Source organism: Entelurus aequoreus, linkage group LG16 (genome assembly GCF_033978785.1).
Source record: "Entelurus aequoreus isolate RoL-2023_Sb linkage group LG16, RoL_Eaeq_v1.1, whole genome shotgun sequence".
In the NCBI taxonomy this organism is placed as follows: domain Eukaryota; kingdom Metazoa; phylum Chordata; class Actinopteri; order Syngnathiformes; family Syngnathidae; genus Entelurus; species Entelurus aequoreus.
The window spans coordinates 36,144,951-36,217,039 of NC_084746.1; the positions used below are offsets into that span (position 1 = coordinate 36,144,951).

Sequence of the window (72,089 nt, forward strand, 5' to 3'; positions counted from 1 at the left end):
CTCCCGGGCAGAAGGGCGACACGGCAGTGCGGCTGGATCAAAAGAGACGTCAGAGACGCTTTACTGAACTAAAAGCTGCTTTATTACAAACGAGGGTCATTATATATAGGACTGCAGTTCCTGGAGGACGTCAGGTCAGGAAAATGTGTCTCCCCTATCTTGGAGAAGCCAAACAATCAGTTTTATATTCCTCCTTCCTGTCTGGATGTATGCTAAGTCAGGACAGCACAACCTGGCCATAAAGGAAATGTTTGTGTGTAAGTGACTGAAAAGAAACCAGATGCAGGTCGTATCTTAGATGCTGGCATTAAGCTAAACATGTAGTCTCTTCTCATGGAAAAGACCATCACCTTTGCATACCCAGGTCCAATTTTATTGCCTTTTCTTCCGCGAGAACTAATTCAATCCACACACAAATGTCAGAACTAAAAGGCCCTATGTTATTATGTGCCCAAACTGAAATACCTACTATTTAAACTGGGGGTTTGCTTTCTCCCAAATGAATAGAAACATTCACCATATGCAAAACATAATTATGAGTTAATTAATTCACTTCAATGACAAGAACACCACCGGCATTAGTGGTTTAACAGAAGTCTATTTTTCACAATTACTAATTATATTAAATAAAAATTGCTTGTCAACCCTGAGGAAATAGTCTGCCGCTCAGGCTGTCACTCACCGCTATCTCGTACACACCTGCCTGCAGTGTGCACACACACACAGAAGAAGTCCAAAAAAGCAATTAACAACTTGCAGTCATGATGTTGTTAAAATATACATTTAAAGATATGATTGCACGATGTCACAATCGCGCAAATTAACACAAATTCTACATACCGTTTTTTCGTAAAGGGCGTACTTCTGGTGAGCGGGTCTATTCAGGTCTATTTTCATACAAAAGGTGCACCGGATTATAGGGCGCATTAAAGGGGTAATATTTTATTTATTTTTTTCTAAATGTACAAACCCCGTTTCCATATGAGTTGGGTAATTGTGTTACATGTAAATATAAATGGAATACAATGATTTGCAAATCCTTTTCAACCCATATTCAATTGAATGCACTAAAAAAGACAAGATATTTGATGTTCAAACTCATAAACTTTTTTTTTTTTTCCAAATAATAATTAACTTAGAATTTCATGGCTGCAACACGTGCCAAAGTACTTGGGAAAGGGCATGTTCACCACTGTGTTACATGGCTTTTCCTTTTAACAACACTCAGTAAACGTTTGGGAACTGAGGAGACACATTTTTTAAGCTTCTCAGGTGGAATTCTTTCCCATTCTTGCTTGATGTACAGCTTAAGTTGTTCAACAGTCCGGGGGTCTCCATTGTGGTATTTTAGGCTTCATAATGCGCCACACATTTTCAATGGGAGACAGGTCTGGACTACAGGCAGGCCAGTCTAGTATCCGCACTCTTTTACTATGAAGGCACGTTGATGTAACACGTGGCTTGGCATTGTCTTGCTGAAATAAGCAGGGGCGTCCATGGTAACGTTGCTTGGATGGCAACATATGTTGCTCCAAAACCTGTATGTACCTTTCAGCATTAACGGTGCCTTCACAGATGTGTAAGTTACCCATGTCTTGGGCACTAATACACCCCCATACCATCACAGATGCTGAAGGCTTTTCAACTTTGCGCCTATAACAATCGGGATGGTTCTTTTCCTCTTTGGTCCGGAGGACACGACGTCCACAGTTTCCAAAAACAATTTGAAATGTAGACTCGTCAGACCACAGAACACTTTTCCACTTTGTATCAGTCCATCTTAGATGAGCTCAGGCCGAGCGAAGCCGACGGCATTTCTGGGTGTTGTTGATAAATGGTTTTCGCCTTGCACTTACAGATGTAGCGACCAACTGCAGTTACTGACAGTAGTTTTCTGAAGTGTTCCTGAGCCCATGTGGTGATATCCTTTACACACTGATGTCGCTTGTTGATGCAGTACAGCCTGAGGGATCGAAGGTCACGGGCTTAGCTGCTTACGTGCAGTGATTTCTCCAGATTCTCTGAACCCTTTGGTGATATTACAGACCGTAGATGGTGAAATCCCTAAATTCCTTGCAATAGCTTGTTGAGAAAGGTTTTTCTTAAACTGTTCAACAATTTGCTCACGCATTTGTTGACAAAGTGGTGACCCTCGCCCCATCCTTGTTTATGAATGACTGAGCATTTCATGGAATCTACTTTTATACCCAATCATGGCACCCACCTGTTCCCAATTTGCTTGTTCACCTGTGGGATGTTCCAAATAAGTGTTTGATCAATCAATCAATCAATCAATCAATGTTTATTTATATAGCCCTAAATCACAAGTGTCTCAAAGGGCTGTACAAGCCACAACGACATCCTCGGTACAGAGCCCACATACGGGCAAGGAAAACTCACCCCAGTGGGACGTCAATGTTGATGTTGTCAATGATGAGCATTCCTCAACTTTATCAGTATTTATTGCCACCTTTCCCAACTTTTTGTCACGTGTTGCTGGCATCAAATTCTAAAGTTAATGATTATTTGCAAAAAAAAAAATGTTTATCAGTTTGAACATCAAATATGTTGTCTTTGTAGCATATTCAACTGAATATGGGTTGAGAATGATTTGCAAATCATTGTATTCCGTTTATATTTACATCTAACACAATTTCCCAACTCATACGGAAACGGGGTTTGTATATCATATTGCAGTCTACACGTATCTCTTATGTGTGACTGACATCTACTGGTCACACTTATCATTACACCATGTACCTAATAAAATAGCTTCAAGGTCGGTAAGCACAACCAAAATTATTCTGTAAATTAGGCACACCGGGTTATAAGGCGCACTGTCAATTGTTGAGAAAATGAAAGGATTTTAAGCGCGCCTCATAGTCAGAAAAATACGCTATTATGCGTGGCCTCGCAATTTTGTACATATTCTGTACAATTGACCACTAAATGGTAACACCCGAATAAGTTTTTCAACTTGTTTAAGTCGGGGTCCACGTTAATCAATTCATGGTAGTTGTTGCTGAGAGTGTCATAAATAAATAAATATTAATAAATAAGTTCATGATGCAGAGTTATAAAATATTACAAAGTGTGTGATTGTAAAATCTCCTGGGGAGAATGTATATGTATGGAGTTGATCGTGTTGCAAAGCGGAACGAGTGTTGTGATGTTGCTCCCCCACGGACTGTAAACAAGGAAGAACATGCAAAAAGGGAGGGGGCATGAGCACGTGATCTTCAGCTCCTCGAAATATATCAAGTGTATTCATTGTCAATGAATCAATGAATCATTGATGTGTGCAAATTGCAAAACTTCAAGCAAGTCTTTTTTAGAACATTTTTTCGTTACGAGGTATTGTATTTTTTGTCATTTAATTTATTTCCGAGTGTTTATCGATGCCAACTGGAAGTCTGATGTACTGTATTGTAATGTATATGTTCTAAGTGGATGGTTTTCACAGCAAGAAGGAGGCGTCAATAAACGCCCGTTTTACAAAAAAAATAACTTTCCTGTGTTGCCGTGTATCGAAAGGAGCTACAATGGTACACGTAATATTTCCGGACTAATTCAGTGGAAATTAACATCGCACCGGCTGTGATACGATGGAGAAATACTGCGAGTCATTAGATAAGAAGCCCCTTCGTCGTTATAAGGCGCAAACAGCCGTAATTGGATGCAAGGATCCGTACAAGATGGAGAAGTTTGAGGGGCAGAGACCACATCGTCCCCGATGTCTCATACATGGACTTTGTAAACTACTTAATTGTTCAACCCAGCCCATTTTACACTTTGAAAGGCTTTCAAAATTACAGGAATCAAGAGAGCTATGGCGGCTTTGTTTGTGGATGGGTTCGTGACGTATATGTGTGTCTGTATAATAAGCCCAGTGGGCAGCGTGTCATCAAGCCGGTCAAGAGTAATGGACTCTCAGAAATGATCCGACTCAGTTCGACACGCTGGATAATGACGGATAACCAATCTAAGGTCACCTCAGCACATTGTGCCTGTAAGGCAAGATTGAGAGAATGTTGTTCTCATGGTGCTTAGGCTACAGTCCGGATGAGAGACGTGAGTACTATTTTTATACAGGGGATATATACAGTATTGTAATGCCCCGCAGTGGAGAAGGAGTCACACGGACGAGGATGCGATGCTCAATCGCTTTATTAACAAGCGGTAACTCGTTGTTGTTCCAAAAGATAACGCACACACATACAAGAGCTGCTGTTAGCCACAACTCACGCTCACACACACTCAAGTTCTCCGCCAACTCACCCGCGCATGCGCACTCCCCAAACCCTTAAAGACACAGTCCACTTATGCAAATATCACAGATATTACACTGCCTCCCCCTTTATGAAGCCCCTCGCCCCGAGGGGTCAACAAGAAAATCCCTGAACCTCGGCGGTCTACGCCTCTGTCTTTGTGGCCGGCCCTGTTCTGACTCAGGTCCATCAACACGTGGCACTAGCGGCTGAACAGGGACAACAATGGTGGAATATGGGGAACCTTGATCCACTAACTGTCCATTGCCATCTGGTGAGGCAGGCGCCGTCTCAAACTGAGGAACTTCTCTGCCCCTGTAGGGTGCCAAACGGTCTCTATGCAGGACAACTTTTCGTCCCTTAGGGGGCACTGCAACTCTATAGACTACTTCCCCCACCCTCTCAAGCACCCTACACGGACCGTCCCAATGACTGTCCAACTTGGGGCAACGTCCTTTTTTCCTTTTTGGTGTGTACACCCAGACCAGCTCGTCAGGCGTAAAGTCCCGGCCCTTGCTCCGCATGTCATGGTTCCTCTTTTGCCTCAAACCAGCCTTCCCCAACTGGTCTCGTGCAAAGGAATGTGCCGCTTCCATCCGATCCTGCAACTTCCGAGCGTACTCCAGTCCCGGCCGATCCTCGGTACTGCCTGGTGGTCTCCCAAACGCCAACTCAGCAGGTGTCCGGATCTCCCGACCCAACATCAGTAGGGCAGGGGTGCAGCTTGTGGAACTTTGAACCGCGGAACGGTATGCCATCAGCACTAGTGGAATATGCCGGTCCCAGTCATGCTGATGGTTGGCGGTGAGGATGGCTAGCTGCTGCTGCATGGTGCGGTTAAACCGCTCCACTAGTCCATCACTTTGCGGATGCAAGGGAGTCGTGCGTGTCTTTTGCATGTCCAGTCTTTCACACAGGGCAGCAAAAACCCTGGATTCAAAATTCCTGCCCTGGTCGCTGTGGAGGATATCTGCCGTTCCAAAGCGACTGAACATGCCCTCCAGTAAGGCATCAGCCACTGTCTCCGCTTCTTGGTTCGGCAGTGCGTACGCCTCCGGCCACTTAGTAAAATAATCCATCGCGCAAAGCACATACTTGTTTCCTCTGTCTGTTACGGGAAAAGGGCCCATAATGTCCACAGCTACTCTCTCCATGGGTGCTCCAACCCCTTGCTGCTGAAGCGGTGCGTGTGACCGGTCCTGGGGTCCCTTGTAGGCTGCACACTCATCACAGCGCCGACAGAAGTCCTCCACGTCCCGCCGGTGCTGACCCCAGTAGAACCCTTGGCGCAACCGACGGAGCGTCTTTGTGCTGCCAAAATGCCCTGAGCCCGTGCCCCCATGACACGCCTTCAGCACTGCGTCCCTCAGAGTCTTCGGTACCACCACCTGCCATCTCTCCTCCCCGGTGGCCGGCTCCTTCCACGCACGCTGCAGTACGTCGTCCCTGATGCGCAGCACAGCAAACTTACTCCACAGGCCCTTGGTGCCGACTGACAGCCCCAGCACGCCATCCCAGGGTGGTCTCCTACCACTCTGGACCCATTGCCGCACTGGTTTGAGATCGCTGTCTTCCCCTTGCCTGGCCGCCCATTCTGCAGCGTCCACAGTCTCCAAGGTGCAGCATGAAGGCCCGTCAGCGATCTCATCTCCGCGCAGCTCCTTCTCTCTGACGTCTCGCCGGTCACAGTAGCTACAGCCATCAATAGCACACGGCTGCCGAGAGAGAGCGTCTGCATTGGCGTGCTGCGCCCCAGCACGATGACACACACTAAAGTGGAAAGACTGCAGCTCCTCCAGCCATCGCGCCACCTGACCCTCTGGTTCACGAAACGACATCAGCCATTGAAGTGCTGCATGATCTGTTCTGATGGTGAAGGACACGCCACACAAGTAGTACTTGAAATGGCGTACAGCCAACACAACAGCTAACAGTTCACGTCTGGTCACACAGTACCGCCGCTCACTCTTGTTGAAGGTGCGGCTGAAGTAAGCCAGCACCCGTTCACCTTCTGGGCCCACCTGCGACAGCACCGCGCCCATTCCAACATTACTGGCGTCCGTGTCCAACACAAAAGGTTTAGCTGGGTCTGGAGTAGTGAGGACAGGAGCATTTATGAGGGCCTTCTTGAGGCCAGAAAATGCCTCGTGACAGTCCGGCGTCCACACGAACATCTGATCGTTCTGAAGGAGGCTAAACAACGGGGCGCCACTGCAGGAAAATCCCTTTACAAAACGCCGATAATATGAGGCAAGTCCCAAGAAGCTTTTTAGCTGCTTTTGGTCCTTCGGAATTGGCCAGTCTCTGATAGCGCTGATCTTCTCCTCCAGCGTGCTGATGCCGCTCCCGTCCACCTTATGGCCCAGAAACTCCACCTCCCGCCGCATGAAATGGCACTTCTCTGGGTGGAGTTTCAGTCCAGCTGCCGCAATCCTTTCCAGTACCAGCCTCAAGGAATCAAGGGCTGACTGAAAGGACCGTCCATGGACGAGGACATCGTCCAAGTAGACCAAGCACTCTTGCCTGGGGATGTTAGCGAGCACTGTGTCCATCAGTCGCTCAAATGTCCCTGGTGCGTTGCAGAGCCCAAAGCTCATGACCTTGAATTGCCAGTGGCCCCTGGTGGTGCAGAACGCTGTCTTCTGTCGTGACTCAGGGGTGAGTGGGACCTGCCAGTATCCACTGCGCAGGTCGAGCGACGAGAACCACGAGGACCCCGAGACCAGGTCCAACGTCTCATCAACCCGCGGGAGTGGGTAACAATCCTTTTTTGTCACCTTATTCAGCGGCCTGTAATCCACACAGAACCGCGGTCTTGTGCTGTTCTTCCTGGGAACCATGACCACGGCAGACGCCCACGGACTGTCAGAGGGTTCTATGATTCCCGCCTCGAGCATGGCGTGGACCTCTCTATCAGCCGCCTCCTGCCGGATCATGGGAAGGCGACGGGGGCGCACCTTGACTGGCCGCGCATCCCCAGTGTCGATGTGGTGTTCAACCAGATGGGTGAGACCCACCTCATTTTCATTGAGGGCGAAAATGTCCTTAAAGTCCCACAATACGTGCCACAGCTGCTCGCGCTGCTCCCCTTCGAGGCTGACGCAGTTCTTTTCCCAGATGGAGCGGACCGCTACTGTTCGGTCCTCATTTTGCCGTTGTTGGTTTAGCGCTACTGTTGTGGACGGCCCGAATGACGTCGCCCCCCACCTTGGACTTGATTCTTCAGGGCGAGCGGACTCTGCCCCCATTACCGGTGGCTGCTGCGTGGTGGATGTTGTCCTCTTGGCTGCGAGCTCCCTGATTGCCTCATCCCTCTCTATGGGGGGCCTGACAGCCTCTTCCCAGGTTGTCGGACTGGCGACTGCGGTGTTGACGGACACAGCCACAGTCCGTTCAGTAGGAGCGGTCAGCTTTACTCGCTGGCCACTCGGCAAAACGAGCACCGCAGACCCCAGGTCTATTACACATCTTGTGGCTTTCAAAAAGTCTCGACCAAGTATACATGGGTCGCTCACATCCGCCACCCAAGCGGAAAATGTCGCTGACAAGCCTCCGATTACGAACATAAAAGTCGCTCTGCCTTTCATCTGGGCTATTTCCCCTGTCACTGTCTTTAATCTGGTGAGACTTGGTTCTAAAACGGTTCCAGCTGGAACAACGTCCGGTCTCACAATCGTGGCTGACGATCCAGTATCAACCAGGGCTGTGCAGGCCATGCCCCCAATCTGCACGAAAACATGACATGGGTCCCCCACTTCTGTCCAGCCCACAGTCACAACAGTCTCGTCACTCAAGGGCTGGTGCTCCCGGTAACTGGCTAAAGGGGTCCGTGTCGTCCGGGCTACACAGACCCTCTCCCGTTTCCCTGCTGGTCCTTCTTATTTGGACAGCGCCGCAGCAGGTGGCCAAGTTGTCCACACCCCCAGCAGACAGCAGTGCACGCTCGTCTGTCCTTCTTTTCCTCATACTGGGTTGGGCGGGTCTGCAGCGCACATACAAGTTCCTCCACCCACGCCGGTCTTTGTTCCGCTTCCTGCGTAAACGATGCAGCCGAAACTGGGCGGGAAAATGTCTCAAGTGCTGCCCCAGTGGCGATTTCTCTCTCCATAGCAAGTTCGAGTGCATCTGCCAGGGATGTGGGGTGGGCGAGCTGGACGCGCAAGCGCAGTTCATCAGGTTTAAGTGCTTGGATGAAATGATCACGTATCAGTTCGTTTTGGATTGCGTTCGGCATTCCGATATACGCACGCCGACCCAGCCTCTCGATCCCATGAGCCAGGCACCGAAGCGACTCACCCGGTAGTCTGACACGTTGCTTAAACTCACAGCGTAAAGAGTCCCTCAAGTCAAACTCTCCAAAACGCCTTTGCAGTGCAGCAACCAGCGCCCTGTAATCAAGTCTCTCTTCCGGGTTCAGCAGGAGCAAACAGGACGCAGCTTCTTCCGTCAGTGACAAAGCCAACTGTATTGCCTTCACTTCCTCAGTCCAGCCTGCTTTATTAGCCACAAGCTCAAACTGAATTTTATAAGCTTCCCAGCTTCCTTTCCCGGAAAACTTCAGCGTCCTCAATGCTTCCCACACAAACTCATGGCCGCCGCCATGTTTGTTTACATTCTGCGGCGGCGGCGCATGCGCTCCTGCGTCATGACGCCGCTCTGTCATGGCGGTACTGTTGTCCATGTGGCGCGAAGCGCTGGCTTCATGGCGTCCGTGCTCGGCGCAAACTGCGTCCGGCATGTTAATCGCACACTCTCCAGTTCCTCTCTCTACCTTCACTCGAGCGCTGCGGTCGGCGAACATCCTCGCTCCACAATGCGGCCGGCAGCGGGTTGAAATCGAAGCACTTCTGACACCAATGTAATGCCCCGCAGTGGAGAAGGAGTCACACGGACGGGGATGCGATGCTCAATCGCTTTATTAACAAGCGGTAACTCGTTGTTGTTCCAAAAGATAACGCACACACATACAAGAGCTGCTGTTAGCCACAACTCACGCTCACACACACTCAAGTTCTCCGCCAACTCACCCGCGCATGCGCACTCCCCAAACCCTTAAAGACACAGTCCACTTATGCAAATATCACAGATATTACACTATGTTAGACCTGGGCAAATTAAGGCCCGGGGGCCACATGCGGCCCGTTAAGCTTTTCAATCTGGTCCGCCAGACATTCCCAAATAATTTTTTTAGATCTTTAAGATGGAAAGTGTAGCTGACATTATGATGTGCAGTGATGTTTTCAAATGACTGTAAGTCTTGAACTATAAAAAGTATTTCAATGCTTGTAATCTGCGCTTTTCCATGATATACTAGTTACTATGGTAATCTAATTAGTTACTATGGTCATCTAAATAGTTACTATGGTAATCTACGTCACAGCAGCTCAGACGCAGAAGGAAATTTTCACAACAAAGTTCTAAAACTTGGTGATGTATCAGATTGTAGGTGGGTTTATTTTGTACCCTTCGCGTTCATATTTCATTGTTTGTTGCATTTGTGTTGCGTTTCACTTGATTGTAAAATGTGTCGATCGAAAGGGGGTGTGACGTTCATATTTTGTCAATATTCAGTGTTTTATCCTTCATAGAAAAATGTAAAATTCCATTACGTTTTTTAAGGCGGTCTCTCATGACCTTTTTAGCATTCAATCAGACATTATTGTGAGGTTTTGTATTAGTGTTCATAAAAATAGATATACCGGCCCCCAGACACATGTTTTTCTCTAAATGTGGCCCCCGAGTCAAAATAATTGCCCAGGCCTGCAGTATGTACTGTATATATGCTAATCTTATCCCAAAAAAATTATTTTTAAAATTAAAATTATGCAATTTTTCTTATAAATATACAAAAAATTTTAAGTATACTAATTTGTTTAGAAAATATAAAACATTTAAGGATATTAAGATTTAGATTTATTTTTTTTCAAAAAATATTCAACTTTTTACAAGTATATACAGTATATTTGTAAAAATTCTCAAAAATAAACAACTTGTTGATTTTACTAAACACTTCAATCAATCAATCAATGTTTATTTACATAGCCGTAAATCACAAATGTCTCAAAGGGCTGCACAAGCCACAACGACATCCGCGGTACAGAGCCCACATAAGGGCAAGGAAAAACTCACAACCCCAATGGGACGTCGATGTGAATGACTATGAGAAACCTTGTAGAGGACGCATATGTGGGTGACCTCCCCCCCTCTAGGGGAGACCGGATGCAATGGACGTCGAGTGGGTCTGACATAATATTGTGAAAGTCCAGTCCATAGTAGATCTAACATAATAGTGAGAGTCCAGTCCATAGTGGGGCAGCAGGAGACCATCTCGAGCGGAGACGGGTCAGCAACGCAGAGATGTCCCCAACCGATGCACAGGCGAGCGGTCCACCCCGGGTCCCGACTCTGGACAGCAAGCACTTCATCCATGGCCACCGGACCTGTCCCCCTCCCTTCCACAAGGGAGATGGCGCAGAGGAGAAAAGAAAAGAAATGGCAGATCAACTGGTCTAAAAAGGGGGTCTATTTAAAGGCTAGATTATACAAATGAGTTTTAAGATGGGACTTAAATGCTTCTACTGAGGTAGCATCTCTAACTGTTACCGGGAGGGCATTCCATAGTACTGGAGCCCGAATAGAAAACGCTCTGTAGCCCGCAGACTTTTTTTTGGCTCTGGGAATCACTAATAAGCCGGAGTTCTTTGAACGCAGATTTATTGCCGGGACATATGGTACAATACAATCGGCAAGATAGGATGGAGCTAGACCATGTAGTATTTTATAAGTAAGTAGTAAAACCTTAAAGTCACATCTTAAGTGCGCAGGAAGCCAGTGCAGGTGAGCCAGTATAGGTATATATATATATATAGGTATATTTAGTAACACTCTTAATGTGTGACTAAACACTTTAAAATTATCTGTCTATGGTACACTTTTTAAAGATAAAAACTGTGATTTATCGTGATTAATGACATTAATTGCAAGTTAACAACAAACAAAGTGTGATGAATTGCCATTTAATATTTGACAGCTCTGATATTTACAGTATGTACTGCATATATACTCATCTTGTCCAAAAAAAAAATTTAAGTATACCAATTTGTTTTCAAAATATACCACATTTAAAGATATTTAGATTTAGATTATTTTTTTCCAAAAAATATAAAACTTTTTACAAGTATAAACATTTGTAAAAATTCTCAAAAATAAACAACTTGTTGATTTTATTAAACACTTGAAAATGATCTGTCTATGGTACACTTTTGAAAGATAAAAACTGTGATATATCGTGATTAATGACATTAATTGCAAGTTAACAACAAACAAAATGTGATGAATTGCCATTTAATATTTTAATCGTTTGACAGCTCTGATATTTACAGTATGTACTGCATACATACATGCTCATCTTGTCCAAAAAAAGATTTTTTACATTAAAATTATACATTTCTTCTTAGAAACATACCAATTTTTAAAGTATACTAATTTGTTTAGAAAAAATACAACATTTAAATATATTTAGATTTAGATTTTTTCCAAAAAAACAACTTTTTACAAATATATATATCTGTAAAAAATCTCTAAATTATATTAATTCTAAAAAATACTTTATGCTACTCAACTTTTTTGTTATATAAAAATAGTAATACAATTAAGTAGATTTATTTTACAATTATTTTAGTTTCATGTTGTCTCCATGTGTAAGAAATTTATTAAAAAGCTTAGAAATTCAAAATTTCAACCATATCAAATAAATATTAATAACTTATTTTTTTATTTTTATCATGTCAGTCAAATATTATTTTTTAAAGTGTTGTTTTCTGATTAACTGGGAAAATATAGTTCTTTACAGTAAATATTACATCAGCCAGAAATGTGCCACTTGTCCGTAAAGTGAAGCTCCAACATGGAATATAAAAAACTATGTCACCTGACTGATTGTTGAGTGTGACAGTGCACGTCTATCCAGGGTTCACCTCTTATCAGTAATATGGGACATCATCAGGAGGTCAAAGTTCAAGCCCAGTCAAACCAGTGTTGAAAAAATGATAATGTTGACCCAGTGAGAACCAACCAAGTACATCTTAGTAATAATATTCACCTTTTATTATTCAGTATAAAGAGCAGAACAGTTGGAATAATGAGTCATTTCCATGCTCTGGATGGTGATGATGCAATCAACTAAAAGTGGAATTTTGCATGGGTGACCTTGAGGCAGATAGCAGATTCGCAGCCCTCACCCCCACGAAGGGACTTCTTATCAGGGTCCAGCAGTCCATGCAGGGAGTGCTTGCTGCACAAGGTGACTCACTCACTCACAAAAAAAAAGCAGCCGTCCTTCAGGTTTCCCTGAGACTTTAGTCTTGACAACCCTTTAGTTGTCCTTCTTAGTGTCACTGCTGTGTCCTGTGGGCACGGCCTTCATGAAGTAAGCAGGGTTGGTGTGGCAGCGCAAAGCCAGCAGAGCCGGAATGGCGGCCAGCAGCACATTGAGGATGATAACAGGCCACAATTTGTCTGCCGGGACTCGGTACGTGAAGGGAGTGCGGGAGTGCACGGACGCTCCGGTGTGGCACCACTGAGCCTGCCGGAGACCAGAGAGTAGCCTTGGAGTGCTGAAAATACACCATGAATTGTTCAAAACCTTACCTGGCATGTGGCTCCAGCCAAGAAGAGAGACCAGTCCAGCATCCAGCTGCAGCCTGGTGTTGTTAGGCCGTAGGCAAGGACCGTCAGCAGGGGCACGGCGTAGAACAAAAAGACCAGCATCTGCAGAGAAAAAAACAAATGAATGAAATAAAGATAAAAAGTGTTGCACATTATAGGCTCGATATTGTGTAGTGTGGGTGGCAGATTAATATTGAACAATAAACTTGCAATATTATGTGCACAGTGTTGCATACGCCTCGCTGAAAGTAGACATTTTATTTATTTATGTATTTATTTATTTTTTACTGGACTTATTTTTTTATTTTATAAAAAAATGTATATACACCTATATTTATAAATTTCAACATTTACTAAAAAACATATGAACAAGGACAATTACCGGTAAAACAAGTACAAAAATAGTACAATACAGTGCCAGGGGGTTATTAATTCAATACAGTAATTATAGTAGAATGTAATATATATATATATATATATATATATATATATATATATATATATATATATATATATATACACAGTATATATAAATATATATATATATATATATATATATATATATATATATATATATATATATATATATATATATATATATATATATATATATATATATATATATATATATATATATATATATATATATATATATATATATATATTTCATGACTATTTACATTGTAGATTGTCACATCAAAACTATGAATGAACACATGTGGAGTTATGTACTTGACAAAAAAAGGTGAAATAACTGAAAACATGTTTTATATTCTAGTTTCTTCAAAATAGCCACCCTTTGCCCTGATTACTGCTTTGCACACTCTTGGCATTCTCTCCATGAGCTTCAAAAGGTAGTCACCTGAAATGGTTTTCACTTAACAGGTGTGCTTGAAGCTCATGGAGAGAATGCCAAGAGTATGCAAAGCAGTAATCAGAGTAAAGGGTGGCTATTTTGAAGAAACCAGAATATAAAACATGTTTTCAGTTATTTCACCTTTTTTTGTTAAGTACATAACTCCACATGTGTTCATCCATAATTTTGAAGCCTTCAGTGACAATCTACAATGTAAATAGTCATGGAAATAAAGAAAATGCATTGAATGAGAAGGTGTGTCTAAACTTTTGGCCTGTACTGTATATATATATATATATATATATATATATATATATATATATATATATATATATATATATATATATATATATATATATATATATATATATATATATATATATATATATATATATATATATATATATATATATACATATATATATATATATTATATACACATTTGTATATATGTGTATATGAATATATACATTTGTATATATGTGTATATGAATATATACATTTGTATATATGTGTGTATGAATATATACATACATACACTACCGTTCAAAAGTTTGGGGTCACATTGAAATGTCCTTATTTTTGAAGGAAAAGCACTGTATTTTTCAATGAAGATAACTTTAAACTAGTCTTAACTTTAAAGAAATACACTCTATATATTGCTAATGTGGTAAATGACTATTCTAGCTGCAAATGTCTGGTTTTTGGTGCAATATCTACATAGGTGTATAGAGGCCCATTTCCAGCAACTATCACTCCAGTGTTCTAATGGTACAATGTGTTTGCTCATTGGCTCAGAAGGCTAATTGATGATTACAAAACCCTTGTGCAATCATGTTCACACATCTGAAAACAGTTTAGCTCGTTACAGAAGCTACAAAACTGACCTTCCTTTGAGCAGATTGAGTTTCTGGAGCATCACATTTGTGGGGTCAATTAAACGCTCAAAATGGCCAGAGAAAGAGAACTTTCATCTGAAACTCGACAGTCTATTCTTGTTCTTGGAAATGAAGGCTATTCCACAAAATTGTTTGGGTGACCCCAAACTTTTGAATGGTAGTGTATATATGATATACGTATTACCTTGATTTATTTTATTATTATTTATTTAATCTGTTTTAGTCATAATTAAATATTAAACACATTTTTAAAAAATACAAATAATTGTTTTAGTTTTTTTCATTATTGTAAATATAAATAATATATTCACTAATTTACTTACAATTTTTTTCCATACAAATTCTCCACTTTTCAGTAAAATACTGCATCCATGCATTGTAGTCCAATATTGTTTCACTGTATTACTTTTGCATCTATAAAAAAAATAAAAAATAAAAAAAGTGTTCATATTCACCATAAACATGCATTAACACTTTGTGTTCCAGCTGTGTAAAGAAAGATGACCTTTTCTGTCCATAGTTGCTCTGGTGAATCAACGCTCTATTGATCATGACTTTTTATTATTATTACTATTATTGATGTTATCATTATTATTATTATTGTTATTGATACTGTTGTTTGTTGCTATTAAGTTTTCTTTTTTCTTTTTTAGTATTGAATTGTTGTATCTCCTCAACTGCTTTGTAAATTGATAAATTAATTAATTTATTTTCTTCATTAGATTAACATCCTGTGGGATTTTTTTGTAAATAAGATAAATTGGAAAAAACAAGTCAAAAGTAGAAGATGGTGTGTCCATTTAAGTCATCATATTTATTTGTGCATTGTTTCCTGCATACAAAAATATAATTATCCTTGATAAAATGGGTCTATATCAAGGGTGTTTGGACCAGACTAATTTGATTTGCATTATTTGTAATGGGAAAATTGCTTCAGTTTTTGTCTTATTATTATTTTGTTGGACCCTGTCAAGCTAATCTAGGACAGTTCATTTAAACTTGACAGCTGCTTGGTGAGTTTGTATTAGACATAAAGACCCAAATGTGTACAACAAGCAATTAAAAAGTCCTGCAGACAAAAAAGTTGTAGACAAAAAGCCAAAGAAAAAGTGGAACGTGTCTATTCTTACTCACCGTGACCTTGGGGAAGGCGACCGGGTCTTTGAGGTAAGGTTCATACTGATAAATGTAGGTGAAGCAGGAGTCCAGAGGACAGTCCAGCACGACCTGAAAGACGACAACCGTCAATATTTTCCATGGAAGTATAAAAATAAGGTTGTACTCACAAAGCCTCGAAATAGAGAGAAGGCGGCGACTCCGAGTAGCAACACCAACAGCTGCAGGTCAATAGGTCGAGACAGTAGACTTTTCTTTTGCTCTGCTGCAATCTAGTCAAGAAGATTTGAAAATATCATCAACATCATCCTCAACCAGGAATCGTCGAACAAAAAGCTTTATTTGTTTCAGTGAGCCTCAGTCTGCAGCTTCCAGTAGGAAGAGTGTGGTCTTGATTACTCTCTTGCTGTCCTCTCGGACCACTGTCCCTAAATACCCCTTACACGAAGACCCCCACTCTTCGCAGGTCTAGCCTTGGGGCCGGCCGGTCTTGACAAAGCCCAGTTTGTTGTTTGGCCAGTCAATCTTTTTCCTGACCTTATTCCTCGGCTCAGTTTGAGACGGGTGTCCTCCGACCTCTGACCTCTACTCCTACCTGTGGGGGCTCCTACCAAGTGTCGCTAATGTGTTTATAACCACTCCTTAAATCCAATTGTCCTGGGGGCAATAGCCACCACTCTCTGCTGGATGAGCTGTGATGGACATCTGCACCCGAAGCTATCTAAGGGCATATTTCCTTAATAGAATAATCCCCTAACAGATTCTGTGACCAAATACAAAAACATGCTAGTTCACAATCATATAAGAACACATTACCACATTACCTTATCTGCTGGGACGATGGGCGTGTCTCTCGGCCTGCCAAAAAGGACGGAAGCTGCCCAGAACGGTGCTACGAAGAAAGGTGCGTTTCGCCAAAAAGCCGGACGAATATTGGATCCATATTTACCTTAAAAAAGTATCAGAATGTGTTATAAATATGCACTTATGATAGGACAATTTGGTTTGGAACACATCTGGAAGACAAGACATGTTGGACAAAAAGGACTGACTACATTTGTACGAGCCAAGTAACATCTGGTGCATGACTAATCAGTTCTCCTTCTTCTTCCTGCCCCAGCAAACTAACGATTCACTTGCTCAGACTGCTAGTTTTAATCACTCAATCAGGGCTATTTTTCAAGGAGGAAGACCCAACTTTAAATGACTCACGGATGCTACAGCAGATAAAGACTCAAGTTTCTGCGAGTCACAGGTTGACAAAGTTTTTGAGTTTCATCCACTCACAGGTTTTGACAAAGACGCGAGTTTCGGTGACTCGCAGATGTTGGATGAAGACTCAAGTTTCACTGACTCACAGGTTTGACAAAGACTCACAGGTGCGAGATGATGACTTGAGTTTTACTGAGTCACAGGTTGACAAACACTCGAGTTTCCGTGACTCACGAGTGCTTGATGAAGACTCAAGTTTCACTGACCCCCAGGGTTGACGAGGACCTGAGTTTCACTGACTCACTACTGATGTTAGATAAAGACTCATGTTACACTGAGTCACGTGTGCTCGATGAAGACTCGAGTTTCACTGACTCACGGGTTTGGCGAAGACTTGAGTTTCTGTGACTCACAGGTGTTAGATGAAGACCCAAGTTTTACGGGGTCACAGGTGTTCAAATTTCAGTGACTCACAAGTTTGACAAAGACTCGGGATTCACTGACTCACTTGTGCTAGATGAAGATTTGAGTTTCACTGAGTCACGGGTTGAAAAACACTCGAGTTTCCGTGACTCGCGAGTGCTTGATGGAGACTCAAATTTCACTGATGCCAGGGTTGACCAAGACTCAAGTTACGATGAGTCGAATGTGCTCGATGAAGACTCACGTTTCACTGACTCAAGTGGTTTGACAAAGACTCGGGTTTCGCTGACTCACTTGTGCTAGATGAAGATTTGAGTTTCACTGAGTCACGGGTTGAAAAACACTCGCATTTCCAAGACTCACGAGTGCTTGATGGAGACTCAAGTTAAAATGAGTCACATGTGCTTGATGAAAACTCACGTTTCACTGACTCAAGGGGTTTGACGAAGACTCAAGTTTCACTGAGTCACAGGTGCTGGAAAAAGACACCAGTTTTACTGACTGACAGGTTTGAACAAGACTCGACTTTTACTGACTCATGGGTACTCCACGAAGACTCGAGTCTTGAGAACTTGTTGCTTTGTGATGAGTGACTTAAGTGTATTCCTTGACTGACTCATAAGGACTCGAGTCTGTGAGAGGACTGGAGTTTCCCAAGACTGATGTGACGGTCAAGTGGCACCAGTACAATCCCAGGAAGCCGTACTCACCTACCACCACTCCCAGGACGTGAACAAGTTGGTGGGTGATGGAGGACCCTGCCCACAGCAGAGCCAGACTGCGGTAGGACTTCCTGCAAGAGACTTGATAAGACCTCCAGTAACACCAGCAGACTACTCACATTTGTGGTGTTTACCCTGTGAACATGCGGTGGACCACGGTGAGGAAGAGGACCAAGTGAACCACGCCTTCCCAGTATGACATCATCACACCATAGGCGGTACTCAGATGAGGCTCACCCTGAGGACACGGCGACATATTGTACCTTTAGACCTAACATCTCTTTGGGGGCTTCATCAAAGCTCACCATCTTGATGTAGAAGTTCATGAAGCCTGAGATGAAGCCATCTTGCTCCAGTGCATTAGTCAGGCCCACCAGGCAAGTGAAGGAAAACTCTGCAAACACTGGAAAAAGCAACACAACTTTTTAAAATTAACATATTTTATTTGATAATAATGTGTCTTTACCATAAAATAAAGGATCCACGGTCTGTTTATGACGTACAGTGAGGAGGATGAGGAGGAGAACAGTTCCCAGGACAACTACTCCCAGTCCCAGGATGGGTAAAGACCTGCAGGAATACATTGTAAAGAAAACACAAATATCACAACACTGCAACGCACTCACACACACACACACACACACACACACACACACACACACACACACACACATATACGTATATATATGTATATATACACTACCGTTCAAAAGTTTGGGGTCACCCAAACAATTTTGTGGAATAGCCTTCATTTCTAAGAACAAGAATAGACTGTCGAGTTTCAGATGAAAGTTCTCTTTTTCTGGCCATTTTGAGCGTTTAATTGACCCCACAAATGTGATGCTCCAGAAACTCAATCTGCTCAAAGGAAGGTCAGTTTTGTAGCTTCTGTAACGAGCTAAACTGTTTTCAGATGTGTGAACATGATTGCACAAGGGTTTTCTAATCATCAATTAGCCTTCTGAGCCAATGAGCAAACACATTGTACCATTAGAACACTGGAGTGATAGTTGCTGGAAATGGGCCTCTATACACCTATGTAGATATTGCACCAAAAACCAGACATTTGCAGCTAGAATAGTCATTTAGCACATTAGCAATGTATAGAGTGTATTTCTTTAAAGTTAAGACTAGTGTAAAGTTATCTTCATTGAAAAGTACAGTGCTTTTCCTTCAAAAATAAGGACATTTCAATGTGACCCCAAACTTTTGAACGGTAGTGTATATATATGTATATATATATATATATATATATATATATATATATATATATATATATATATATATATATATATATATATATATATATATATATATATATATATATATGTATATGTATGTATATATATACGGTGTATATATATATATGTACACACAAACACATATACAGTATATATATAAAGTTGTGGTCAAAAGTTTACATACACCTGTAAAGAACATAATGTCATGGCTGTCTTGAGTTTCCAAGAATTTCTACAACTCTTATTTTTTTGTAATAGAGTGATTGGAGCACATACTTGTTGGTCACAAAAAACATACATGAAGTTTGTTTCTTTTATGAATGTATTATAGGTCTACTAAAAATGTGACAAAATCTGCTGGGTCAAAAGTATACATACAGCAATGTTAATATTTGGTTACATGTCCCTTGGCAAGTTTCACTACAATAAGGTGCTTTTGGTAGTCATCCACAAGGTGTTTAATACAAGCATGTTTAACACATATAGATTCCTTTCTTTCATGAAGACAAGAATATAAGTTGGTGTATTACCTGATTCTGATGACTTGCATTGATTGGAATCAGACAGTAGTGATGATAACGTCCACATTTTCAAATGGAGGAGAAAAAAAGTCCTCTTTTCTGTCCAATACCTCATGACAGTGGTTGCTTTTTGCCATCTTATTTGTCCAGCTTCCATACTCCTTTTTATACACTTTACAAGAAATTCATTGGCTGCAAAATCCGTAGCTTGCTAGGTTGTGCACGCCAGCTTTATGAGACTCTTATTTTGTTAGCGCAGGCGGGATGAAGCAGAGCTTTTATTGTGAAGACAGGAACTGTGCAGTCGATCTTTAGAGTTTTGACGGCAGGTACGGCGCAAGAGTCAGTTGAAATAAAAAATGTTTCTCGCCTTCCTGTCGGTCATTTTTTCTTAATAATGATCTGGCAGCAGCCAGCGTCATCTCACAAGACCCTCGGATGCCGTGAATGTCAATCAAGTGACGAAAGTGACGCTTTGGTGAAGATTGATGATCGCTAATTTTTAGGTCTACTTTTTTAATGCCTGGCTGGCGGTCGACCGACACACCCTCCACCATCGACGTAATGGGCACCCCTGGTCTAAATATTCACCCAGCAGCTCGCTATTAGCTTAGTGACAACATATATGTGTTAGAATGGAGAGAGAAACCATAAGAGTGTAAACAGACTTACTCCTGAAGAGCAGGGATGTTGTTCAGGGTGTACAAAACAGCAGGAGCCTGCAGGGCGATGAGGAACACGCACACTTCCACGGGCAGCCTCATGGTCCACCCTTTAGCTGTCCCTCTTGCTGTTTGGAAACACCCAGAAGTCCACACGCAAATATGTCTGCAGCTAAAGTCGTGCAGCGGTGGAAGGACACATGCTCTGTGCAGGCAGGGCCCTGCAGTGTTGCACAGGATGATTTGATCAGGGATCACTCAACACGTTGCCACCTTTACAGCTGCTGTCAAAGTCCAACTCTTTGGCTCAGTAATATTTGATGACGTGTACATGGAGGAGTGTATTGATTATTACAATGCCACCAAGATACCACTTTTTTTTTTATCTTAAATGTTTTATTCTAAATGTTTTTCATCCTCTTTCAACAACCTCAGACCATTCAATTATGCAAAGGATTATTGCACTAATGTGAACATTTGCCTACACTGCCATCTTGTGGACATTTCACCTAACAGCGTTTTTTTTCTTTAAATGTCAAACAGGCTATTTTTATGGTAAGCATTTTTTAAATCAAACTTGAATCTAATCTGATGCATGTTTGCACTACAAAAAAAATCATGGTTATTACATTTTTCACTATTCAGTGCAACATTACATCATTAAACCCTCCCTCGCATGACTCGAACTAAGAGTCGATCCCAGTGCGACTGCCTTCCAAGGGAGGCACTGACAATGTGCGCCAAGGGAGCCAGTGGGAAAATGTGGGCAAATCTGCCATTATATTCCTAACATTGACGGAGCAGGAAGCGGCTGGGATTGCGGTAAAATTTCGTACTAAATATGTCATTCATTAATTGACATTTTACATGCGCTTCTTCACACAAAATAGGGCCCCCCACGGATCACACAGCGCATCTGCGTATAAACTGGTAGTTTTCACCACGGTCCCTGATCAACATAAATTACCTTTATTTAAAGTAGTGAATGTTATATTAAATAATGTTGTATAATTTTATTGTATTATTATTTATTATCACTTTTAGGCAGAGGTAGGTAGAGAAGCCAAAAATTTTACTTAAGTCGGAATAGTATTACTTTAGAGCAGTACCAGTGGGGCGGCCCCCCCTGGGAGGGGACTGTGCTATGTCAGGGTGGCTCATGTGACCCCGTGTGTAGCTGCTGACAGAAGTAACATCCATCCAAGGCCGGCCCGTGGCATAGGCCGTATAGGCAAATGCTAAGGGCGCCGTCCATCAGGGGGCGCCACGCCAGTGCCACAAATGTTGGAGAAAAAAAAAAGAAAAAAAAGTTGGTACTATTATTTCTAAATACAAAAAATAATCCCACGTTAATTAAAATGCAAAGTAAAGCCTATTTAATAGAAATATTATTTGTTACAACATTACGCCCCCCTCCCCCCGCACGGTGCGCCCTCTCCCTTCCCGTATCATGACTGTTTATGGACGTCACCGCATCAAAAAATCAACACAAGATGTCAAAACAGCCAAAACTGTCAGGTGCCCAGGGAAGAAAAAATAGAAAAGAAGAGGAGGAGAAACGAGAAAAAGACAGAGGTAGCAGGGAGGTAACGTTAGCCTACATGAAATTATTTGTCTGTTACAGAATGTGATAGTAACCTGGCTTTTTAGCATTAAGCTAATCTTACATGATTCGGCAATTGCTAATCAATAAATAGCTAGTTCTGTTTTAATGTCGGGTTAATATTGTGGAGGGGGCTAAATTGTTATGGAAAATAATAATGTAGCGTTAGGTAATTACAGTACTCCCACCTTACATTCCTCAGGGACATTTGTATTAGATCTTTTCAGCAGGTGTTTTCTGTTTACATTGTTATTGCCTTCTGGTTAGCTAATGTTTGCCCTGCAGGTAATAGTCACTTTTCCACCCCTTTATATATTAGGTATAGTTGTAAGCCTAGTTGTTAAAGTGCACATCATTAATGTTAATTAAGCAATATCACATGAGAGGGAATGCTGTTTTTTAATTTGAGCACTGCTGTGATTCGGTTAAAGATAATCATAACATAACATTCTCATATAATATGTTAATGTGCTTTCTTTAAGTAAAAAAAAAGGTCAAAGACAAAGCTATTTGGTTTCTTGTGAGTATGTACACTTCACTGCCGATGTGGGGGGGCGCCACCTAAAATCTTGCCTAGGGCACCAGATTGGTTAGGGCCAGGCCTGCATCCATCCATCCATTTTCTACCGCTTTGTCCCTTTCGGGGTCGCGGGAAATGCTGGAGCCTATCTCAGCTGCATTCGGGCGGAAGGCGGCGTACACCCCGGACAAGTCGCCACCTCATCGCAGGGCCAACATAGATAGACAGACAACATTCACAGCAACATGTATATTTGAAATATAATTTCATAGTTAGTGAGAATAAATAAATATAATGCATAAATATAAGTTACTATTGTACACATAATGTGATTACAAAGGTATTTCCTTGGGTTAATTCATGCAAGTTTATTTTTGTTACAAACCCATGTAAATTGAGGGGGAATATATTTTTTGTTCCGAATTGGTCACGTTGTTGGGGGGACAATTAATATGTGTCGGAATTGAGGAAGCAGCATGTGTTTGATGTGGAAGACGTTAATGGAGTCTCGGATTGAAAATAAACTTTATTCCCTGGGAGTTTGTGAGGCCAATGAGGTAGGATTACTTTCTGATATGTATGTGAAAACAATGTGTTTCTTATTTGGATGTCAGACTAATTGTAAGTTCTGTTTGCTTATTTTATTAGTTCTGACGGCAAATTGGCATGGTTGGTAACGTGAAGAAGACATGGCTAAAATAAATGTCTGTGAGCAAAACGAAGGACTTGAGCCTTCATTAAGACCTCGGAGGGAGCACTCTTTATCAGTATCATGCAGTACTATGCTTCGAGCCCTGTTTCAAAAAGCTATGTTACAAAACGTGACCTCATTTTGATGAAATAAATAATAAAAGATCAGCACAAATTGTTTTACAAATTTTCGTTTGGTAGGTTAAAGGCCTACTGAAATGATTTTTTTTTTATTTAAACGGGGATAGATCCATTCTATGTGTCATACTTGATTATTTCGCGATATTGCCATATTTTTGCTGAAAGGATTTAGTAGAGAACATCGACGATAAAGTTCGCAACTTTTGGTCGCTGATAAAAAAAAAGCCTTGCCTGTACCAGAAGTAGCGTGACGTCGCAGGTTGAAGGGCTCCTCACATTTCCCCATTCTTTACACCAGCAGCGAGAGCGATTCAGACCGAGAAAGCGACGATTACCCCATTAATTTGAGCCAGGATGAAAGATTCGTGGATGAGGAACATGAGAGTGAAGGACTAGAGTGCAGTGCAGGACGCATCTTTTTTCGCTCTGACCGTAACTTAGGTACAAGCTGGCTCATTGGATTCCACACTTTCTGCTTTTTCTATTGTGGATCACGGATTTGTATTTCAAACCACCTCGGATACTATATCCTCTTGAAAATGAGAGTCGAGAACGCGAAATGGACATTCACAGTGACTTTTATCTCCACGACAATACATCGGCGAAGCACTTTAGCTACGGAGCTAACGTGATAGCATCGGGCTTAACTGCAGATAGAAACAAAAGAAATAACCCCTGACTGGAAGGATAGACAGAAGATCAACAGTACTATTAAACCGTGGACCTGTAACTACACGGTTAATGCTTTCCAGCTTGGCGAAGCTTAACAATGCTGTTGCTAACGACGCCATTGAAGCTAACTTAGCAACGGGACCTCACAAAGCTATGCTAAAAACATTAGCTATCCACCTACGCCAGCCAGCCCTCCTCTGCTCATCAACACTCGTGCTCACCTGCGTTCCAGCGATCGACGGAGCGACGAAGGACTTCACCCGATCATCCGTGCGGTCGGCGGCTAGCGTCGGAGAGCGCGTCTGATATCCAAGTCAAAGTCCTCCTGATTGTGTTGCTACAGCCAGCCGCTAATACACCGATCCCACCTACAACTTTCTTCTTTGCAGTCTTCATTGTTCATTAAACAAATTGCAAAAGATTCACCAACACAGATGTCCAGAATACTGTGGAATTTTGCGATGAAAACCGAGCTTTTTGTATTGGATACAATGTGTCCGAATACTTCCGTTTCAACGATTGACGTCACGCGCATACGTCATCATACATAGACGTTTTCAACCGGAAGTTTAGCGGGAAATTTAAAATTGCACTTTATAAGTTAACCCGTCCGTATTGGCATGTGTTGCAATGTTAAGATTTCATCATTGATATATAAACTATCAGACTGCGTGGTCGGTAGTAGTGGGTTTCAGTAGGCCTTTAAGTTGATGTGTTAATAATATTTATTTAACTTTTTTTTTTAATGAAATGGTTCAAGTTGGTCAAAAAATATTTAGTTTATATAAGGATTTTTTAAATTTAATTTCAGACAAATTGATGCACTTTAAGTATTTTCTGCTCCAGACTTCACTTCCTGCTTCCTGCTAAATTGCAACTTGTGATTGGATACTCAATTTGGAATGACAAGTGAGTAACCAATCACAGTCTTGTTAACATCAGGCTACCAAGATAGGCTACTGTCATCAACTTGTGATCTGATTGGCTATCGCAACTGTCTATCAACTGTGTGTGTTTTCAAATTCATCCGCTAACGGTCCCGGTGAGTATCCAATCACAGGACACGTAAATGTCACGTTCAGCGTGAGGCCAGCTAGAAGGCCTTACTGACAACTACTCGTGATCTGATTGGCTATTGCAATTATCTATCAACTGTATGTGTTCGTTCACTTACAGTGCACAGACATTGTTGATGCTGAAGGCCCCAGGCAGATTTCGTACAGCATAAGCTAGCTGAATTCTGATTGGATAAAAACTCTACCCTAAAAACAACAGCACTGTAAGGAGCATAATATGACATGAAGAGAGTATGAATACTTTGAGATATTTAGGGAAAGTACATTAAAAATTACTTTTATTTTTAATTATAATCATGATTTCTGGTTATGTTAGGTCAGCAGAGAAGGCCTTGCTGGCCCTGACGGCACACCACTGCCGTGATGCCTAAAAAGGACGAGTGTTACAGAAAATAAATGGATGCATGAACATTTTATTTATAGATTTAGTTGCCAAGGCCTCTGCATGTTCTTCCTCAGGAGCCATCTGTCGTGTTTGCTACGAGATTAACATTTCCCTCGTCGGGCATATCTCTATTGCTCATTAGATTCCTAATCAGACCACCAGAGTTCTAAAGGTGGTTGATTTTTCTTTATTTACTACCAAAACAAAGTGGGATGAGGAACAGACGCCTTATGTGACGTCTTCTGGATCAACATTCCCTCTTCTGATGCAACTTTATCTTGTGCAACAAAGCTTCTGAAGAGGATTAGAGGCCACGGTGAGAGTGGAGAGGAGTGTCCGAGTAGAAGAGACGGGACAGACCAGCCTTGACCTGCACTGCACACACACACACACACACACACTATCCTCAAGTTGGGTCTACAGCACCATGCTGCATCCTCTAGTCATCGGCATTGTGACGGTGAACACCTCGCTAACTGTGGTCTACTGGGCCTTCCTTCTGGGGGACACCTACTTTAGGTGGGCGATGGAGCCGGAGGACAAGCCCAAGCAGGTGGTCACCCCCGCCTGAGGAGGCAGCATCACCTTCTCATATAGTCAGCTTGTAGTCTTCTGGAGGACGCTCCTGTTGCATGTGCAGGTGGAGAGGAAAGACGAAGGAGGCTATCGAACAGGTGAGTTCTCACTTTGAAATATGGATTGGGACACCGCATTCCCTTATTATTGAAGTGAATTTAATTAAATTTATATAGCACTTTTTCTTTAGTGACTCAAAGCGCTTTACATAGGGAAACCAAATATTTAAGTTACATTTAAACCGGTGTGGGTGGCACTGGGAGCAGGTGGGTAAAGTGTCTTGCCCAAGGACACAACGGCAGTGAGTAGGATGGCGAAAGCGGGGATCGAACCTGGAACCCTCAAGTTGCTGGCACGGCCACTCTACCAACCGAGCTATACCGCTATCAGGTGTGTCCTCGCATATTTGCTCTTAGCGAAGAACAAAACAACAGATTTTGGTTTGCTGACTCAGCTTACAGCAGCTGATGGGCGTCAATCAAAATCCTGTGGAGGATTAGCCCCGACACAGCAGCACCAACCCTCCTCCACGGAGGTGTTTAGTTTTTCCCATCCTGCTCAACATGACTGACGACTACTACCACCCGGTCGCCTGGTGCATCCTCTTTGCCAATGTGGCCCTGGTCATCATCGAGTGGCAGTTTGTCATGTCTCGCTTTGTCCAAATTAACATGCCGCAGCAGAAAGAGAAGAAAACGCTGCCCAAGTAGGAGGACGTCTGGTCTGCACGATGTCCTCCTGTAGCTTTTTGTTTTGTTAGAGAAAAACCAGGATGGTGCGTTTGTGTTCATGGTGGAATGTCACAGAGGTTGTCACCTTTTCACCTTCTTCCCTTGTTTCTGCTCCGTTTCAGATGCACCTGACACCCACTCGTTTAGACGCCCATTTATTATTCTCAAGTCAAAGGAAAGAGCTGAAAAGAACACGTGGTGATCGCCAGGTAAGACCGATTACATTTGAAATCATAGCCATTTTATTTTATTTTATTTTAAATGAAATACAATTTAATGAAATTAAATACAATACAATAAAATAATATACAGTTAAATTATTTTCTTTTAATTTAAATAAAATTAATTTAAATTAAAAACATTTCTTTGATTTTCTTAGAATTTTTTATTTTAGATTACATTTTTTTATTGTTTTAATAGCACCTTCAGTTACATATGAACAACTAAGAATGGTACAGTATTAGATAAATACATCAATATAATTTTGATGTCACTGACATTTGGATCAGATACTGTATGTATTATGTTTCCATTTATTTCTTAATTTCATTATATTGATCTAATTCCGAAGGGAAACTTCTTCAACAATATTTTTATAGAAAAAATAACCATAATTATTATTATTATTATTATTATTAACATTTTGAATATCATATAAGTTAATCAGATGTATTTCTTTTTTTATTTTCATTTTGTCGCCAATGTTATTTTGTTTCATGTTTTTACTCCTCAGTTATAAATTCTGAAAAGAATAATACATTGATAAATCAAAATTTAAATAATTGATATTGCTCCTTACCATAACGAACATTTGAACACCATGTTTTATACAATTAAATATTTATTTGTATTATTATTATATATTTTTTAAGTTATACATCTGCAGTTAGTTAACTTGTTTAATGAACATTTTAAATTCTAAATAAATAATTAAATATAGTAAATAAATACATCCATATGCTTTTGGTGTTAGGTATGAATGGATCAAATATGTATGAAGTTTATTTGAAATGTGTTATACTGTATTTATTCCTTCATTGAGAATGAAAAAACATCCTTATAATGAACGCTAACAACAATAAATGTTATCCCTAATACCACGTCGATCACATTTAATTCATCTTTAAAAAATATTTTGTTTCTAATATTATTCTATTTTAATCCTCAATTCTAAAGTCTAAGAATTAATATAACACTGAAAAATCACATCAAAATGACAAATGCATTAATCAAAAAGTAAACAAGGTTGTTCCTTACAATTGATTACACTGTTTCAATGGCTAAGTAGTTGTCTACAAAATATACAGTATATATTTATAAATACCTTTGCAAATTAGTGTTATTTTACAGTTTGAATCCCCAATTGTGAATTCTAAAATTAATAAATGCTATGATAAATACATAAATGCATTCTCAACAAATACATAAAGAATTAAATAGAATGAAAAAAACAAACAAATAATGTCATTCACATTTGGATCAGATTTTATTTTTAATTAGTTTTTCAATGTACTAGTCTACAAATCTACTAAATGAAATTAAAACATGATCAAATATATATGTGTGTGTGTGTGTGTGTGTGTGTGTGTGTGTGTGTGTGTGTGTGTGTGTGTGTGTGTGTGTGTGTGTGTGTGTGTGTGTGTGTGTGTGTGTGTGTGTGTGTGTGTATATATGTATGTATGTGTGTGTATATATATATATATATATATATATATATATATATATATATATATATATATATATATATATATATATATATATATATATATATATATATATATATATATATATATATATATATATATATATATATATATATATATATATATATGTATGTATGTATGTATGTTTGGGCTGTGAATCTTTGGGTGTCCCACAATTCGATTCAATATCGATTCCCGGGGGTCACGATTTGATTCAAAATCGATTTTTTTTTCAATTCAACACGATTCTCAATTCAAAAACGATTTTTTCCCGATTCAAAAGGATTCTCTATTCATTCAATACATAGGATTTCAGCAGGATCTACCCCAGTCAGTCTGCTGACATGCAAGCAGAGTAGTAGATTTTTGTAAAAAGCTTTTATAATTGTAAAGGACAATGTTTTATCAACTGCTTGCAATAATGTAAATTTGTTTTAACTATTAAATGAACCAAAAATAAGACTTATTTTATCTTTGTGAAAATATTGGACACAGTGTGTTGTCAAGCTTATGAGATGCGATGCAAGTGTAAGCCACTGTGACATTATTGTTCATTATTTTTTTTATAAATGTCTAATGATAATGTCAATGAGGATTTTTTAATCACTGCTATGTTGAAATTGTAACTAATATTGATTCTGTTGTTGATAATATTCATTTTTGTTTCACTACATTTGGTTTGTTCTGTGTCGTGTTTGTGTCTCCTCCCAATTGCTCTGTTTATTGCAGTTCTGAGTGTTGCTGGGTCGGGTTTGGTTTTGGAATTGGATTGCTTTGTTATGGTATTGCTGTGTATTGTTTTGTTGGATTGATTAATTAAAAAAATTAATAATTAAAAAATAAGAAGAAGAAAAATATTTTTTTTTTAAATGAGAATTGATTCTGAATCGCATGTGAGAATCGCGATTCGAATTCGAATCGATTTTTTCCCACACCCCTTATATATATATATATATATATATATATATATATATATATATATATATATATATATATATATATATATATATATATATATATATATATATATATATATATATATATATATATATATATATATATATATATATATATATATGTATATATATATAGTGATGATGCAAAGTCAGTCATGGCTAACCATAAGCCTCTTTAATACGCTCCAGGTCTCAGTGCTCATGTGTGTAATCCGTGTACAGATGGAATGCTGATACGGCAGGTTGACACACTCAATCCTATTATCTTTCACTGTCTTATAAATCCACTTCTTCCATGACCTCACTCCGCCGCCATCTTGGCCCCTCGGTGAAGTTCTCCAGAATGTTCATATGTGAGGATTTAAGTCTGGACAAAAGATTAGAATTGGCACACTTTATGGTGAACTACATTATCACAGTCCTTCTTAAAGATTAGACAACTGCCCATCCATCCACTCACTTCCATCTCCCACTGAGCATAAAGTCACTCAACGTTGTTTGAACAGCTCAGAGGTCATCATGTCCCTGAACGCCTCACCAGGAGCTTTGCTGTGGAATGTCTCCCGGCTGGTGTTGGAGCACCGGCGGCTTCTTCAGCTGACCAGAGGAAACAAAGGAGAGGAGCAGGAGGAGGCCTACTTTGTGGACTACATCCCCCCAGCAAGAGATGCCATAGCGCTGCCACAAAATGTAATCTATGTCCTGGTCGGGGTAATGTTGGTTATGGCGGCCACTTACGCCATAGTGGGACACCTGATCAAAGACCTTATGCGTGACCTGGCAGGTAACCTCGGACAGGAAGTCCTCTTGCCCCACCCTGCCGCCTGTCTTTGCATCATGTTTTTGTCTCAGCACCACTTTTTCTACTTACAATTTGGTGTCATGTGCTCGTTTCCCCCTGTGGACCTCCACTTTTCCCCTGTGTTGGTGTGCAAAGGTCAAACATCCTGCCAATAATAAGCTTCCCTTTCCATTAAGGTGAATTTAGTCCATCATTTTAAATAAATCATGTCATGTGAAAATACAGAAATTATATTTTAAATCCAACGTATTTTGTAAACTTATTTTGATGAATGAAAAACATTTAGTAAATTATTTGAACCTAATAAAAATAATAAATGAATACGTGTTAAAAATAATTAAAACAATAAATGTAATGATATTGTAGTTAAATTAATAAAACATTTTAACTTTCTTTATAATATAATATGCATTGTACATATATGAAGTGAAATGGTATGTGTGGATGGATGGGCATTAGTAATGATACTAATAACACTACTGATAATAATGATCATAAAATTAATAACAATTATGATTATTATTATTCAAGTGATAATAGTTTTATATTATATAGTATAACAGTATTTCTTTATATCAAATAAATATATTAAATATATTAATACATTGATTAATATAATATATCAATAATTTATTATATTATTTGTTATTATTTATATACATTCATTATTATATCCAGTATCATCAATACTGTTGTATCTTTACAATCAGATACCAATGTAGATCATAATAATAATGAAAGATAATAATTATATGAATTCAGATCATTATTAATTAATTATAATTATTATTGTTACGATTATTGTTATTGTTACAATTGTTGTTATTATTATTTATTAATTTATTGTCATTATTTTTAGTGGTAGTAGTATCATTGTTTATCACAGACAGACATCGATCCATATTGTTATATATATATATATATATATATATATATATATATATATATATATATATATATATATATATATATATATATATATATATATATATATATATATATATATATATATATATATACATCCTTGTCCCTTTCGGGGTTGCTGGAGTCTATAAAAGCTAAATTCGGGTGGTAGGCAGGGTAAACCCTGGACAAGTCGCCACCTCGCAGGGCCAACACAGATAGACAGACAATATTCACACTCACATTCACACACTATGTATACACGTGTAGATGTACAGTATATTTGTGTGTGTGTGTGTATGTATATATATATATATATATATATATATATATATATATATATATATATATATATATATATATATATATATATATATATATATATATTTCAACTGTATGTATTTGTGTATATATATTTATATAATTTATTTTTAATATAATATATATATATATACATGTGTGTGTGTATATATATGTGTGTGTGACTGTGTGTGCGTATATATATATATATATATATATATATATATATATATATATATATATATATATATATATATATACACACTACCGTTCAAAAGTTTGGGGTCACCCAAACAATTTTGTGGAATAGCCTTAATTTCTAAGAACAAGAATAGACTGTCGAGTTTCAGATGAAAGTTCTCTTTTTCTGGCCATTTTGAGCGTTTAATCGACCCCACAAATGTGATGCTCCAGAAACTCAATCTGCTCAAAGGAAGGTCAGTTTTGTAGTTTCTGTAACGAGCTAAACTGTTTTCAGATGTGTGAACATGATTGCACAAGGGTTTTCTAATCATCAATTAGCCTTCTGAGCCAATGAGCAAACACATTGTACCATTAGAACACTGGAGTGATAGTTGCTGGAAATGGGCCTCTATACACCTATGTAGATATTGCACCAAAAACCAGACATTTGCAGGTAGAATAGTCATTTACCACATTAGCAATGTATAGAGTGTATTTCTTTAAAGTTAAGACTAGTTTAAAGTTATCTTCATTGAAAAGTACAGTGCTTTTCCTTAAAAAATAAGGACATTTCAATGTGACCCCAAACTTTTGAACGGTAGTGTATATATATATATATATATATATATATATATATATATATATATATATATATATATATATATATATATATATATATATATATATATATATATATATATATATATAATCATTTCAATAAATACATCACTGCTTCCTAAGTAGACAATTTATTACCTGGAAGTATGTTTTTAAAGAAAATATACATTGACTAAAGAAAGAAGACTGAACTCAAATATTTTGTAATGTACCTCAATAATTTTATTAGTGTTCAATTAAGGGTTGATATTAGTTAGACCCATAATCATAATAATAATGTGGCTTGTGTGGAATTATTTGTCAATCAATTGCATTTTGAAACAACATTTAACTGCAGTAGCCGTCTGCTGCCAACGGAGGCGCTGTTGACAGTCTAACTCAGAGCTGGGCAAATATTTTGACTTGGGGGCCACATTGATAGAAAAAAATGTGTTTGGGGGAACAATGTGTATGTGTGCATAAATGATATATACACATTTAGCTGTAAAAATCTGCTGTACAGTGTGTGTTTAGGTCTAAAACATTTTGACAGACCACCTCAAAAAAACGGAATGGAATTTTACAGTTTTTTTACTGAATGGAACACCTTAAATGTACATAGAAATAAAGATAGTGGGATTTGCAATATTAACTATGAACAATAAAACACTGAATAATAACACCATATGAACAACACTCCTCTTTTACTTCTCAGACAAGCAGCTCGATAGTTGTGTATCTTTTACAATCAAGCAAAACACAACAAAAATGAAAAAAAACCTGCAAAATATTAATGCAAAGTGTAAAAAACACCTACAATATGTTATATTATCACGTAAAAATCTGCTTCTGCATCTGTTTCCGACACGCGCGTCTGGGGCTGGCTGCTCTGAAAACAAACCCCGCCCACTCGGCTTTGTTCCTGGTCTGAGCTGCTGTGACGTAGATTACCGTAATAACTCCTATAACACTCAAAAGCGCCGATTTCAACCATTGAAATACTTTCTATAGTTCAAGACTTACGGCCATTTAAGAACAGCACTGCACATCATAATGGCGGCTACAGTTTTGATGTTAAAGGTCTAAAAAATTATGTGGAACGACCGGCGGGCCGGATTGAAAATCCTCACGGGCCGCATTTTGCCGAGGTCTGGTCTAACTGAACTTAAGTTGAGCAATGGCACACGTTAAAAAGGCACCATACTCATTAGTTCCCAACGTTTGATGTCATTCTTCTCCCCCTCAGACTGGATTCTTGGCCCCAAAGCAGTGGAGGATGACACATGTGAAGAAGGTGGAGCGGCACTGAAAGGAGATGAAGAAGAAAAAGAAGACGAGAATGGAGACAAGGTGGAGATGGAGAGCGAGAAAGAAGGGATGCTGCCAGACTGCCATGACAGTCCTCCAGCGAGGAGAAGCACCATCACTTCATCCTCAGGAGAGAAGAGAACGTGTTCACATAGTGTTACCTTCACCTGACCTTTGATCCCTCTCCCTTTAAATGAATCAGATTAGTTATTCTCATCTGATTAGATGAACACTTTTATTGTTCTTTTCTACACCTCATGTACTAGTCTGTACATATAGTAAGTACATACGTATATGATAAGATAGAATAATAATAATAGAATAACCCAAATATTGATTGTGAGGAAACTGCTGCGTTGTCATGTGACGTCCGTGTTCTTACACTGTGAGCTTCTCTTCAGTAAACAACTTAACAATACTATAATTGTCTCATCTGATTATTGTTACTGCAGCTGACCTTCCTGTGTGAATAATACCTGCTTAGCACACACACCTTATTTGGAATCCATGACTCAGCATCATCTTATTACAGAGAGAAGATACTGCAGATTCTGAGAGATACTAGATTTGTACTTTACTTTATATACCGTACTACACTACATTTATATCACTTTTTATGACTTTTTTTTACTATATAAAAAAGTAAATACTTTTTTTTTTAAATACAAAATTTAAATGAATCCGTTATGATCCTTTATTATAGCACTTTAATATTTGCACATTCTTAAAAATATATTTATTTTCATCACTCTATATATGTATTATCACTTGACTATTTTTTTTAACTATTTTTACATTGTATGGATTTATTTTATGTATTTTCTATTTCTAGTCTATTTTATTTATATTTTATGTACCCCTTTCCCATTGCTTTATTGATTCAGAAACAGATTATTTTATCTTTAGTGTTGTGAATGTCTTGTAATGTAATATATATATTAATCATATTTTAATGTTATGGTTATAAATCAAATGTAAAATAATAATCAAATAAATCATAAATAAACCTTGTATGTTTTTGTTCGGAATATAAAAAAAAAATGACAAACATGAATTTCATTTTAATATTTTTAGACACAAAATGAAACTTTTGATAACTAACAATATCTTATTGACATAAATGCATTTAACTTGTTTATATGCAAGCCTTCAGTGTTTGGAAAGCTTACCATGATAAAAATGCACATGTGCACAAGAAAATAAATGGTATAATTATTATTCCAAAAGATAAAATATGGTAGATGTCACTTTATTGTAACACTTTTACACTTACTTTTTTAACTATATGAAAAAATATATCAGAATCAGAATCAGAATCAGAATAGTTTTATTGCCATTGTTTGAGAACGGGTTCACAAACTAGGAATTTTTCTTGGTGCAAACGTGCGACATAAAACACATATAACACATATTTGGTATAAAAAGAGCTGTGACTGAGCTATCAGATAGACTTAGAAGGAATTCAAGGAATTCAAGGAGCTGCTGTTAGGAGTTATTGTTCATTTGCCTGATGGCCGAGGGGAAAAAACTGTTCAGGTGGCGGGAGGTGTGGGTCTGGATGGAGCGTAGTCTCCTGCCTGAGGGGAGAGGGGAGAATAGCGTGTGCCCAGGGTGAGAAGAGTCAGCTGTGATCCGACCCACACGCCTCCTGGTCCTGGAGGAGAACAAGTCCTGGAGGGATGGGAGCTTGCAGCCAATCACCTTCTCAGCAGCACATACGATGCGCTGCAGTCTATTCTTATCCTGGACTGTGGCGCCGGGGAACCACACTGTGATGGAGGAGGTCAGGATGGACTCTATGATGGCTGAGTAAAACTGCACCAGCATCTCGGTTGGCACCTTAAGTTTCCTCAGCTGCCGCAGGAAGTACATCCTATGCTGGGCCTTCTTGATGAGGGAGCTGATGGTCAGCTCCCACTTGAGGTCCTGGGTGATGATGGTGCCCAAGAAACGGAAGGAGTCCACAATGGGGACGGGGGTGGGAGAGTCAATCAGGGTGAGTGGGGATGGTGGGGCTGTGACTTTCCTGAAGTCCATGATCATCTCCACTGTTTTCTGGGTGTTTAGCTCCAGGTTGTTGAGGCTGCACCAGGACGTCAGCAGGCCCACCTCTCTCCTGTAGGCGGACTCATCGCCATTCGAGATGAGCCCGATGAGGGTGGTGTCATCTGCAAACTTGAGCAGTTTTACGGATTGGTGACTGGAGGTGCAGCAGTTTGTATACAGGGAGAAGAGCCAGGGGGAGAGTACACAGCCCTGAGGAGTACCAGTGTTTGTGGTTCGACTGTCCGAGACAATCTTCCCCAGCCGTACGTGCTGTCTTCGGTCTGTCAGGAAGTCATTAATCCAACTGCAGAGGGAGTCGGGCACGCTGAGCTGGTAGAGCTTGTCTCGTAGCAGTCCAGGGAGGATGGTGTTGAAGGCAGAGCTGAAGTCCACAAACAGGATCCTAGCGTAGGTTCCTGGGGAGTCCAGATGCTCCAGGATGAAGTGGAGGGCCAGGTTCACTGCATCATCCACAGACCTGTTGGCTCTGTAGGCGAACTGCAGTGGGTCCAGGAGGGGGGCGGTGATGTCCTTGAGGTGGGGCAGGACCAAGCGCTCAAAGGACTTCATGACCACAGACGTCAGCGCGACCGGCCTGTAGTCATTTAGTCCTGTGATCCGTGCTTTCTTGGGGACAGGGACAATGGTAGAGGTCTTAAAGCAGGACGGCACGCGGCATAGCTCCAGAGAGGTGTTATAAATGTCAGTGAAGACAGGAGCCAGCTGGTCCGCACAGTGTCTGAGAGTGGAGGGGGAGACACCATCCGGCCCGGGGGCCTTCCGCATATTCAGCTTCAAGTTATATAAATGAATACATGATTTAAATAAATGAATAAATAATTACATAAATCAGTTGTGGTCCTTTATAAAAATGAAATATACAAATAAAGGAGTGCATACATAAATACATAAACAAATAAATTAAAATGAATAAAAAAGTAAATATATACAATACATAAATGCATTTATCAGTTGTGGTCTTTTATAACAACACTTTTACACTTGCATTTTTATTATTTTTAATATACTATACTTAGTTTTTTATTGTACTAAAAAAAATAATATAAAAATAAATGAATACATACATAAATACATAAACAACTAAATTAAAATTAATACATAAATAAATAATAAATAAAATAAATACATAAATCAGTTGTGGTCCCTTATAACAACACTTTTACACTTGCAATTGTATTACTATTAATATACTATACTTACTTTGTTATTGTACTAAAAAAATAAAATACATGAAAACATACATAAACAAATACATTTAAATAAATAAATACATACAATGCATTCAAACCCTGGCCGAGTCATACCAAAGACTATAAAAATGGGACCCATTACCTCCCTGCTTGGCACTCAGCATCAAGGGTTGGAATTGGGGGTTAAATCACCTTAATTATTCCCGAGCGTGTCCACCGCTGCTGCTCACTGCTCCCCTCACCTCCCTGGGGGTGGAACAAGGGGATGGGTCAAATGCAGAGTTTAATTTCACCACTCCTAGTGTGTGTGTGGCTATCAGTGGTACTTATAAGTACATAAATCAGTTGTGGTCCTTTATAACAACACTTTTACACTTGCATTTGTATTACTATTAATATACTATACTTACTTTTTTATTGTACAAAAAAATGACAAATCTAAATAAATGAATACATACATAAATACATAAACAAATAAATTAAAATAAATAAATAGTTTTGAATCATAACACTTTTACACTTGCATGTTTACTACTTGTGACTGTAATGTGATATTTGTCAGCTTTTAGCTGCTGCTGGATCCCAAATTTCAGATGACTGAAGTATGAGTACTAACTTCCTGCTATAGTGGAAATGTCCTGCCTGTATTTGACCCTGAGTGCTCCAAGCTGCTCTAATCTCCTTCCATCTTCAGCACAGCTCAACATTCCACATCCTTATGGACTGGAGCGGCAGAAACCTGACAATACTTCACTCTCACCTTCCAAGACCTGAAGTTAGAATGACGCCTTAGAAGAGGACTTCCTGACTGAGCGCCATGGAAGCACCAGTAGATAATTTAAGGGTCCGCTACAAAGAAGAAGATGGGACGGTGCTGTTTGAGAGCTACATTCCCCCCTCCAGGGACGCCATCCACCTGCCGACGTACGTGCTCTACCTGATCATGGCCATTTTCATCCTGCTGGGGGTTCTCTACGCCATCATCGGACACCTCATCAAGGACCTCATCCATGACTGTGCAGGTCAGGGGTTACATCAGACATGATATCTTCTTATCACGGGCCTTATTTATCATGATTGCACAATGTAACCTGTGGAGGGATTCTTGTCTCCCAGACTGGCTCTTAGGCGAGCAGCCCGAGGAGGTGGTGGTCAACTACTGTGAAGCCAAAGACAAATTCATGGCTGATTGGTGTCCGGAAACCACGCCGGAGCTGCAGGAGATGGCCCGAGCTGAAGAGAAGAAGATGGCCGATAAGGACTTCATGAAGTCACCTGCTGTTTGGATTATTTCCACGGAGCCGTGTGCCACCAGGACGGGACCCCGCGTGGTGTTTGGGAAGAGGACTTAGAAAGAAGATCATGTCCAATCAATGGGTGGATATTTGACTTCAATGACAATTCACGTTGTCAATTAACTACAATGTCAAGTAAAAAGTGTTGAATTTGTTTTATAAAGAAATATAAAAACAGATGTGTACGAAATATAGACTTTTTTTTTCTCATATCCCTTTGTCCCAACTTTTACGGGGCGCTGTAAGTGTGTGTGGGAGTATATATATATATATATATATATGCATATATAAATATATAGTGTATATACATACATGCAGTGTGTGGGAGTATATATATATATGTATATATACATATATTTTTTTTTTCAAATGAAAAATGAAAAAAATTCATATATATATATATATATATATATACGTATATATATATATATATACATGTATATATACATATATATATATATATATACATATATATATATATATATATATATATATATATATATATATATATATATATACATATATATATATATACATGTATATATATATATATATGTATATATATATACATGTATATATATATATATATATATATATATATATATATATATATATATATATATATATATATATATATATATATATATATATATATATATATATATATATATATATATATATATATATATATATGTATATATATATATATATATATATATATATATATATATATATATATATATATATATATATATATATATATATATATATATACAACTATAGAATATAGTAGTACAATGTCTGTGACTTTGTTGTTATTGTACAGGCGTTGGTGTTAGGAGGACCTCTAGTGGCAATTTTAAGTGTCAGTGCAGCTGCATGCAAACAAAGATGGCAGATTTTACTCATTTTAGCTCAAGGGCCGCATGGAGGAAAATGTGTGCACACGCGGGCCGGACTATTAAAATCATGGCATTAAAACAAAAAAAATGAAGACAACCTCAGGTTGTTTTCTTTGTATTACTTTGGCCAAAAATTGAACAAACACATTCTAAAAATATTACAATAAAAATATTGAAAAAAATAACGGCATCGGTAAACTTTAGATCCATGAAGGAAAGAAGAAAGTGAATGAATGTTTATAGCTGAATACATTTACATATGCATAAAAATGTGTTTTCTTTTTTATTATCTTTTTAATGAATTAAGTAACGTTTATGACAACCTTTTTCCAAAACACAATATAGAATGTGAGATATAACAGGATAATGCATACGTTTATCATTTGTTTTCAAAATGCTTACAAAAAAGTGGGACCCGAAAATGTATCGTAGGACCCCATTTTTATGACTTGATTTTGAAAATTCCTAGCGCCAACACTGATGTGTGCAAAACAGCAGTAGGCGGCTGTGGCCTGCGGGCCGGTTCTAATAAAGTTAAAGTTAAAATACCAATGATAGTCACACACACACACTAGGTGTGGCGGAATTATTCTCTGCATTTGACCCATCACCCTTGATCACCCCCTGGGAGGTGAGGGGGGCAGTGGGCAGCAGCGGTGGCCGCACCCGGGAATAATTTTTGGTGATTTAACCCCCAATTCCAACCCTTGATGCTGAGTGCCAAGCAGGGAGGTAATGGGTCCCATTTTTATAGTCTTTGGTATGACTCGGCCAGTGGCGGACACTCTAACAACTATGCCACTGAGTAGGTTAATACTAATCAAATATCAAAGATCATTCATTCGCGGGCCAGATCTGGCCCAAGGTCCTTGACTTTGACACATAGGAATTAGTGTGACAAAACACACCAAAACCAAAGGAGGCCAACTACATTGACTTATGTGATTGGTCTAAATATTAGGTACACTTTCTAACAGCAAACCAGAAAACAAAATGTGTACTTAGTAAAGTGTTGACTATGTTTAACAGGATTACTGCATCTTTTGTTTGTCATCCTCCCGCCTAACCCCCACCCCAGTTGGCAGGAAACAGCAAGTAGTCCCATAATCCTATTAACTTTGTCCCACTACTACCTCTTACTATGTCAACACTGCTATCAGTTTACAGATTAAAGTAATCAGCCACCTACTGTACTGTAAGAAGCTCATTACAAGATGTGCATATATGAACTGTAGGTCATCGTCTTTTTCAAGAAATTTTGCAAAATATTATAAGAGAAAACAACATTTTCATTCAAAAGGCTGCACTATTTTGCCAATAGTCATTGCAGTAAGCTTGCACTGTACTAACTGTAGAATACATTCAAATTAGGTCAGCAGAGTACAAACCCCGTTTCCATATGAGTTGGGAAAGTGTGTTAGATGTAAATATAAACAGAATACAATGATTTGCAAATCATTTTCAACCCATATTCAATTGAATGCACTACAAAGACAATATATTTGATGTTCAAACTCATAAACTTAATTTTTTTTTTGCAAATAATAATTAACTTAGAATTTCATGGCTGCAACACGTGCCAAAGTAGTTGGGAAAGGGCATGTTCACCACTGTGTTACATGGCCTTTCCTTTTAACAACATTCAGTAAATGTTTGGGAACTGATGAGACACATTTTTTAAGCTTCTCACGTGGAATTATTTCCCATTCTTGCTTGATGTCCAGCTTAAGTTGTTCAACAGTCCGGGGGTCTCCGTTGTGGTATTTTAGGCTTCATAATGCGCCACACATTTTCAATGGGAGACAGGTCTGGACTACAGGCAGGCCAGTCTAGTACCCGCACTCTTTTACTATGAAGCCACGTTGACGTAACACGTGGCTTGGCATTGTCTTGCTGAAATAAGCAGGGGCGTCCATGGTAACGTTGCTTGGATGGCAACATATGTTGCTCCAAAACCTGTATGTACCTTTCAGCATTAATGGCGCCTTCACAGATGTGTAAGTTACCCATGCCTAAGGCAATAATACACCCCCATGCCATCACAGATGCTGGCTTTTCAACTTTGCGCCTATAACAATCCGGATGGTTCTTTTCCTCTTTGGTCCGGAGGACACGACGTCCACAGTTTCCAAAAACAATGTGAAATGTGGACTCGTCAGACCACAGAACACTTTTCCACTTTGTATCAGTCCATTTTAGATGAGCTCAGGCCCAGCGAAGCCGACTGCGTTTCTGGGTGTTGTTGATAAACGGTTTTCGCCTTGCATAAGACAGTTTTAACTTGCACTTACAGATGTAGCGACCAACTGTAGTTACTTACAGTGGGTTTTTGAAGTGTTCCTGAGCCCATGTGGTGATATCCTTTTTTATATTTACATCTAACACAATTTCCCAACTCATATGGAAACGGGGTTTGTAGATTATTGGGCTGAAAGTATATAGAATATGTAACTATTGGGTACATTGATATAAGAAATAGTGAAATGTGGTTGTGATCCATCATTTGTATGTATATGTTCATCATACAGTATGAAAACAATGACTCATTACTCTGTGTACAAATGGGTTGTTTTTGAGTAAAATTAAATCAACTAATATTCTTTATTGTGACACCATAAGTGAAATGTTTATGCATATGACAGACGATATATTTATTCCAAAGTCACATAATCATCACCATTTGTTGTGTAAGCACCTTTGACCGTCACAAACATGCATCAAAAGCTCACCAAAAGTTTAAAAACACAATCATTTTTGGTGATTCAACCCCCAATTCCAACCCTTGATGCTGAGTGCCAAGCAGGGAAGAATGCTGGTATGAGCTTTTAAACATAACCCGTTAACTGCTGCCAATCAAATGGTGAATAAGATACTCTTTAGGGTTCATATGTTTGTAAATCTGACTGTGATGAAGTCCGTGCCTCACCAGTCATGAACCTCACCACACGTCACTGATATATATATATGTATGTATACATATATATATATATATATATATATATATATATATATATATATATATATATATATATATATATATATATATATATATATACACATATATATATATATATATATATATATATATATATATATATATATATATATATATATATATATATATATATATGCAGTACATATATATATATATATTATATATATATATATATATATATATATATATATATATATATATATATATATATATATATATATATATATATATATATATATATATATATATATATATATATATATATATATATGATATATATAATATATATATACTAAATTGACTAAAATAGGATGACCAAACTATTTAAATAAAAAAAATAAACTAATAATAATAATTAAAGTACCATTACAAAATTTAAAAAATTTAAAAATAAAATAAAACATTAAACATCAAATCGAAATAAGTGTCTGACCCAAGAGCACTCAGCATCAAGGGTTGGAATTGGGGGTTAAATCACCAAAATGATTCCCGAGCGCGGCCACCGCTGCTGCTCACTGCTCCCCTCACTTCCCAGGGGGTGGAACAAGGGGATGGGTCAAATGCAGAGGTTAATTTCACCACACCTAGTGTGTGTGTGACTATCTGTGGTACATATAAGTACATAAATCAGTTGTGGTCCTTTATAACAACACTTTTACACTTGCATTTGTATTACTATTAATATACTATACTTACTTTTTTATTGGACAAAAAAAAAGGAAAAATCTAAATAAATGAATACATACATAAATACATAAAATGAATGAATAAATAAATACGCAAATCGGTTTTGGATCATAACACTTTTACACTTGCATGTTTACTACTTGTGACTGTAATGTGATATTTGTCAGCTTTTAGTTGCTGCTGGATCCCAAATCTCAGATGACTGAAGTGTGAATACTAACTTCCTGAGAGCGTAAATTAGCATGGTCATCTGTGACTAAGCTGCCAAATAATTATATTATTATACAATATTATATTATTTTATAATATATACAATACATAACACACAATTACCATTAGGGATGTCCGATAATGGCTTTTTGCCGATATCCGATATTCCGATATTGTCAACTCTTAATTACTGATACCGATATCAACCGATACCGATATATACAGTCGTGGAATTAACACATTACTATGCCTAATTTGGACAACCAGATATGGTGAAGATAAGGTCATTTTTAAAATAAAAAAAATAAACTAAATAAGATAAATAAATTAAAAACATTTTCTTGAATAAAAAAGAAAGTAAAACAATACAAAAACAGTTACATAGAAACTAGTAATTAATGAAAATGAGTAAAATTAACTGTTAAAGGTTAGTACTATTAGTGGACCAGCAGCACGCACAATCATGTGTACTTACGGACTGTATCCCTTGCAGACTGTATTGATCTATATTGATATATAAAGTAGGAACCAGAATATTAATAACAGAAAGAAACAACCCTTTCGTGTGAATGAGTGTAAATGGGGGAGGGAAGTTTTTTGGGTTGGTGCACTAATTGTAAGTGTATCTTGTGTTTTTTATGTTGATTTAACTTTAAAAAAATAAAAAAATTATAATAATAATCAAACCGATACCGATAATAAAAAACCGATACTGATCATTTCCGATATGACATTTTAAAGCATTTATCGGCCGATAATATCGGCAGGCTGATATTATCGGACATCTCTAATTACCATGGACAATATTACAGTATATGTTACAACTGCAGCGTAAAATAAAGAGTAGATCCAGCAGAAAATATCCATTATAAACAAAGAGAGGAGGAAACAAATTGAGGAAAAATATTGCGAGAATCGATTCTGAATCGAATCGTCACCCCAAGAATTTAAATTGAATCAAACCAAGAATTGCTAATAACTATGGGATTGATTCAAATGATATTCACTTATTCACAATATAATATTATATAAATGTATACAGTATACATGTAAAAAAAAAAAACCCACAGATTTTTGTGGAAAAAAGTCAGAGGTTAAATGAAAAATATCGAATTTCATCACGAAACCGGGTTAATATCGATAATACCGATATTTGTGTCGTCCCGCCCCCTCACCGCCAGCCTCCTCCTCCTCCTCCTGCAGCAGAAGCGGCGCGCCGACGCGCTTCACTCCGCTCCTTTCTTGACATCTGCGGGAGAAAAATGCCTCACGACGGCGTAGTTTATAACAGCAACATGGATGCCCTTTGATGTCAAAGAATCAACTGCATGGATTGGAGCTCATCGCCGATGTGGGGAGAGAGTGAGAGGTGAGCCGCTCTTTCAAGCTAATTGACGAGCTTCGCAGGCATTCGAACGCAAATTAGCCAATATTTTTGACATTTTAAGAATGCCAGCAGCGGTGTTGTAACACACGCGAGGTGTTTCACAGTCCAGCCGGTTTTCTTCAGACCGTTCGGCCCACATCAGGGCAAACATGCGGCAAATATTTCAAACGGAACACGAACCTCATCTGCAGATTCGTCATTTTTAGTCATGTCAACATTAAAATTAAATGCTGCACTGTGGTGGTTGTTAAAAAAAGACCCATAGGTTAATCATGTAACAACATAGCAGTTTTTTTTTTAAAGTCAACAAATAAATTAACAGTGTATCCACCAATCTACATAATCTTAGAGAAACATGTAATTTAAAACATTTGTACGCACGTACAACACTTAAGACCTTCAGTATATCAGTATGTGGAATTAAATGATGGAATGGATTAAGCAAATAAATCAAACAATGTACTCATATGATCCACTTCAAGAAAATCTTCAAACTTAAAGTGTTTACAAAGTACAAAGAAGAAGAGCAATGATAAACATTCTGAATTTATTTCATCCATCCATTCATTTTCTACATAATCGTACTCATCTCACCATATGAAATATAACTTACTTCACCAATTATTTTATTTATTTATTTTATTTGTTATTACTTATAAGTAGGGATGTCCTATAATGGCTTTTTGCCGATATCCGAAATTCCGATATTGTCCAACTCTTAATGACCGATACCGATATCAACCGATACTGATATATACAGTCGTGGAATTAACACATTATTATGCCTAATTTGGACAACCAGGTATGGTGAAGATAAGGTCCTTTTTTTAAAAATAAAATAAGATAAATAAATTAAAAACATTTTCTTGAATAAAAAAGAAAGTAAAACAATGTAAAAACAGTTACATAGAAACTAGTAATTAATGAAAATGAGTAAAATTAACTGTTAAAGGTTAGTACTATTAGTGGACCAGCAGCACGCACAATCATGTGTGCTTACGGACTGTATCCCTTGCAGACTGTATTGATATATATTGATATATAATGTAGGAACCAGAACATTAATAACAGAAAGAAACAACCCTTTTGTGTGAATGAGTGTGAATGAGTGTAAATGGGGGAGGGAGGTTTTTTGGGTTGGTGCACTAATTGTAAGTGTATCTTGTGTTTTTTATGTTGATTTAATTTAAAAAAAAAAAAAATAACCGATACCGATAATTTAAAAAAACGATACCGATAATTTCTGATATTACATTTTGAAGCATTTATCGTCCGATAATATCGGCAGGCTGATATTATCGGACATCTCTACTTATAAGTTAAAAGTTAAAGTACCAATGATTGTCACACACACACTAGGTGTGGCGAAATTATTCTCTGCATTTGACCCATCACCCTTGATCACCCCCTGGGAGGTGAGGGGAGCAGTGAGCAAATCATTTTTGGTGATTTAACCCCCAATTCCAACCCTTGATGCTGAGTGTCAAGCAGGGAGGTGAGCAGCAGCGGTGGCCATGCCCAGGAATAATTTTTGGTGATTTACCCCCAATTCCAACCTTTGATGCAGAGTATGGAGTATATTGTGAATAAATTGAGACCAGGAAGTGAACAAAAATTTTAGCAACTGCTATGTAAAGGAAAAGGGGTAGGATTAAAAAAGCTGTGCTTCTTCCTACTCCTTTTTGAACATGTTGAATTGAGAAACTGGAAATTGTGATGTATCATGTTGTATGTATGCATTTTCCAAATAAACTCAAACTCAACTCACCTCGAAAAGGGGTAGGATTGAATAAGCTGTGCTTCTTCCTACTCCTTTTCGAACATGTTGAATTGAGAAACTGGAAATTGTGATGTATCATGTTGTATGTATGCATGTTCCAAATAAACTCAAACTCAACTCACCTCGAAAAGGGGTAGGATTGAATAAGCTCTGCTTCTTCCTACTCCTTTTCGAACATGTTGAATAGAGGAACTGGAAATTGTGATGCATCATGCATGTTGCAAATAAACTGAAACTCAACTCAACTCAACCATAGTGTGTGAAACATGTGTCATAATGCAGAGTGGGACGTAAACATCAGTACTCTAGTGCTATTTTTCATCTTGATATGTAGCATGTGGAACACCACTCGTCTACTCATGAGTGGTTAACTTATAAAGCTCTAGCATGCAGCAACCTGTCCTCATTTAAGCTGTTGTGGTGAGGAACTTTTCCCATGTTGGGACACGCATCAATAGCATGGAGTATGTTAAAGAATGCATGTGTAACAGTAGCAGGCCCGTACATGCTGCTTTAATAGTTTTTGTTTTGTGGAGGCTGCTCTTCTCCCTCCAAATGTTCCCTGCTGGGGGTCCCTCTGTGAGGTCTTCACAGAGGTGCAAATGAGATCCTATAGTTCGGGGGTCAGCGCCCTGGTGGCTCCATGGAGCTTTTTCAAAAAAGTATGCAAATGTCATCAATCAATCGATCAAAGTTTATTTGTATAGCCCTAAATCACAAGGGTCTCAAAGGGCTGCACAAGCCACAACGACATTTCACAGATCCCACATCAGAGCAGGAAAAAACTCAACCCAATGGGATACAATGAGAAACCTTGGAGGGGACCCCCTTCCGGGCGACCGGTGCAATGGACGTTGAGTGGATCTAGTTAATATTGTGAGAGTTCAGTCCATAGTGGATCTAACATAAAAGTGTGAGTGTCCAGTCCATAGTGGGGCCAGCAGAGGATCATCTTGAGTGGAGACAAGTCAGCAGCGCAGAGACGTCTTTAACTGATGCACAGATGAGTGGTCCACCCTGGGTCCCGACTTTGAACAGCGAGCGCATCATCTGTGGTCACCTAATAACCTCTCCACGCAGGAGAGGGGAGCAGAGCAGAAAAGAAACGGCAGATCAACTGGTCTAAAAGGGGTGTCTATTTAAAGGCTAGTGTATACAAATTAGTTTTAATATGGGACTTCAATGCTTCTACTGAGGTAGCATCTCTAACTGATACCGGGGGGGGGGGGGGGGGGGGGTGCATTCCAGAGTACTGGAGCCTGAATAGAAAACGATCTACAGCTCGCAGACTTTTTTTGGGCTCTGGGAATCACTAATCAGCCGGAGTTCTTTGAACACAAATTTCTTGCCGGGACATATGGTACAATACAATCAGCAAGATAAGATGGAGCTAGACCATTTAGTATTTTATACGTAAGTAGTAAAACCTTATGGGAAAAAAATGGGGTATACTGTGACTCAGCAGTTGGTTTTCTCCGACCCTGCCACAGAAAGACGTGTTTTATTCCACTCCTTTGTCTCATTTTGTCCACCAAATGTTTTATACCGTGTGTGAATGCACAAAGGTGAGCTTTGTTGATGTTATTGACTTGTTATGGAGTGCTAATCAGGCATATTTGGTCACTGCATGACTGCACGCTCATCCATGCTAACATGCTATTTAGGCTAGCTGTATGTACACATTGCATCATTATGCCTCATTTGTAGGTACTGTAAGTCCAGTGGAAAAGTACAAAACAATCCATTATCATTTGTTCGAAAAAAAAATTATAATAATAGATTTTAAACAGATGAGAGGAATTAACCTTTAGGAATACAGTGGAAGCTCTAGGTTCAAACATTCTGGGGTTGATTGGTTTAGATTTGACAGCATTTTTTTTGTAAAAGTAATAATGGAACAACTGTAAATAATCTGTTCCAGAGTCCAACTGTTGACATCTTATACCTCTATGAACTATACAGGGAATGTTTTAAGTAGCATTTTAGCATTCTTTATTGTTATACAAGTGTAGAAATATACAAAACCCAAAACCAGTGAAGTAAATGGTAAATAAAAACAGAATACAATGATTTGAAAATCCTTTTCAACTTATATTCAATTGAATAGACTGCAAAGACAAGATATTTAATGTTCCAACTGATAATTTGTTTTTTTTGCCAATAATCATTAGCTTAGAATTTAATGGGAGCAACACATTGCAAAAAAGTTGTCACAGGGGCATTTTTACCACTGTGTTACATGGCCTTTCCTTTTAACAGCACTCAGTAAACTTTTGGGAACTGAGGAGACACATTTTTGAAGCTTTTCAGGTGGAATTCTTTGCCCTTCTTGCTTGATGTACAGCTTAAGTGTTTCAACAGTCCGGGGTCTCTGTTGTGGTATTTTACGCTTCATAATGCACCACACATTTTCAGTCTCGTACCCACACTCTTTTACTACGAAGCCACACGGTTGTAACACGTGCAGAATGTGGTTTGGCATTGTCTTGCTGAAATAAGCAGGGGCGTCCATGAAAAAGATGTTGCTTGGATGGCAACATATGTTGCTCCAAAACCTGTATGTACCTTTCAGCATTAATGGTGCCTTCACAGATGTGTAAGTTACCCATGTCTTGGGCACTAATACACCCCCATACCATCACAGATGCTGGCTTTTCAACTTTGCGCCTAGAACAATCCGAATGGTTCTTTTCCTCTTTGTTCCGGAGGACACCACGTCCACAGTTTCCAAAAACGGTTTCAAATGTGGACTCGTCAGACCACAGAACACTTTTCCACTTTGCATCAGTCTCGGGCTGGGCGATATATCGAATATACTCGATATATCGCGGGTTTGTTTCTGTGCGATATAGAAAATGACTATATCGTGATATTCGAGTATACGTTCTCACGCAGTTGCTGTTAGCTGCAGGCATTACACTACAGGCTTTTATCACTCTTTCTTGTCTCTGCTTCTCACAGAGACATAAAACGCGCACCTTCTTACATACGTCACATACTGTCGCGCGTGCAACGTCATACGCCCTCGTGGAGCAGAGAGGTAGCGGCAATGGTAAAGTTAGTTGTGATGCTAGCGGTGCGTTGCGAGTGGTAATACGAGAGAAAAAAGGTGCAAATCTGGTAACAAATGGAGGAAGAATTAATTCCCAAGAAAAACAGCACGGGGTCCATCGTCTGGCGGTGGTTTGGCTTCAAGCGGGAAGATGTTGAACAGACAACCGTAATATGTCAAGTAGGCGACAAAAGCGTTGCTACAAAAAGTAGCAGCACTGCTAATTTGTAGCTTTTGAAAAGTCACCCACTAGAGAATGAAGAGTGCTTGAAACTCCACATGTCATCATCTCCGTTCGGTGCCACACCAACAAAATGCCCAAGCAACCATTTCCAGATCAACACTGTATGAAAAAAATAGTCAACAACAGAGAGATAACGTCCGCAGTAACCTACCACATAGCGAAGCACATACACTATTTGATTTCCTATTATGCAGCTCATTTTTATTTGGCAGTTTTTGAAATATCTTGTGTGACATCATGTACAAAAGTGCACTTTATTGGTTTTAAACTATTGTAGTGGCGTTCTGTACAAAAACTGCACATTGATTTAGTGTTGTTTTGATAAGTCATCTTAGTGACATCATGCACAAAAGTGCACTAATAGCTTGTTTTAAAATGTCTCTGACAATCTTGCACTTTCTGTTTTGAAATGACATGAATGTTTGTGACACTGCTTAATAACTGTTTAATAAATACAGTTTTGCTAAATTGACTTAGTTGTGATTTCCCTCTCTGCATGAAAGTTTTAAAGTAGCATATATTAATGCAGTATGAACAAGAATGTTTTAATGTAGACACATAGAATCATCATACTGCTGTGATTATATGTATCAAGTGTTCTTTCAAGGCTAAGGCAAAATATCGAGATGTATATTGTTTATCGTGACATGGCCTAAAAATATCGAGATATTAAAAAAAGGCCATATCGCCCAGCCCTAATTGAGATATATATAGTGTATCGTGACATAGCCTAAAAATGTCAAGATATTAATAACAGGCCATTTCGCCCAGCCCTACATCAGTGAGCTCGGACCCAGTGAAGCCTGCGGCGTTTCTGGGTGTTGTTGATAAATGGCTTTCGCTTTGAATAGTAGAGTTTTAACTTCTGCTGCTTACGTGCAGTGATTTCTCCAGATTCTGTGAACCTTTGATGATATTACGGACCGTAGATAGTAAAATCCGTAAATTCCTCACAATAGCTGGTTAAGAAATGTTGTTCTTAAACAATTTGCTGAGGCATTTGTTCACAAAGTAGTGACCCTCGCCCCATCCTTGTTTTTGAATGACTGAGCTTTTCATGGAAGCTGCTTTTATACCCAATCATAGCACCCACCTGTTCCCAATTAGCCTGTTCACCTGTGGGATGTTCCAAATAAGTGTTTGATGTAAGGCTGCAGCTAACGATTATTTTTCTATCGATTAATCTATAGATTATTTTTTCGATTAATCGGTTAATCCATAGATTATTTTTTCGATTCATCTATAGATTATTTTTCCTTTTACCGATTATTTTTTATTTTATTTTATTTAAAATGAAGATGAAAAAATAAAAGTAGGCCAGTTTTTTCAAAAGGCATGGCTTTTATTTACAAAAAAAAAAAGTATGGCCACTCAGTCAACATTGACAACAACATGACAAAATATTCTGTAACAATGTAAACATTTAAAACTTTTAACATTTAACAAAATTAAAAGTAGCTTATTTGCTTTTTAATGTGCAAATATAAAAGTAAACATCCAGTGCAAATCTTAATATTCTGAAATAGTATAAGCATTTCAAAAGTAAAAGTATTGCTTATTTTGCTTTAAAATGTGCAAAAATAAAGATAAACATCCAATACAAAAAAGTGCAAAACGAAATATTCTGTAACAACAGTGTAAACATTTCAACAAAAGTGAAAGTATTGCTTATTTGCTAAAATGTGCAAAAATAAAGATAAACATCCAATACAAAAAAGTGCCAATCTAAATATTCTGGAGCACTGTAAACATTAAGTATTGCTTTTAAAATGTGCAAAATAAACATCCAGTCCAACACAGTACACAATAACCAATTCTACTCATTCCAGTGAGTGACTAACAGTTGTAATGAAGAAAGGTTAGCATGTCTACTTGCTTTGCTTCTTTTCTTGTTTACAATATTCCCAGCAGCTGAAAATAGGCGCTCAGAAGGGGTCGATGTGGCTGGAACTGAGAGGTAATTAGCCTTCACCTCAAACCAGGACTGCGAGCGAGCTGAGCTGCAGTTTAAGTTTCTAGTAGGTCAACGGGCTCATAGTGATGTTACTAGTAGTTGACTGGGAGGTGTTTATTATCATTTGGGGAGAGTCCGCTGCTTGATGCTCACCTGCTAAACACCTATCTGCTCGACGCTGAAGCGCTGACTACATGCGCTATGAATACGCACTGCTGATTGGCTGATAATGCTTCGTGTGTACCAATCAGATGGTTGTGTGGGTGGGACAATGCTGCGTGTGTACCAATCAGATGGTTGTGTGGGTGGGACAATGCTGCGTGTGTACCAATCAGATGGTTGTATGGGTGGGACAATGCTGCGTGTGTACCAATCAGATGGTTGTATGGGTGGGACAATGCTGCGTGTGTACCAATCAGATGGTTGTATGGGTGGGACAATGCTGCGTGCTGAGACAGAGGCAGAGAAGCAAAGCAACTTGTTAAGACTTTAGCAGCTAAAGTTAGCTTTAGCTTAGAAACTCGTTCGGTACACCCCCGTACCGAACCGAAAGCCTCGTACCGAAACGGTTCAATACAAAACACATACCGTTACACCCCTAGCAGATACAAATGACACATTCATGTTTTTGTGTAATGATGACAACGTATGCTAACGCGGACGATTGACTAGTTGATGGTTGATGGGTTTCTTTTCAAATGTTCGTTCATAGCCGTTGTGCTGCTATGATAGGCCATTTCCGCTCGACACAGTGTGCATACAACAACATTATTAGGCTGTGTATTGAAATACTCCCACACTTTTGACGACTTTTGGCGTGCGTTTTTCCCCTCGCTCGCACAGTCTGCTTTGCGCTCCGCCATGACGGTAGTGTGACGTAATTATGCGACGCGTCGACGCACAAAAACGGCGTCGACATATTTACATAACCGATGACGTCGACTACGTCGACGCGTCGTTTCAGCCTTAGTTTGATGAGCAATCCTCAACTTTCTCAGTCTTTTTTGCCTCTTGTGCCAGCTTGTTTGAAACATGTTGCAGGCATCAAATTCCAAATGAGCTAATATTTGCAAAAAATAACAACGTTTCTTAGTTCGAACGTTAAGTATCTTGTCTTTGCAGTGCATTCAATATAATATGGGTTGAAAAGGATTTGCAAATCATTGTATTCTGTTTTTATTTACGGCTTACACAACATGCCAACTTCACTGGTTTTGGGTTTTGTACATTGTTGAAATTGTTGTTAAACATGTCTGAAACAAATAAAAAATAACCATCAAAATGTTGGCAAAGCCCAAACGATCACCTCTATGTGTTGCCAAAGTATCCATACCCTGTAGAAATGTACATACGTCAGCCATGAAGTTAACGTGAGGCGGGTCACATTTCCACGTCAACGTCAGTCTTGATACATCTCATATTTGCAGTGAAAAAGTGCGTACACCCGGATTTTGTGCATAAGCAAGCTTAAGTGAGTTGTGTGGTCCTCTGTTGTCCTCTGTGTTTTTAAATTTTTTATTTTTATTTACTGTTTTAGTTGGTTTTACCCTTTAAAATTGTTTTTAATCATATTTATTTTATATTGTTTTTATATTGGTTTTATATGTATTTATTTTTGTTGTGCAGCACTTTGGAAACATTTTGTTGTTTAAGTGTGCTATATAAATAAAGTGGATTGGATTGGATTAATACATGAGGGCCCAGGTCTGCCAGAGAATAAGAAGATGTAGCAAGAGGGATCAAAATCGCGAACAGCGTCTTTGTTGCTATATTACAGACCCCTCTAGAAGCACTCTGGCTTGTATTTGACATGAAAACACACACAAAGAAGTTAATTTGTGTTTCTAAACATATTTGTGTTGCTTTCCTTGTTTTTTGCTCACTTTTCCCCCTCTAAAAGTGTCCATTCGGGATGTGACTCTACAACAATTCACAATTCAATTTAATTTTGATAGTTGGGGTGAGGATTCGATTCAGAATTGATTTTTGATTTAAACTGATTCTCAAAATATTTTTTTTGGTATATACGGGGCGGTATAGCTCGGTTGGTAGAGCGGCCGTGCCAGCAACTTGAGGGTTGCAGGTTCGATCCCCGCTTCCGCCATCCTAGTCACTGCCGTTGTGTCCTTAGGCAAGACAGTTTACCCACCTGCTCCCGGTGCCACCCACACTGGTTTAAATGTAACTTAGATATTGGGTTTCACAATGTAAAGCGCTTTGAGTCACTTGAGAAAAAGCGCTATATAAATGTAATTCACTTCACTTCACTACTGTATGTGACGATCTGTCACATTCACGTTGGGTTGTTTTTCCTTGGTTGGTGTTTGTTTCCTGTCAGTGCTCTTATTTTGGTTCCATTTCCTGCTTGGCTCCCTGAGTGCTGTTTCCCCTCACCTGCCGCTGATTGGCATCCTGTTGTCAATCAGCTGGCTGCTATTTATGCCTGCCTCGCCCTCCAGTCAGGGCTCAATGATTGTTTGCTGTCTCCTGTTATCCTGGTATCCTGTCTCCTGTTTCCTGGTTCCTGTTAACCTGTCTCAGATTATCCTATTAAAGTCATGTTTTCCTGTGCTACACCTGCCCTCTCTGCAGTTTATGATGATATAAATCACAATATAACCTTTTCAAAACAGGTTGCAGGTTACAAAATGTTCTCTTTACTGCTGACATCTGATGTATAAGCATGGAAATGGCCTTTTAAATGTATTTTTAAAAATGGATTCCTGAACATTTGAATCGATTCTGAATAGGATTAAAAAATAATTGTTATTTGAATGTGAAACCATTTTTTCTGGCACCTATCCATCCATCCATTTTCTACCGATTGTCCCTTTCGGTCTCTAGTTTGCGCTGTGGCCACTTATGCAAATTAAACAATTCTTCTTAAGACGGTTCCTTGTGATGGAAGCCAAAGAAAAAGCAAAAACAGCATTAATCATTTTACGCTCATCATTGATTATTTTGGTTCTTGGTTGAACGCTGCAGTTTTGATCAACTTTGGTGGCTTATTTTTACCCAAATACTTGTGTTAAATACCACATTTGACTTTAAAAATTCCACTGTCCACACATGTTACTGTAATGTGTGTGTTTGTGTTATCCACTGACAAAAGTGTGTTTTCTCCCACAGTGCTGTGGAGGAGGACCCATCATCTAAAATCACAGGTCCCATGACAGGTACAGTAGGCCGATTGCAAAACTCATACTTCATTTTTCTTGTCCAACTAAGTCTTGTTCCTCTCTTTTAGATTTGTGTCGAGATGGAGCTGACAACTCTCCTCCTCTTCAGCCTCACACTCTAAAGGAGTTTGAACAGGTCAGCGTTTCTACGTTCTTCTTTGTTTATGTCGGCATTATGATGTGCTGCACTATGTGCTGCAATTCACAAAATGTCTCCAAAAAAAAGAAAGCCGGCTGTGTTTGAAATGTAATATTTCCATCAGTGCACTTCAATACTTGTATGTATACGTTGTAAATTGCGTACTAGAGATGTTTTGATCAGGGTTTTATGCTGCCGATTACTATACCGATCATCTATGAGTGAAATCGAAATGTCCAAGCACCATACATAATTCCAAAATTACACCCTTTTAAATCCACTACAATGAATTATGGGAAAAATGCAAAACACTTTCTCCAACACTTATTCATGTTTGGAACATCTTAGCTGATTGATATTTCTGATTGTTTACCAAACGGAGGTCGTCACAGGATCAAACAAACTAGGAGTCTAACTTTCACATAAATCCAATGTTTTATCGTTTATACTTCATATTTAGTAATGGGTTGTTGTTCAGTCTGTTAGCTATATGTCCCGCTTAAATGATTGCCAACTGAAGTGTTCCTGACATTTTCCTGATAATATTGTACATCTTACATTCTTTATTTTGTAAAAATTATTGTTGTTACGTCACAATCAACGCTGTGCTTTCTGTTGAAAAAAGGTTTGATACGTGTGTGTGTGTGTGTGTGTGTGTGTGTGTGTGTGTGTGTGTATGTGTGTGTGTGTGTGTGTGTGTGTGTGTGTGTGTGTGTGTGTGTGTGTGTGTGTGTGTGTGTGTGCGTGTGTGTGGCGTATTGGCAATCCATCCATCAATCTTCTAACGCTTGTCCCGTACGGGGTCGCGGGGGGTGCTGGAGCCTATCACCCTGGACAAGATTACCTTAGAAAATAGGGCTTTATCGCAGGTTGTACCGTATTCTTACATGTTGTTTGGCCAACTTCCCTCTTTAATTTGGTTAGAAAATAATATGCCGACTTAAAACGTTGCGATCGCCAATTACGTGTATAAAAAGAGCTGTGCAAACTTGAGAGCATGCAGGCACTCTGAATGAGACAGCACACAAAATTGGAGTAAACAATAATAAAAAACAACTGAAGTTAGTGCAGGGATTTGGATATCAAAGTTAATGTATGTGCTTTATTTAATTACTTTACATATATATTAAATATCTACAGTATATCATTACACTAACTTCAGAACTGTATAAATATACATCTATATTGTATCTACTTTATGTGTGTGTATACAGTATATATATATATACTGTACATACAGAACAGGCGAAAAGTTTGGTCACACCTTCTCATTCAATGCGTTTTCTTTATTTTCATGACTATTTACATTATAAATTGTCACGGAAGGCATTAAAACTATGAATGAACACATGTGGAGTTATGTACTTAACAAAAAAAGGTGAAATAACTGAAAACATGTTTTATATTCTAGTTTCTTCAAAATAGCCACCCTTTGCCCTGATTACTGCTTTGCACACTCTTGGCATTCTCTCGATGAGCTATAAGAGGTAGTCACCTGAAATGGTTTTCACTTTACAAGCTCATCGAGAGAATGCCAAGAGTGTGCAAAGCAGTAATCAGAGCAAAGGGTGGCTATTTTGAAGAAACTACAATATAAAACATGTTTTCGGATATTCCACCTTTTTTCGTTAAGTACACACACATATATATATATATATATATATATATATATATATATATATATATATATATATATATATATATATATATATATATATATATATATATATATATATATATATATATATATATATATATATATATATATATATATTGTTAAGTATATATATATTTGATCATCATGCTGCCTCTGTGCTCTTGTGCGCTCTGTTTTGTTTGTTTTTGTGCGTAAATTGTGTGCCCGCATGCTCTTACACCCGCGAAGAAAACTTATTACCGGTAACAGTTTTTTCCCTTCGGCCATCAGGCACATGAACAATAACAAGATCTGATTGCTCAGTTACAGCTCATATTATTACCTATTCTGTGTTATATGTGTTTTATGTTACCTCCCTGCTTGACACTCAGCATCAAGGGTTGGAATTGGGGGTTAAATCACCAAAAATGATTTGCTCACTGCTCCCCTCACCTCCCAGGGGGTGATCAAGGGTGATGGGTCAAATGCAGAGAATAATTTCGCCACACCTAGTGTGTGTGTGACAATCATGGGTACTTTAACTTTAACTTAATATATACACATACTATATGTGTGTGTGTGTGTATTGTTACTTTACATGCAGTCCTATTTCGGTCCCCGGACACATTTTTTTAGCCCAATGCGGCCCCCAAGTCAAAAAGTTTGGACACCCCTGGTCTAGAATCTCATTTGGGTTTCATTGTTGGCAAGTACCACTTTATTGTCACAGTCCTTGGGCAAGACACTTCACCCACCTGCTCCCAGTGCCACCCACACTGGTTTAAATGTAACTTAAGCGATGTAGATAATGGGTTTCACGATGTGAAAGGCCTTTGAGTCAGTAGAGAAAAAGCACTATATAAATATAATTCACTTCACTTCACAAACTTGGCTTGTGGCTGTAGTGAAATTTCCATCCATTAGAGCAATCCAACGGCGTGCAGTAAAGGCTCTTAAAATGGGATCACTTGGAGCTGAGGGTATCACATGGAAAACACCCTGGATGTCCCAAGTTTCCCTTGGGCTCCAACATGGCCCACTTTAGGTGTCCTCGTCTTTCCCATGCAGGATTTTTACATTTTGTGCAAGACGCATTGAGACAAATATTCTTCTTATTACTATTAGACTATCAATATGAACCAATGTTTTCTCCCATTACAGTTTATATTGTGTGGGCAAACGTTATTAAATGTCTGATGTAGTTTCACACTTGTGGTCATTCAAAACAATAACTTAATATTTGTTATTTTTAAAAATACAGAGACCAGACAAGTACCGGTACCCTTGTTTCAAGCGTTGTACAAAGCAGAGTAACGGATGCTACTGTTTTTTATTAGACAGCTAACTAGATGAGACTGGATCAACAGCACCTCAGCTGGTTGCAACTAAGTAGTGCACTCTAATTTTACTTCTTCAAGACACGCTTAATCAGGAATTGATTTTACACAATTACTGTATTACCTTTTAATCAATTGATATGCCCACCTCTCGTAACAAGTATAAAGTATTAAAAATGGAGGAATGCAAATATAGATCAAATGGCTGTTGTTGGCGTGAAGTGGAACAAAAATAACAACGCGTGGTAGGAATAAACACTGAAGACAGGAAAACATCCAAAAACTGTGCCGAAGATCATGACAGTTGATTTTTTTTTATGTCACATGACGAAGGTCTAAAACGGTCTTAACCAGTATTCAAATGACTACCGGTAACTATATGGCTCGATGATGTCACCCTCAAATTTGCAGAATTGGCCACAACCAAATTATATGAAGATAGTAATGTAACTGCTGTAAGAGCACAGAAAAAAAGTGCTGGAGCATGTACACTTGATGTCCCTTTCCTGTTTCTGACTGCCCCCTCATACAGTATATGCCTGCCTGGAACTGGCCCTGGGACTAACAGATATTTTCTTACCCACAGACAAATCATAGTACGGACAGACAAATTAAAACATGCACACACGGCTTGAGATACAGACACACACAGTAGTACATAGACACATAATTGCATTACACACGCACAAATTGTGATAGGCGCGTTTGCAAGTAATTTAGCAACAATAATACTTCCATATTTAACATGATTTGTTTTACTAATTTTAAACCTGTGACATTATCTGATCAAAAAGCTCTAAAAAAAAACAACCAAAAACATTAGATGATTGATATGTTTGTTTACTGAGAAATTTGAGCAAAGAAAGAATGAATAATTAATCCAAAATGTTTTTAAGCCCTTCAAAAACTTAAGGACTTTTATGTCCTGTTTGGCTTTGAAGATCATTAATATTGAATGTTTAAAAGATATGCAATTGCATGCATTACTGTACATATGTTTTTTCTGTCAAAATGGAAAAATGTATACGAAAGATTAAGTACTTTAATGAAGCGCATTATTTACAGGCTTTCTCGGGCCACCTAAATGATGTGGTCCAAAATATTATTGACATTGGAGATGTTGAAGTGTTTGACATGTTTGTCATTGTGGGGGAGTTCTTCTACACTAAGGTCACCCAAACATGCCCTTTATGAATCTTGCTTTGTGCAGTGGGAACAAAAAAGGGTTCAAATGTATTGTTTCAGACGTGTGTACAAATTGAGTTACATTTAATAGCTTTATTTGATTAGGACAATGCATATTGATCAACATATGAGCAAAGCATCACAGTAAATACGCCAGAATTAGCTACAATAGCTAAATTTCATCTGTTGTCCTAATGCAGGCACCATAAAAACACACATATACAGACAATATCACACACATTTACAGACAATATTAAACACATATAGAGACAATATTATACACATTTACAGACAATATCATATGTACTTTAAACTATGACTTACAATAAATATTGACAATCAACATAAGATGAACAGCTGAGCATGCACATTACACATGGGTACGAGACCGGTTTGTCATTAAGCACTGTTTTATTGTTTTTTTGAAAGTTGAATAGTTGACACCGTTAATAATATAAGCTGGTAGTGTGTTCCATGCATGTGTGCCTCTAATTGAGACAAAAATTTGACTAAATTCAGTCCTACGTCGTTGATTGTTACAATCACCCCTGGTTAGCGCTCTAGTATTGACTCAATTGCAGGTTTTTTTCTCTATGAAAACTTGAAGTGGTGGAGGGGCAAGCTCATTCAAAAACTTAAAAACAAAACATACATCCAAAAATGTCTGATAGTTGTCCAAATCTAAAATACTATACTTGCTATGCTAGGAATATCACAATAATGATAGTGAAGAGAGTTTCTGTCTAAAATGTTTAATGTCTTCTTAAAGAGAGACTTAATGGGTCTTAAAGGTTCCATATGTTGTAATGTGGCCAGAAATGGTACTGCGATCACGATCAAAATTCTGTAGTCCCCTCCCTCTCTCCATGACTGAGGTTGCCAGATACGCAGCCGAATCCAAATCCTACTCCAAGGAACTTCAAATGGCAACCGACGAGTCCTGCGCTGTAGGTTTCTCTTGTTTATGCTTCTTGCAAAATGGTTTACTAAATAATTATGACACATTTTACTGATGTCCATTAGCCAAATGTATTTGTAAAGTTACGCAGCAATATTGTAGTCGGGAGTCGGAACAGATTGTTGGCAATACCCTGCTAAAATGTCTAGTTTGACCGCACGGACCACCATCGAAATAATTATATATACTAATATATAATATATCGCATAGGCCTACTTTGATGGCAAGTCAAGGCCGACAGTAAAATGACCGCCACATTTCATTCAGCATAACCCCATGTTGCATCCAAGCTGACGCACTGCATTCTCTTCCATGTACGCACATCACCATCTTTCAATGCAGATTGCAATTCTATGAGCCAACCCACATTACGCATAAATCATATAGCCTACTAGCATGTCAATACACAAAGTAGAAAATCATTACATGTGATGCATTATATTGTGCCAAGCAAATACCACCCCATATGTGTTTGATGCACATACAGTACCAGAAACCGCAATTAGCCGTGCTAATGTTGGAACCCATTTCCTCAGCGTATCAGCATATTGAGAAGGAAATAGGCATTGACACTACCCATATCCACAGGTTTTATTTGTCGAAAATATATGTTGCCCTGTCAGTTGAAATACACATCGACATGCAGGCTAACGGGCATATATTTCCCCTGTTAGCCTGTATGTCCATGTGTCATTGACCGGGCTAGCATGATAAGCATTACACAAGGAGTTAAGCACCATCACACTAAGCATTGGTTGCAGGAACATACTATCTTTGTTAGACAAGATCATAGACTGTATTGGACAATATAGTTGACATACCAAATGTCCATTTCCATTTATTACAAGTAATAGGAAAATGTAAATGCCTGACTTACCTGTCAAGGAAGAAATTAGCAAGTTTGGCGTCAGATGAAAACATCTTCTCCACCTTCAATCGTCTCCATCTTTCAAAGGCATCCCGATACAAATCCTCGTTTTGTTCCTGGCTTTGTCATGAATAAGTTGAGAGTGGTAACTTTTAGATTTACTAAGGTCTGACATGTTTAGTAACTTTACCAGTGGCAGTAGCTCGACGAAAATGGCGGTGCGTAACTGGCAACCTGGATGTGACACACTCACAGACTTTCTAATTGGTCAAATGGTGGAGAGCGGGGCACCAAAATAAAAACAATAACAATATTTTGGGGCTTTAAATCTAATTTTGAAATGAGCATATCCCGGCTGAACTAATGTTATCATATCAGTTATAAAGCTATTGGAAAAGAAGATGATTTATTAATGCCTTTTGACATATCAGGGCCATTTAATGATGACTTGACATGTAATTATTACATATGGCACCTTTAAGGTGCCCTGTGTTGCATGAGACCAAGTTGTAAAACAGTAGTTTATATGTATAAAAATCATGGCATTCATATACACTTTTGCTGATTCCAAAGTGAAAAAAGTTCTTATATGATTAAAATTTGATAAGTTGAATTTGATAATACTTGTAATTTTTTTAGCGTGATACTTAAAAGTTAGGTTTGAACAAATAAATAAATGAGTTATACTTGTATAGCGCTTTTCTACCTTCAAGGTACTCAAAGCGCTTTGACAGTATTTCCACATTCACCCATTCACACACACATTCACACACTGATGGCGGGAGCTGCCATGCAAGGCGCTAACCAGCACCCATCAGGAGCAAGGACACAACGGACGTGACTAGGATGGTAGAAGGTGGGGATTGAACCCCAGTAACCAGCAACCCTCCGTTTGCTGGCACGGCCACTCTACCAACTTCACCACGCCATCCCACACCTAGACCACACCTAGATCAGTATGCGCGAGTACATCACTTTACAGCTTTGTACGCTGAAAAGCATCATACCACACGCTTAAATGTCTGAGATGAACTTTCGCAACCTCCGCACATCCTCTGTCTTCTATCCATGTTGTCATATTCAATCTGAACGGTGAGCGTGTGCACGGAAGCGAATGTGCTGTGTGTTAACGCTCCACCGATGATGTCATATACCTAATGCGAGTGGACACCAACTTTGGCGTCTGATCCTCTTGTGTGTCTGAATTATTGAACATGTAATGGGACACTTTAATGGACACACATCCGAGAGAGGAAGCGGTGATGTAATGGCATCACTTTGCACGTGATCGCCATTAGTCAAGACTGAGGCTTATTTAGAATAAAGGACTATGTTTAAGTACAATAGTTTGTTGAAATGCACAATCGCTCACTCAGAGCTTGGGGACACCTAACTATAAATACTACTGTGGGCGCACAACCGCTGTCTGACACTCCTTTTAGCCAAAACCACTTCATGGAGGACTGCTGGGGCACATTAAACATTATTAGCACTAGTATAATAGCAAACTAAATGTTTTTTTTACTGGGTTACTTTACACAAAATGCCACTAGAGGGAAGAAAAAACAATGAAACTAGAAATTGCAATTTTGTTACAAATTGCGTGTCAATACTGAAAAGCTGAACTGAAAGTCTTAACAGTTAGCACGCTAGCCAAATAGCATCAAGTAACAAAATAAGAAAATGGGACTCTTGGGTGTATACCTGCATAATGAGCAAGAAAGCTAGCATACTAGCATGCAATTGTTGGCATGATAAACGTTAACATGCGTGAAATAATAAAATATTTGACTCTGAGCCTTACACCAGTAAAATTACCGTAAATTCCGGACACTAAGCTGCTAATTTTTTCCTACATTTTGAATCCTGCGGCTTATAAGGCGGTGCAGGTAATTAATGGATATTTCTTTGCTTACGGCGATAATATATATACAGGGTTTCCCGCAGCGCTTTGTTGTTAAGGCGGCCGCCTAACAACAAAGAGCCACCGCCTAAACTAAAGTCTTAACAAGCTGCTCCGCTTAGTTCTGCCTCTGTCAGTATGTCTCTGCAGCACCGAGCATTGTCCCACCCACATAACCATCTGATTGGTTACACGCAGAGCGTTAACAGCCAATCAGCAGAGCATATTCAGAGCGCATATAGTCAGTGCTCCTTCGGTGAAGTGAGCAGAAAGGTAAGCATAATGCAGCGGACTCTTGTAATAAACACTTCCAAGTCAACTACTAGTAACATCACTATGAGCCCGTTGACGTTCTAGAAACATAAGCGGCAGCTCAGCTCGCTCGCAGTCCTTGAGGTGAAGGCTAATTAGCTTTTAGCGTAACGTTAGCTCACTGTGCGGTGTGTGTGTGTGCGTGCGTGCGTGCATGCATGTGTGTGTCTGTCTGAGAAAAAGACAAGCATTATTGACCTACAGTTAACAACTAAGTTATTTCACTTTACCTTTTTCTGTGTTGATTGAGCTGTGTTGAAGCAGCAAAAAAGGACATTATGTTAAATGAAGAGTTTCTGTCTCTGATAGTTGATATAATAATGTAACTGCATCATTAAGCCTACATGAACTCCATGGTGTTCAGGGATGAATAGTATCTCCTATTGCTATTGTACTATTTTTTCAGCTATAGTTACATTAATCATCAGTAATGTAGCAGCCTAGTTTTGAATGGCAGGGTCCCTGCTATCACATGTTGATAAAAATATAACATTTACATAATGAAAATCAACTACAGGCTTCCCAAATGCTGTAATAAATTAAGCATGATGAGTTGAGCATATGTCAGCATGTGACCCCACTTTTAACTATTTTTTTTAAAAAGCTTATTGCAAACGCTTACTTACAGTAAGTCATTAATTTGACTTTGTAAGTCATAATTTTAGTATCTCAGGTAACTAGGACTGTTTTGTTTTTACTTTACGGAAAAAATATCGAGATATACAGTATATCGTATATCGCCATTCAGCAAACGGAGCGGAAAACACAACCAAAAGTTGTAGGCTTCTTCACGCGACGAAGCCGGCCAACGTCACCACAGTCTGTAGTCTATTGCCCCCAGGCTGTGGTGGCAGCGACGAGGTGGAGACGTGATGGTGACAGGCTGAGTTACACCGATCCTTACACCCACCCACCCCCTTCCCCGGTCCCCTCCCCCTGGAGAGTCACCACCTTAACTAACAAATTTTCTGGGGGAAACACTGATATATATATATATATATATATATATATATATATATATATATATATATATATATATATATATATATATATATATATATATATATATATATATATATATATATATATATATATATATATACACATATATTTAAATATATATATATATATATTTTTTTTTTTTTTTTAAACAAGCAAACACACTGAAAAGGTGTTTTATTGTTTGTGCTATGATGCCATCTTTTGGACGGGTTCGCTCACTGCAGGTGCTGCACTGTCCTTCCAATTAGTGCTTTCAAACCAGAAATAGAGTGCTGTTCAGTCTTCTAGCCGTCCATAGCGTTTTTACTCTTATGAATTCTTCATTCATCACGCCAAGCAACGTTTGCAAGTTTCACAGTATAACTAAAACTGTGTGTACTTGCTAAACCTTCTCATGTGTGATGTTTGTAGGAGTGCTTTCATGCATAGTTGTATATGTACCACGGCATTCTTTTATATTGTTTTAGTTTCACAAATTCCTCCGTAAACTCACCAAGACACCACCGTGGAGTATTGAGTCTGTTTAGCTGATTGGAGAGCTAGCTTCCGCAGCTGGTGGGTTCATGACGATGACTTCTGTTTTGTTTGATCAGCCGTTTTACTGCCATGTTGCAGGCACCGTTTGGTATGTAAATAAACACTTACCGAATCTTTCTGTGTAAATAACTAATTTCACAACGTATATATCTGTGGCCCGGTGCGGCTAATATGTAAAAAATAAAGAAAAAAGTATTCTAAAATTTAGTGAGTGCGGCCTATATCCGGATGCGCTCTGTAGGAAAATATAGGAGCTAAAAAGCTAGCATTATGACCGTTAGCATGCTGAAAACCAAATTGCAGAAATGTAATGTCAAGTAACTTAATGCTGCTTTAAATGGTGTGTTTGCTTTAAAAAAATGTTGCTTATTTGTTTATGTGTTTGTATACTAACAAAAGTGGCCGGATCGATACAAATATCGACTGTCACATAACGATATTAAGTATAATATCATTATATGGTCGATACCAACCTGTTAATTTGTCATTCTATACTATCAAAATATTTTTGTTTTGTTTTTGGTATTGTTTACAAACTCAGGAATTAAGTCACTGGACAGAGGAGGACTTTAAGGAGGGGAAAAATAAAGGATTTAAATCAGAGCCAGTAAAGGAGATATTTGTAATATTTAATTGATATTGTTACACAGCAATTCTGTGCTTTTGTCGGATTATAATTGTGATCAAAAATGGAATCGTTCAATGATCATGGAAATTTGAAGTATCAGTATCAGCATTGGTATGACCAATACTGCTCCTGGACCTACTTGGTATTGGATCGGTACCTGAATATGTAGTATGATCCAAAACTAATATAAAGTATCAAACAACAGAAGAATAAGTGCTTATTACATTTTAACAGAAGTGTAGCTCAAACCATTTCACAAAAAAACGTAACCAGATATTAACAGTAATTTAGCAGGTTGACTAATAATAGTTCTGACAAAATGATACAGCTGGAAATGGCGCAATATGATACCAATAATATTGCAGCCAAGTTAGCAGCCTTTGTAACCCGATTCAAACTGTTTGTATTGTAACTTACATACAAAATAATGTATCGCGATATTGATCTATATTGTTATCGCAGGAGGCTGCAATATACAGTTAATCGCAATATAGATTTTAGGCCATATCGCCCATATCGCCCATTCAGACAATTCACTATTAAAATATCAATTACCCTAGGGATAAAGGCTAAGCTGGAAAAGTGAATATTTCAAACAAACAAAACTAAGAAAACAAAATAAAAGGTTAAAAAAAAGAAAGTAAAAGTCCTTCTCTCCCCCCCTCTTGTGTGGGTCAGCTCCTAATTTTGCAGCAGAGTGAGACTTCCCGTCATATCACAAGTGCGTGTAAACCCAGAGCCTCTCCCCCCTCCCTCCCATCCTCCTCCTCATTTCCACCCATCTCCCCTGGCGGTCTGGGATTCCAGGCATGCGTCTTCCTGTAAAATAAGCCCCCTGTCCCGTCCCCTTGCCGCTGCACAACACACCATGGAGCTGACATGGATGCATCTCTGATCACCAGGGCTGCAGAGATGCCCTCTGCACCCCAAAAACTCTCATAGATTGAGTGTGTGTGTGTGTGTATATAAATGGTCTTTTTGTATATTTGTGTGTGTGTGTTGTTGACGATGGGTTGCCAGAGGCAAAAGGTGGACACGTGCTTCTAGCTCGCTGTCCTTGGCGTGAAATGGAGAAGCGGAGGAAGACGTTTAATTTTTGACCACTATACCGGACTTGTCAAACAGTGTGGACGCCCTTTGACGGTCATGTCTAACGGCTACCGCACTTTATCGCAGCACCTGAACGACCTCAAGAAAGAGAACTTCAGCCTCAAGCTGCGCATCTACTTCCTGGAGGAGAGGATCCAACAGAAGTACGACGAGAGCAGCGAAGATGTCTACAGAACGGTGAGTCGACAGTGGTTTATTTTTAACCAGTCTCATGCCTATGAGACACTTCTGCACGCAGAACCTTCAGCTGTCACGCTCATCAACCACCGGCCATTTGGTGCGGCAAGTGTTGCTTTCAGAAGTCTCTTCCTTGCAACTTTTTGTAGGGTGATTTTTTTTACTCATCAGCCATAACATTAAGTACACCCTGCACCATCAAAATGCCTTCACTCGAAGTAGTGGAATTTTAGTCTGCATACCTAGAGAAAAGATTCAGTTGAAAAGTAATATTCACATTCATATTGTAAAAGTGGGTGTCTTATTTAAGAAAGGGTTTCCCAAACTGGTGGGGTTGGGAACCAAAATGGGTCACAGGTCAGTTTTTATGGGGTCGCCGATGGTCTGTTAAATGCTGTTAGCTGTTTTATATTCAAGCAGACGCATAATTTCTTGAAAAATATATTTTGATTGATGTTTGTTGTATCAAAGCTATATATTATGTGTTCTTTTTCAAACTCATTATTAGTTAGGGTTGATTCATTGTTAGATTAGGGTTTTGGCACCAGCCGCTAGACTAGATCTGACCAATCTAAGTCCAAGACTAGATCTGACCAATCTAAGTCTATGACCAGATCTGACCAATATAAGTCTCTGACTAGATCTGACCAATATAAGTCTATGACTAGATCTGATCAATATAAGTCTATGACTAGATCTGACCAATATAAGTATATGACTAGATCTGACCAATATAAGTCTCAGACCAGATCTTACCAATCTAAGTCTAAGACCAGATCAGACCAATCTAAGTATAAGACTAGATCAGACCAAGCTAAGTCTAAGACTAGATCAGACCAAGCTAAGTCTAAGACTAGATCTGACCAATCTAAGTCTAAGACTAGATCTGACCAATCTAAGTCTAAAACCAGATCTGACCAATCTAAGTCTAAGACCAGATCTGACCAATCTAAGTCTAAGACTAGATCAGACCAAGCCAAGTCTAAGACTAGATCTGACCAATCTAAGACCAAATCCGACCAATCTAAGTCTAAAACCAGATCTGACCAATCAAAGTCTAAGATTAGATCTGACCAATCTATGTCTAAAACCAGATCTGACCAATCTAAGTCTCTGACTAGATCTGACCAATCTAAGACCAAATCTGACCAATCTAAGTCTAAACCCAGATCTGACCAATCTAAGTCTAAACCCAGATCTGACCAATCTAAGTCTAAAATGAGATCTGACCAATCTAAAACCAAATCTGACCAATCTAAGTCTCTGACAAGATCTGAGCAATCTAAGACCAGATCTGACCAATCTAAGACTAAGACCAGATCAGACCAATCTAAGTGTAAGGTTAGATCTGACCAATCTAAAACCAAATCTGACCAATCTAAATCTAAGATTAGATCTGACCAATCTAAGTCTAAGACCAGTTCTGACCAATCTAAGTCTAAGATTAATTCTGAACAATCTAAATCTAAGACCAGATCTGACCAATCTAAATCCAAACCTAAATCTGACCAATCTAAATCTAAGAATAGATCTGACCAATCTAAATCTAAGATTAGATCTGACCAATCTAAGTCTAAGACGATATCTGACCAATCTAAAACCAAATCTGACCAATCTAAGTCTCTGACAAGATCTGACCAATCTAAGACCAGATCTGACCAATCTAAGACTAAGACCAGATCAGACCAATCTAAGTCTAAGATTAGATCTGACCAATCTAAGTATAAGACTAGATCTGACCAATCTAAAACCACATCTGACCAATCTAAGTATAAGATTAGATCTGACCAATCTAAATCTAAGACCAGATCTGACCAATCTAAATCTAAGATTAGATCTGAACAATCTAAGTCTAAAACCAGATCTGACCAATCTAAATCCAAACCTAGATTTGACCAATCTAAGTCTAAGAATAGATCTGACCAATCTAAGTATAAAACGAGATCTGACCAATCTAAGTCTAAGATTAGATCTGACCAATCTAAGTCTAAAACAATATCTGACCAAACTAAAACCAAATCTGACCAATCTAAATCTAAGATTAGATCTGACCAATCTAAGTCTAAGACAATATGTGACCAATCTAAAACCAAATCTGACCAATCTAAATCTCTGACAAGATCTGACCTATCCAAGACCAGATCTGACCAATCTAAGACTAAGACCAGATCAGACCAATCTAAGTCTAAGATTAGATCTGACCAATCTAAGTATAAGACCAGATCTGACCAATCTAAATCTAAGATTAGATCTGAACAATCTAAGTCTAAGACCAGATCTGACCAATCTAAATCCAAACCTAGATCTGACCAATATAAGTCTAAGAATAGATCTGACCAATCTAAGGCTAAGATTAGATCTGACCAATCTAAGTCTAAGATTAGATCTGACCAATCTAAATCTAAGACTAGATCTGACCAATCTAAGTCTAAGACTAGATCTGACCAATCTAAGTCTAAGACTAGATCTGACCAATCTAAGTCCAAGACCAGATCTGACCAATCTAAGTCTAAGACCAGATCAGACCAATCTAAATCTAAAACCAGATTTGACCAATTTAAGTCTAAGATTAGATCTGACCAATCTAAGTCTAAGACTAGATCTGACCAATCTAAGTCTAAGAGCAGATTTGACCAATCTAAGTCTAAGACTAGATCGGACCAATCTAAGTCTAAGAGCAGATTTGACTAATCTAAGTCTAAGACTATATCTGACAAATCTAAGTGTATGATTAGATCTGACCAATGTAAGTCTAAGACTAGATCTGACCAATCTAAGTCCAAGCCTAGATCTGACCAATCTAAGTCTAAGACCAGATCTGACCAATCTAAGTCTAAGACTAGATCTGACCAATCTAAATCTAAGACCACATCTGACCTATCTAAGTCTAAGACCAGATCTGACCAATCTAAGTCTAAGACCAGATCTGACCAATCTAAGTCTAAGACTAGATCTGACCAATCTAAGTCTAAGACTAGATCTGACCAATCTAAGTCTAAGACTAGATCTGACCAATCTAAGTATAAGACTAGATCAGACCAATCTAAGTCTAAGACCAGTTCTGACCAATCTAAATCTAAGATTAATTCTGAACAATCTAAGTCTAAGACCAGATCTGACCAATCTAAATCCAAACCTAAATCTGACTAATCTAAGTCTAAGAATAGATCTGACCAATCTAAATCTAAGATTAGATCTGACCAATCTAAGTCTAAGATTAGATCTGACCAATCTAAGTATACGACTAGATCTGACCAATCTAAAACCAAATCTGACCAATCTAAGTCTAAGATTAGATCTGACCAATCTAAGTCTAAGACCAGATCTGACCAATCTAAATCCAAGATTAGATCTGAACAATCTAAGTCCAAGACCAGATCTGACCAATCTAAATCCAAACCTAGATTTGACCAATCTAAGTCTAAGAATAGATCTGACCAATCTAAGTATAAAACCAGATCTGACCAATCTAAGTCTAAGATTAGATCTGACCAATCTAAGTCTAAGACAATATCTGACCAATCTAAAACCAAACCTGACCATTCTAAATCTAAGATTAGATCTGACCAATCTAAGTCTAAGACAATATGTGACCAATCTAAAACCAAATCTGACCAATCTAAATCTCTGACAAGATCTGACCTATCCAAGACCAGATCTGACCAATCTAAGACTAAGACCAGATCAGACCAATCTAAGTCTAAGACTAGATCTGACCAATCTAAAACCAAATCTGACCAATCTAAATCTAAGACCAGATCTGACCAATCTATATCTAAGATTAGATCTGAACAATCTAAGTCTAAGACCAGATCTGACCAATCTAAATCCAAACCTAGATCTGACCAATATAAATCTAAGAATAGATCTGACCAATCTAAGTATAAGACCAGATCTGACCAATCCAAGGCTAAGATTAGATCTGACCAATCTAAGTCTAAGATTAGATCTGACCAATCTAAATCTAAGACTAGATCTGACCAATCTAAGTATAAGACCAGATCTGACCAATCCAAGGCTAAGATTAGATCTGACCAATCTAAGTCTAAGATTAGATCTGACCAATCTAAATCTAAGACTAGATCTGACCAATCTAAGTCTAAGACTAGATCTGACCAATCTAAGTCCAAGACCAGATCTGACCAATCTAAGTCTAAGACCAGATCAGACCAATCTAAATCTAAAACCAGATTTGACCTATTTAAGTCTAAGATTAGATCTGACCAATCTAAGTCTAAGACTAGATCTGACGAATCTAAGTCTAAGAGCAGATTTGACCAATCTATGTCTAAGACTAGATCGGACCAATCTAAGTCTAAGAGCAGATTTGACTAATCTAAGTCTAAGACTAGATCTGACAAATCTAAGTCTATGATTAGATCTGACCAATGTAAGTCTAAGACTAGATCTGACCAATCTAAGTCTAAGCCTAGATCTGACCAATCTAAGTCTAAGACCAGATCTGACCAATCTAAGTCTAAGAATAGATCTGACCAATTTAAGTCTAAGACCAGATCTAACCAATCTAAGTCTAAGACTAGATCTGACCAATCTAAATCTAAGACCACATCTGACCAATCTAAGTCTAAGACCAGATCTGACCAATCTAAGTCTAAGACCAGATCTGACCAATCTAAGTCTAAGACTAGATCTGACCAATCTAAGTCTAAGACTAGATCTGACCAATCTAAATCCAAGACTAGATCTGACCAATCTAAGTATAAGACTAGATCAGACCAAGCTAAGTCTAAGACTAGATCTGACCAATGTAAATCTAAGATCAGATCTGACCAATCTAAGTCTAAGACTACATCTGACCAATCTAAGTCTAAGACTAAATCTGACCAATCTAAGGCTAAGACTGGATTTTACCAATCTAAGTCTAAGATTAGATCTGACCAATGTAAGTCTAAGACCAGATCTGACCAATCTAAGTCTAAGATTAGATCTGACCAATGTAAGTCTAAGACCAGATCTGACCAATCTAAGTCTAAGACCAGATCTGACCAATCTAAGTCTAAGACCAGATCTAACCAATCTAAGTCTAAGACCAGATCTGACCAATCTAAGTCTAAGACTTGATCTGACCAATCTAAGTCTAAGACTAGATCTGACCAATCTAAGTCTAAGACCAGATCTGACCAATCTAAGTCTAAGACCAGATCTGACCAATATAAGTCTAAGACTAGATCTGACCAATCTAAGTCTATGATTATGAACTGATAAAGTCTACTCAGATGAGAGGCGAAACGTCTTCTAAGACAAACCAAACAGTCCAGTTGTGATGATTGAATGCCCTGAGATGACAATGACATGGATGAATGACAACATCCATAGACTCAAGAATTCATTATTAGTTTATTTATTTAGGCACCGTTTCCATCTAATGTGTGTCTTAGGTTGAAAAACCTTTGCAAACCAAAAATAAAATGTGTGTTGCTGAATAGGACAAAAACAGTCCATTCAGTTTTTTTAATGTAAAATATAAATTTTACAAACTCAAAGTTATTTACCTTACAATTACAATACAAAGGAAAACAATTCTACAGCAATGAGAAATAAAAGTTTATATCCTTTGAAATGGTTACTTGCATTATTATTATATACTATGATTACGTTACA

The 72,089-nt window shown here is 38.5% G+C and overlaps 3 protein-coding genes across 3 annotated transcripts in view; 2 read left to right on the plus strand and 1 right to left on the minus strand.

Moving 5' to 3' along the window:
* Positions 1–12,357: 12,357 nt before the first annotated feature.
* On the minus strand, positions 12,358–20,863 carry tm6sf2a (transmembrane 6 superfamily member 2a). Its single transcript, XM_062023534.1, has 10 exons — positions 20,598–20,863; positions 18,630–18,733; positions 18,469–18,566; positions 18,298–18,401; positions 18,152–18,234; positions 16,631–16,755; positions 15,977–16,078; positions 15,825–15,917; positions 12,918–13,037; positions 12,358–12,852 (listed from the first exon to the last, which is right to left on the minus strand). The coding sequence occupies exons 1-10, from the start codon at positions 20,687–20,689 to the stop codon at positions 12,643–12,645; spliced, it is 1,131 nt and encodes a 376-aa protein (XP_061879518.1). The 5' UTR covers positions 20,690–20,863; the 3' UTR covers positions 12,358–12,642.
* Positions 20,864–37,642: 16,779 nt separating this feature from the next.
* LOC133631348 (uncharacterized) lies at positions 37,643–38,449 on the plus strand. The gene is made up of 2 exons (XM_062023535.1): positions 37,643–38,012; positions 38,107–38,449. Exons 1-2 carry the CDS (start codon positions 37,808–37,810, stop codon positions 38,340–38,342), a joined length of 441 nt encoding a protein of 146 aa, XP_061879519.1. The 5' UTR covers positions 37,643–37,807; the 3' UTR covers positions 38,343–38,449.
* Positions 38,450–44,266: 5,817 nt separating this feature from the next.
* pde4dip (phosphodiesterase 4D interacting protein) overlaps positions 44,267–72,089 on the plus strand; it is a 113,737-nt gene continuing 85,914 nt past the window's right edge. The window contains exons 1-4 of the mRNA XM_062022749.1: positions 44,267–44,448; positions 54,626–54,672; positions 54,744–54,811; positions 66,357–66,467. Of these exons, the coding sequence (XP_061878733.1) occupies positions 44,408–44,448; positions 54,626–54,672; positions 54,744–54,811; positions 66,357–66,467 (267 nt within the window). The 5' untranslated portion in view covers positions 44,267–44,407. The remainder of the gene's footprint in view (positions 44,449–54,625; positions 54,673–54,743; positions 54,812–66,356; positions 66,468–72,089) is intronic.

Coding starts and splice junctions, on each gene's coding strand:
- LOC133631348 (XM_062023535.1), top strand. CDS start 37,808: ATGGAAGCACCAGTAGATAATTTAAGGGTCCGCTACAAAGAAGAAGAT. Junction 38,013..38,106: donor CCTCATCCATGACTGTGCAG/GTCAGGGGTTAC, acceptor CTTGTCTCCCAG/ACTGGCTCTTAGGCGAGCAG.
- tm6sf2a (XM_062023534.1), bottom strand. CDS start 20,689: ATGAGGCTGCCCGTGGAAGTGTGCGTGTTCCTCATCGCCCTGCAGGCT. Junction 18,402..18,468: donor TGAACTTCTACATCAAGATG/GTGAGCTTTGAT, acceptor CCGTGTCCTCAG/GGTGAGCCTCATCTGAGTAC. Junction 16,079..16,630: donor CCATCGTCCCAGCAGATAAG/GTAATGTGGTAA, acceptor CTTCTTGACTAG/ATTGCAGCAGAGCAAAAGAA.